Below are 72,089 nucleotides of genomic sequence, written 5' to 3'. Positions count from 1 at the left end.
TGTTATTCCATTCCATGGACTCCAAGTTTTCAGTAAAATTACACCAGGTCTCACTTTGGGAATTAAGAGAGAAGCTGTGTTTTTGCTTGGAGTGAAACTGAAAGGGTGGTGGGCAACAACCTCAGAAAGGCAACCTGTGAAAAGCCTAAAGAATAAACAAAAACTGTGCAGACAGAATACAAACCACAGCATAACAAGTGTTTGGTTTCGATGTAACATTATAATCTGACTTATGGGGCTGGCTAGTGAGCTCAGTTGGTTAGAGCATGGTGCTAGTAACACTAAGGTTCAAGGTTCCATCACTGTTACCAACCAGCTGCCAAAAAAAAAAAAAAACCTGACTTATTCAAAGTACCATGCATTTGTTGTTAGACTTTCTATGTATTTAGGAAGAAAATTCAGATCTGGAGAGGACTAGTTAATGAGACAAAGAGTAGGGTCACATGCATGATTTGGCTCTTTTGTTTTAAACCAGTTTGAAAGGTGAATGCTGAATGAGAGTATGACAGTAGTTCTACAGCATAAAATCTGGATTCATGGGGTGAACTTGGAATTGCCTGACTTATACAGGATCATCTAAGTGTTTCACAAACTTTAATGTTCATACACATAACCTGAGGATTTTATTAAAATGTAGACTCTGACTTGGTAGAAGTAGGATGAGACCTGAGAGTTTATATTTTTAACAAGTCTAGGGCTGTGGTTCTCAAAGTGTGGTTCTTAGGCCAACAGAATCAGTATCACTCAGGAATAGATTAGAATACAAATTCTCAGACCCAACTTCAGAAATACTGTATTAGAAACTCTAAAGGAGGGAGGGGCCTAGAAATCTGTGACCTAACAAGCCCTTTCGATCATTTTGATGCACACTCGATTCTGGTGCACACTTGAGAACCAAGAGGAGCTCTAGAGCTGTACTGTCATAGCTACTAGTCACATGCAGCCATTTAAGTTTAAATTGTGTAAGATTAAATAAAAGTAAAAATTTTCATTTCCTTAATCACGACAGCCACATTTCAAATACTAAATACAGCAAATAACACAGGGCCTTATAAATAAGGTGACCTTGTATCCCATTTTCCCAGACAATCTCAGTTTACACACCTGTCCCTTCATAATTATCAACAGCAATCCCTTTCCCTTTCAAAAGTGTCCCATTTGTATGATAAATTAATGGTCATACTACCTGTAAGCTCTGGTATGAAACTTTGACTTTATCTTAAGGGCAATGGGAAAATAATTAAGAATTTTAAGCAGGGAGTTGACATTTTTAAAGTGTTTTGGAATAGTCCAACATAGTACCTGCTTTCTTTCAAGGTAAGTGAGAAGGCAAGAGAGACCTACAGGATGCCCATGACAGAAGTCACAATCTTTGTGTAACCTAACCTTGGAAAGTGACATTCTGTCACTTCAGCTGTATTCTATTTATTAGGAGCAAGTCATTATGTCCAGTCTTCCTTCAAAAGGAGGGGATTACCCAAAGGCATGAACAACCAAGAAGAGGGGATCATTGGGAACAAATCATACAGGTGCCTACCACAGAGCGATAAACTTGGAACAGAAGAGGGAGACTTCTTCTATGGTAACAGAAAGGAAGGGGGAAAGGTCGGGTCTGAATTACAGTAGTTTTGTATAGTTGGGAAAGAGTACATTTCAGATGGCTTCTGGTTGTTTTTTTTTTATGTAAAGTCAGAGTCTTTTTCTGAGCATGAAGAGAGAATTGAAATGATTGGAGTTTTGATAGTAGAGAAGTGGATAGTGGTATGACAATAGAAGAGAAGTTTTGAAAAATGCATTGTTGAGAATAAGAGAAAGAAGTGAGTTGCTAAAGAGAGGATTGACTGGGAATGTTGTGTGCCTAGCTGAAGTAGGTATCCATAAATTTATAGTGCAATAATATGCCCTATAGTGTGATGTTTTCTCCAGCAGGACTTAGTAATAGGCAAGAGGAAGTTCTCCATGGCTACTCTCTAATGATTACCCACTTTCCTTTAGGGAGACATGGAAAGCATAAACAATTGCTGAGGCTGATACCAAAATTCATGTAACCATAAAATTTAATTAAAAAGATGCCAGTTTCAGAGTCTAAAAAAGAAACCTGTCACATAAGGAGTTTCATTTGCTACAAAACTCACAGAGAATCAGGTTAGCACAAAATAGACCAGGCTGCTAAGTTCCATGTCATATTTTTTTCTAGTTAGTTGCCTTCACTGGAATTTATGTTTGGTAAAGAAATGAAACCCATCAACCACAGGTGAGCATTAGAAGTTTTTCATTGATTGTTTTGGAAAAAATTGTCTTATAACAAATTCCCAAAATTAACTTTTGAGAAATAAGACCATGTGTTTACTCCTCCCTCTGAGTAAAACCTAATTAAAGCTCCATTTTGGTGCTTTTATTTCTTATATATATAATTTTGCCCTATCCCAAGAAGAATGAGACAGCATCCCCAGACTGGTGGCCTGGCTAGGTATAGGGGACAGGTATCATCCTTTTGCTGTTGGCTCTCTGTCAAGTGAGCTAGTCATTGCATCAGCTGCCTGGATGACACTTGCCCGCTGCAGTGGAGGGAAGGGCTTGACACATACTCACCTGTACAGTACTGTCTCCCACCCTAATGTGTATGTGTTGTTGGATTGGGAAGGTGAAAATATTCGGGTACCAGAGCCTGACTTCACTCAGTCTTGCATATTCAAGGTGCATCCAAAGTTGGGAACAGAAAGAGGCATTCAAAGGCAAGAGGAGATAAAATTTTGCTACTCTCGAGACAGCTTAAAACCAAGGCACAAATATAGAGGAGACAGGCAGTTGAGTTTCTCTATTGTTGAGATTTTTTCAGATAGGAGGTTCTGACAGGACAGAGAAACAAGGAAGTTTAGGATTAAACAGACAGAGTAGTTGATACATTGGTCATGATAGGATAGGACATGAAGGCAGGAGAGGTTGAGAGGTGTGCAGAGGGTAAAATTTTCACTGGAGGGGAGGAGGGTGACATTGACAAGGCAGACCGGAGGTGCTGAGTGATCAAACCACCAAACTAGAAGGGTAGGCAGTTGTGGCCCTAAAATGGGGTTGAATTCATGATCTCTGGGAGTTTCACAGCATGTTCTCATGTTATTATGGGCAAAACAGGTTTTGCCCACTAGCTGCTGTGCATGATGTAATTTATATGGAAGAATGTTTTCCAGATTCCTGTGCTATTACAAACATTAATTCACAACCCTTTTGTAGAGTGGAGACTACTATCTAGATCTTGCAAGAAAAACAAAGCAGCCAAAATAGTCCTGGATGATCACTAGATAAGGCAACTGAGAGAGCTTAGGTGAAAACCCATCCTGACACAAGATTGCCCTTCAAGCAACAAGCCCTTCCAGATAATTGTTCCTCACTATCAAAAGAAAAATTTTCATTGTAGAAAACTCAAAAAACTGATTGTTCCATTAATCCATTCATTCAATGGAAACATAGACAGTGTTTGTGGCTTTGTTGGAGTCACAGGAGTACAATGAATTAGACAATAAGATCCATGCTCTAATGGGTCCTACTTCCTAGTGAGGGAGACTGCTAAGGAAAAAGCATAATGATTGTAGCTAATGAAGAAAAAATGAGCAGAACAATGAGATGGAAAATGACTGCTGGGTGGGGTGGGGATTAGGGACATATTAGATGGGATGCTCAGAGAAAGGCCTTTTTGACAAGGTGACATTTAAGCTGAGATTTGAATAATAAGATCTGGAGGAAGAGCATTTTAAGTGAAGGTGTTGCCATATCCTTACATTATGAGAGATCTTAGCCTATGCTAGAAACTGACCAAAGCCCAGTGGGGCTGGAGCTAAATGAGCCAAGCAAAGAGCAATCTAAGATGCAGTTAGAGCAGCCAGCAAAGGCAGGACCATGAAGGAGTTTGCAGACTGGAAGGATTTGCATTTTGTTCTAGGTGTAATGGAAAGGCTTGCAGGGATTTTAGCCAAGGGATTCACATGATTTGATACACATTTTAAAAAGATGACTTTGGCTCCTTTGTGAAGAATGAATAAGGAAGGGTATAAAGAAAGTATAAAAAGAAAATTAACCACTATTCTACTCTCTACTTCTATAAGAATGACTTTTTTAGATTTCACATATGAGTGACATCATACAATATTTGTTTTTCAGTGACTGACTTATTCACTTAACATAATGTTCTCTGAGTTCATCGATGTTACCAAAAATGACAGGATGTCATTCTTTCTTATGGCTGAATAGTATTCTATTGTGTATATATACCCCACATTTTCTTTATCCATTCATCCATTGACGGACATTTAGGTTGATTCCATCTCTTGGTTATTATGAATAGTGCTGGGGAGAGGTTGGTCAGTGGGTACAAATTTGCAGTTAGATAGGAAGAATAAGTTCTGGTGTTCTGTTGCATAGTAGGGTGACAATAGCTAACAATAATGTTTTGAATATTTCTACATAGCTAAAAAAGAGGATCTTGAATGTTATTGCCATAAAAAAATGAAAAATGTTTAAATGATGGATGTACTAACTACCCTGATTTGATCATTATACACTGATACACATATTGAAACATCACACTGTACCCTATAAACATGTACAATTATTATGTGCCAATTATAAACAAAATTTTTAAATGTTAAAAAAAGAAAATCAAATCTATAAATATAGGGCTGGCCCGGTGGCGCACTGCTGTAGTGCGCCGCTTGGGAAGCACAGTGGCGCTCCCGCCGAGGGTTCGGATCCCACATACAGACCGGTTCCTGCTCACTCGCTGAGCGAGGTGTGGGAGCAACACCGAGGGTTGCAATCCCGTTGCCGGTCCCGGTCCGGTACGGGCGCGACACTGAGGGTTGCAATCCATTGCCGGACACGAAAAAAGACAAAAAGGAAAAAAAAAAACAAAAATAAACAAATCTATAAATATATTTCCAAAATTTTAACTCTAATGTTGGTACAGTTTTGTGTATACTCTTTAAATTCTATATCATGAGGACATAACCAAGTCATTAAAAGTCATTTGAAGTAATTTTCTAAGTGAATGCATTGAGGTCTTGTCTATGTCTTTCCCCAATATATTTCACCATTTTCCTATTGTTGGGCAATTAACTTATTTCCAATTTCCCCTGTTTAACTATGGCAACTATAGTTATATTTTTTGTATTTTTATATAATCTTCTTTTTACCTCATTAGAATCCATTCTTAGATTCTACAGGCACTAAAAGGTCAAAAGATATGAATGTTGGGTTGTTCTGCTATCAACTTGCTTAAGCTGGGAACCATGTTTCCCAGAATTTTTTCCCTGCATACTTAGAGTAGAATTTTCCAAAAGAGGAACTCATGCCAGGTTTGAGCAGCAGAAGTGAGGCATGTGCTTCCCTTACTCTTGGAAGGTGTTGTTGTCAGAACATGGTGGGTTCCAGGTTGTCCTCACTCTTCTCCTCTTGGCATCCAGATCTTCTTCCTGATTGCTGGCTCTGCTGTTCAACAGTGGCTTCAGACCTGCCACTGGATGCCTGGCTGCAGATCTCCAGAGGCAATGGCTTCCCAGAAACCTCCCCACAAATCCCTTTTGCATGTTCACATCAGTATTTCAGATTTTTCCTGTAAGTACCAGCTGTCCACCCACTCTAGTGGCTGAGGATTGGTTGATGACTCTTTCTCATTCTCAAACTTCCCCCCATCTGGGATTTCACTTCCCCAGATTTTCTCACAACTGTGTTAGATCTGTTCATATAACAGATCCTTTATTCTGTAACCCTTATATTGGTTACAATATGAGTATTTTGATGGTTCTTATTATATATTGTCAGAATACTTTCTTGAAAACTCAACCAGTTCTACACCCACCAGAAGTTTAAGAAAATGCTCATGTCCCCACACTCTCAATAGTATTAATGTTTTAAATCGCTATCAATTTTATGGGGGAGAAACTGATACTAGTTTTAATTTATATCTCTTTGACTACTGATGAAATAGAACTTTTTTTCTATGATACTTTGATACTTTACCTTTTCTCTTGGGGACAATTACAATACCTATAAAGATTTTTCAAAAATTTGAGAAAACTTTGTAGCAACTTTTATACTTCTCCCTTTTTATCATCTTTTCACATTTTGGCAGTTCCTACCTAAATTCCCTTATTGGTTCTAAAGTTGTTGGCTTTTAGTATATTTTTTTGAGACAGTTTAACATGGTCAGTTTATAAACCAGTGGATGTAGGGGAATCAGGGCTTTTGGATTGAAAACAACAGAAACCAAATCTAAACTTAAGGAAAATGGAATTATATGGGAGCTTACAGAATTTATACAATTTTTTAGAGATTTAAGCATATTGGGCCAGCCTGGTGGCGCACTGCTACAGTGCGCCGCTTGGGAGTGCGGCGGTGCTCCCGCCGAGGGTTCGGATCCCACATACAGACTGGTTCCCGCTCACTGGCTGAGCGAGGTGCGGGCGCGACACTGAGGGTTGCGATCCATTGCCGGACACGAAAAAAGACAAAAAGGAAAAAAAAAAGAGAGAGATTTAAGCATAGACTTAATGAGAAGAGTGCACGTGCACCAATGAGTTAATCCTACCAGTGTCTTTTTCTTTTTCACTTTATTCAGAATTTAAATTCCTAGGAGTGAGCTTTAAATTAACCTGGCTTACATCAGAAGCTGGCCCCTCAACTCCATCTTGTTGTTGAGTTGGTGGAAAGAGCCTCCAAAGTCCCCTTTCTCATCCACAGTGGGAAGGAAGGCACCTGACTTGCCATTTTACCAAGAGTATTCCCAAAGCAGAAGAGGCAGTTTCCCATAGGAAACTGGGATGCTGTTAAAAAGGGGGAATGAATGTTGGTTGGTCAAAGTCCAAACATCTGTGGGCCAAATCTAGCAGTCTCAGGTGAATTTTCACTGAAATTGATTATTAAATTAACAAGTGTTGGAACCCCAGACTTTTTTAAACTGCAAGTATTTTATGAAACATCATTTTAAAATCTATCTAGGAAGTATATAAAATAAATGAATTTCCCTTTTAAACTTTTATGAGATTATCTGACCTTTATGACTTTCACAATCACTAGTAGATCAATACTTTTTTTTTTTTCCTTTTTGTCTTTTTTCGTGTCCGGCAACGGATCGCAACCCTCAGTGTCGCGCCCGCACCGGACTGGGACCGGCAATGGGATCGCAACCCCCGGTGTCGCTCCCACACCTCGCTCAGCCAGTGAGCGGGAACCGCTCTGCATGTGGGATCCGAACCCTCGGCGGGAGCGCCACCACACTCCCAAGCGGCGCACTGCAGCAGTGCGCCACCGGGCCGGCCCTAGATCAATACTTTTGATTAGGATGCTTTGCATGTATTTATGATACTGTATGGGAAAACCTTATTGCTAGAAAACTATACAATCCTTGTGGTAGCCCTTTCTAATATGCATGAAGCCTTTTCTATGACAATTGTTTCTTTAAAAGGACTTTTTACTTGAAAATAGAAGGGTTTAACAGGCTTGGCAAACCCTATCTATAACTTTCAGCACCTTTTATACATAACTTCTTTCTTCATACATTCCTTCTTTTGTGTTTACACAGTTAAAATATCGATACATATTATCAAGCAACTGTGGAGCTGACTTCTTTCCCACTTGCCATTATGACTATTTTTCAATAAGAATAAGTGGTAAGAAATGGTTTTCTGAATTGTTGGTTGAAAGCAAGTACTCGCTTGGCAAGTAAGAGGGCATTGTAAATAGAAAAGTCGCTTTGAAAGGAAACTAAAATCTGAATTTACAAGCAATTTTGGATTTTAAAAAAAGAAATAAGAAAGTGCTGCAACAACACGAGGGATTTAGAAGAAGGATCTACAAAGCTTTATGCAGGCAGCTTCTTTCTCATTTGCCCTCTCTCTGATGTTCTGATCTCTGGTTTCCACTTCTCTGTGCATCTCTATCTTTTCCCACCTCTTTCTTTATGCTGCTTCTGTACAGTGTCCCTCTCTCACTATGCTGTATATGACCGTTGTTTGTTATGGCTTCTGTCCACACGAATTGTCCCCTAATAACTATTTGCCCTTTTATGCTCAGTAGATTGTGTTTTAGTTAGGACTATGACTACTTACCTAATGACTACATTTTTGGGCCTTCTCTGCAGCCAGCTATGCGTTTATGATTCTCTTTGGACCACAGGAATGTGAACAGATATAATAAGTGGGATTTCCAGGTCATGCCCTTAAAAGGAATGTGCATTTCCCTTTCTGCCTTACTGCTGGTCATGATGTGGAGGGGATGGTGAGAGCCAGAGACACTACACTGGGTCCAGAGAGGCAGCCTGTGGTCGGATGAAACAGCTGTCCTGCAGGCCTGGGCTGTCCACCTCACCACTCTCAAGTGGGAGAGAAACCTCTCCCTATTCTACTCTAGGGTCTCTGTCACAGAGTCTTAAACAGCATTATAAATAAAACATGCCCTTCAAGATTCAAAATTGTACAAGTTGGGGGAGGGGGATAATTGTGAGAGGATTTTCTTTTTCATAGTTCCCAGTTTTTAAAACAGCTCATATTAGGCACTCAAAATATTGGTTGAATGTTGTTATGGGCTGAATTGTGCCCCCTCAAAAATTCATATTTTGAAGTCCTAATCCCCAGTACCTCAGAATGTTACTGTATTTGGAGATAGGGTCTTTAACAAGGCAATTAAGATTAAATGAGGCCAATACAACTGCTGTCCTTATTAGAAGAGGACATTTGGACACAGGCACAGAAAGAAGACCACGGGAAGACACAGGGAGAGGATAGCCATCTACAAGCCAAGAAGAGAGGCTTCAGAAAAACTAACCCTGCCAACATCTTGATTTCAGACTTCTAGCCTCCAGAATTGTGAGGAAATAAATATCTGTGGTTCAAGTCACCACAGACCATGATACTTTGTTATGGCAGCCCTAGCAAACTAATACAAATGTATACATGAAAGGGAGGTTTTTATAGAAGGTTTTCTTTTTATTTTTAATAAAAGAAGACCTGGGAGATTAATCAAGGGTAGAAAAAATAGGCAGATAGAATATATGTTTTTTTTTCTTTTTCTTTTACTCAAGGACAACACCATTGTATCTTAAAATCACTTAAACATAGAGTAAACAGAGACCATTAAAACCGAAAGGTAAAGTTCAGTATTTTCAAGTGTACTAATGATTTGAGTCACTGTAGACTTCAGTAATATATTAGAAATCTAATTATTGCTGAGAAACTCAGGGGAAAGATCTGTATTTTAAAATCTGAAGAACATTGCAAATCGCACCATTTACCTTACCCACGGTAAAAGTAGCTGCTTTAAATAGAACTTTATGTAGCAGAAGAGCAAATTCTTGTTCAAGTGACAGTAATTGCAGACTCTCAGGATATCCTCAGATCAAAAAAAGTCACTCTAAAGGTTTTCTTTAAAGTTTAATGAGCTAAAAATCCATGACTGTACACAAGTTAGAAGACGAATTTTTAAAAAGTATGTGTTTCAGTTAAGAATTTCCATTTAAAATAGAAAAAACCTACTTGGGCTAGCCTAAAGAGGAAACTATAAACCCATAATTTATTGAAAGTCTATGGGAAGTCTCTCTCAGAACCAGTGGACAGGAGGGTGGGTCTCAAATGAAGCTGGAGGCAGGAACTGAAAGCTGCCAAGATCCTTGGCCACCACGACTGCTTTGTGTGGCTGAGTCTCTGGGCCACCATGGTTTCTCATGTCTGTTCTTTTGTTCATCAGCTTTCTGTCCCTGCCCCTTCCTTCTTTCTTCCTCTTTGTGGCCAAAGGTAAAAAGCATCATGGCATGGCATGTTATATAGACAGAGCAGACATACCCTCCATCTACAGGCACTAGAAAAATCATTTATTACAGAACTGAAAATGGAGGCAGGCTTTCCTACTTCCCAAGAGTAGACTCTCTGGAGAAGAGCTAGTCTCTTGACTGTGTTTTTGCAATGGTAGAACCATTATGACCAAAAGAGAGTTCATATACTTTTCAAAAAGCATTAGGTGAGAATATTACCAGTTTTGTTAAAGATTCCCAAATTATGTTTATATTTGCTCTGCCATAATTCATAAAATTCTAAGTCATTTGTAAACAAGTGGCTTTTATTAATAGTCAAAAGCATTCCATTTACCACCATTATATAGATGGGTAACTAAGGAATAACTTAATTTACGCCATGAGTTGCAGGATTTAGTCCCCACCTCCTCCTACCACTATCTCTATCACTTGCTTTTCTTTGTTCAAGTTTCCTAGAGTGATGTTTGCATTTCTATAGGCTTAGTTTTCTGGCTGCAACATTTTAATTTTTGCATGAAATAAAAGCACCGCACCTTGTATATTCCAGGGAATCACCAAATGTTTGATTTATATGGAAGAAAGTAAAATGGAATTCATAAATTTCCTGATGCACGTCATATTGGTTCATAGAAATTTATACCAGGAAAAATTTTTAGAGAGCATTCTTGCCCAACTTTTCTCTTCTTGACAGTGGAGAATTCTGAGAGGGTGGTTAACTGCCTTATCTGTGAATTTCAAATATAGGTGCTGGACAAAATGGACTAAATATCCCAGGATACCTGAAAATCACTGTTTCCTACTCTCTACACTTAAGGCTGGCTTTAGATAGACTAAGACTAAAAAAATTCCTTTCCTATCAATAACTTGGAAATACTAATAGTCATTTTTGAAACTAGAAAAAAACCCATTGGAAAAAATGTTTACTTCTCAGAAATTCTCAAGAGTGGGGGTAAAGCCTTACAGATAATTTAGATTAAAATTCCATTTGATGCAAGAATTCCCCCCCTTTTTTGCTTTGTTTTTTTGGCCTTGCAAACAAATATCAGTAAACTATTGAAAGGACCCACAATCCTGAAACATCACTAACAAACACAGACCAAGAGCAAATGGCTTTAAGACACTGGATGTAAGTTAAGTTAGGCAAGAGCAGCACCAGCATGGAAAGCAAAAGGTCCAATTTATGCCCATTGTCTTATGTATTTCTAATTACATAATTAATTACATAATACATAAAATACCTAAGACAATACATAATACATAAAATAATACATAATACATAAAAGGCATTAGACAATAGGCATAAATTGGGACTCTCCTGGGAAACTTGGGACATATGGTTATGCAAACAAAGAATAATTAAGGAGGTGAAGGGAGAATGATATGGGGAAAGAAAAAAGCTTACCTCATTAGGTTATATTGTTCTGACTATGCCTTGTTAACATAAAGTTACATCGAATTTTGTTCTGTTATCATGTAAGCTAATAATAATAATAATGCAAGTTGATTCTTTTTTCCTCAGAGGAAAAATATAGCAAAAGTTACCTCTTGACTAAGGGATCTGAGGGTCACCATTTTATAAAAGTTAGCAAAACACCATGTTTAAAATTAATATATCCAGGGGCCGGCCCGGTGGCGCACTGGATAGTGCGCCGCTTGGGAAGCACGGCAGCGCTCCCGCCCGAGGGTTCGGATCCCACATGCAGACCGATTCCCGCTCACTGGCTGAGCGAGGCGCGGGAGCAACACCGAGGGTTGCGATCCTGTTGCCGGTCCCCGGTCCGGTACGGGGGCAACACTGAGGGTTGCGATCCGTTGCCGGACACGGAAAAAGACAAAAAAAAAAAAATTAATATATCCAAATATATATTTATCTTTAAATCAAATGGTATATTCTATAAAATGTCAAAAAGTATATATTAAATAGTACAATATAGTAACCATGTCATAACAAGGTATTTAACCTCGCTCAATTTTATAAAACATTGTAAATTATTCTACCTTCTAAGCATTCTAGCCTTTATTGTTCCCTTAGTGAAACAGATCAGAAAGTGTAAGATTATAGGATGCTAAAAGCTCTTTTGGAGATTCTTTGTCAGGCATCTTTCATGAGAAATTACAGAGAATGAGACACTGGATTAAGCATTTTGAACCATGAATACTTTGTTCTTCTGCTCTCTTCTCATAAAACAAACAAACAAATGAAAAACATATTGGCAATTGCAGATGTTTACATTCTAAAAAACATTCTATTGACTTTTTTTCTGTTGTTAATTATCTTTTAAAATGAAACAACCTATCTATGGGCTAGAGTAGCAAGTTTATGTAAGAGGATTTGAAAATATCCTTTCTATTAGGTAGAACCTGTACCCATAGTGCATGATATCCAGTGACATTTTATAAAAATTTTATATGCAATGTTGCTGCAGTTATTCTGAACAACCTATAAAGTTTTTACATAGTAGGCTCTCAAATGCTGTTAGGATTAAACACTGGACACAAAACCATTCCTAAAAATAGAACCAGATTCCCTAGGGTTTTAGTATTTGATTTCCAGATGTCTAGAAGACTGCCTTTAATATAATCTTATGTGCTTTGGGATTTTTACGGTGACGAACAAAGTAAACATTTGAGCTGAAAACCACTGGAAGCATTTGAACCACACAAAAGAGTAATAAAAAGTAAACCTACCCTTAATTTTAAAACCAAGCATGAATTTTTCTGTTTGACTGCTGTACAGTTGAGAGAGCATTTTCCTCTAGAACTGTTCAGTTTCACTGACAGGAAAGCATTTTCCAGAATAATAACCTCTTTCTTGAATGATTTTAGATAAATTTTTTTAAAAAAATTTCAGCCGTTATCTCACAAAGAAGCAGTTTCCTATGAGGCAGAAGCTATGTGTCTCATATCCTAGCTCCACCTCTTAAAACCATATGATCTTGGGCATCTTACTTTACCTTGGCTGGCTTGTGTTTTAAATTCCTTATCTATAAATTAGAGACACTAGTATCTGTCTGTCTCAAAAGATTCATTTAGAAGATAAGACCACCAATTCCTTGTAGTAACTTGTCAAGATCACCAATAAATTAGTGTCAGAGCTAACCTAGTACTTGGTCTTCTAAGTCTAAAACTTGATCCTGTATTTCAAGCATACTGCTCAATCTCTTCATAATTAGTATGAAGTTTCAGCTAGCAGCTGGTATTAAATTGGTCATTTTTGATCCCTCACCAGATTATAGTTTCCTAACATGAAAACTCCCAAAGTTCTAGTTACAATGGTGACTCTCTCTGAATCTAGGCTCTTTTCCCTCTTTTCTAAATTTACTTGCTCCATCTGTCCAATGCTGATACTTCCTGGTGCCATCTTGATTCAGCATTTCCAGAAACTCAACAAAGCTAAGTGTCTCCCCAGTAAGAATCAGACAGAATAGTATAAAGTGGGGAGTGAGGTTTTTGGCCAGACTGATGCTAGGTAAATGGAAGTTCCTTAGGAAGAATTAATCAGAGTCCATTTTAATTTATATGCTGTTCACCTTAAATCCCCGTATGGATACAATGGACTCAGAAGTATATATAAAAATCATATCAAATCTCAGTGCTTTATGGGTTGCCAGTACTTTCAAATGATTGCTGTTCTTTCAAACTAGTCACCATGGAAATCTCTGTGCTTTTCTCAACAACTGCTGAAGCCATTTTGGATTTTTCTTTTGTAATTGCTGTCATGGTCAGTTGGGCCTCCTCTTTTCCCCCTGCTTTGCCATTTTTCCTCTCCCATGCACACAGTGTTTGTTATAGCCTAACCCTGACTTTGACCAAAAATGGATTAACTGAATCAGTTACCTGTTTATCACATGTGGCTCTGAATGCCTTTCTGCTATTTCAAAAACAAATTCTTTGTCCACTTTCTCAACCATCCTCAAAGAATGGTGACCTGCCAGTATTGAATATGTATATATATAAAATGTTCTGCAAGTTAAGAACATTGCAAAGGAAGAGGTCCAAAGACATTTAAGATAATATCAGGAGCACTGAAATAGGCAAAATAGTGAACTCTCTTAAAGAAGAACATTATTTTTTGTACTTCATTTTAGTATGTTTGTTAAAATATGAGTCAAATTAAATTATGTATATACGCTATGCAGAAGTTTGGGTGTGTTTAATCTCTGGCATATTTTTAAAAGGAAAGTCAAAATTGAAAGATAGCAGCAGGAGAAAATGTCAGTATGTAAAATGCCATGGGAGGAAACACCTGCTGGGAAAACATAAATGTAAAAGAGACCTGACAGGTTTCTTTCATAATTTTACCCAGAGAAACAGCAATATTTAGGAGAAAAAAAAGTTGTGAAAAGGTAGGAGCATGTCAATATTTTTAACACATTTAAAGTTTTTCGGCTCCATAGTCAACATGCCAAGAACCTAAAACCCTAAGAGCCTTTTGTTTTTCTAATAATCATTTTTGAAATACATTTTATTTTATTATTTTGTTGTTTTATTTAAATAGTAAAATTTAAGGAATAAATTTTAAGTTTATCAACTTAGATTTTATGTCTTGGTGAAATACTCCTAAAGACTGCATTTACATTTTATGTAGGTATTTCATTTTGTTACATACCTCTAAAAACTCAGGAGTCACAAATGCACTAACCTTTTACTCCTAAAGCATGCACACAGGCACTCTTGAATAATTCAGAGAGCTTTTAATCATGATGAAGTCATACTGATGAACTCAATAGGAAAATACTAATACTAGTAAAATTTAAATAATTCACTGTACAAAACAGACATAATAGAGCAAGAAAAATAAATTCTAACTGCTCAAAATATTTTGCTTTTTCTTATGCCAATGCATATTTCTTAAATTGTAGTGACAGTTTTCCTTCTTTTTTGTTGGAGTACATGACAGCTATACATACACTGGAGCAGGTGATAAAGATAAATGCTTTCCTATTAAAGTCAAGAATGTCAGCTTTCTATGTGCAATGATGGCTAGGTTTCCATCTTTTTTGCAAAGATATCTCCTGGGAAAGCTATCGCCAGACCTTATTACTACATTATCAACTTATTCTCATCTCAAAGTTTTTTTTTTCAAAAGCAGTCAGCTGAGTTACACCTTACTTTTTTAGAATCACTGATAGGTGAGGGCCGGCCCGGTGGCGCACTGGATAGTGTGCTGCTTGGGAAGCGCGGCGGCGCTCCCGCCCGAGGGTTTGGATCCCACATACGGACCGGTTCCCGCTCACTGGCTGAGCGAGGCGCGGGAGCAGCACCGAGGGTTGCGATCCCGTTGCCGGTCCCTGGTCCGGTACGGGGGCAACACTGAGGGTTGTGATCCGTTGCCGGACACGGAAAAAGACAAAAGACAAAAAAAAAAAAAAAAAAAGAATCACTGATAGGTGAGAAAAAAAAAGTCAAGCAGGACACAAAGAACAAGATTATTAATTATTTCATTTAACACCAAACAAGCTCAAAATCTAATCTTCTGGATATAGAATTATGCATTTTGGAATGATGATATGTCAATAATTATTAAATCTGACTATATAAAATACCATTTAAAAACTGGAAAAAATAGCAAATGATTTTTGTAAATATAGAATTATGGTAGATTCTAAGATGAGTTAATTAGGACCAGTCATTAAGAAATTAATTTTAAAAGTTGTTTTGTAATTATAAAATAAAAGTTCTTACTACAGCTTAATATTTTTATTTCCTTTGGTATTTATAGAAAACTTTTTTCCTGAATGATTAGAAATCAAAAGCCATAATCAGGTTGTGTAATTAAAGGATGATTTTTCACAATTTATTGAAGGTGACATGACATTCTACAGACGATAACACAGCCTATCTGAATTATTTTGAGCTAAGAACATAAATTAGAATTTGTTATGGTGAAAGGAGAAAAAATATATAATTCGCCCAGAGACATCAATTAATGAGATATTGAAAGGTATGTGAAAATGGCCATATGTAGAGATTTAACAAAAAAATGGATATTCTTTTAGCATTCTAAAAGTCAGCATGCTTTTGAGATATGAACCTCTCTAATAAAAAATGATATATTTAAATGTGGCAAGGGTAATATTATAAACAGTCAAAATAAGTATGCCCTCTGGTTACTCTTTCTAATTTTTCTACATACATGCACCCCACTTTTCCCTAAAAGTATGAGAATACAGCTCTACTCTATGGCAACTTTGATAAAACTTGAATTTCCTGGACTCAATTTGACTATTCACTATATCTAGTGCCAGCACTATATTTCCAACTGAAGAATGAGGCTGATTGGATTTATGTGGCATGTATAAACCTCAAGAAACCCACTGCAGGGGGAAAAACTATCACCAAATTGAGAGTACTATAAAACATCCTTCTTTCACAGTGAGGTTCAGCATCCACTCTAAAGTGAGGACAAACTCCAGGAAACAACTAAAGTGTAAATAAATAACTGAGGCAGAGGCAAGACAGTTGACTAGATGGTCTACTGCTTCATGGGGGCAAAGGCAGAGGAAGTTCTGGGACTCTGGTGGAAAAAGTTTCCTATTACCTATTTCCTATTTACCTGTTTCCACCTTGTTCTTTCAGTTCTTTAACCAAAGTCAACAGTTTTGCCTAGACTAGAAATCAATGTTTGATCCAATGCAAGATCTGTCTTGCTGGAGTTAAAGCTACCTCAACTTAGACAAATTTAGTTTTTCTTAGCTCAAGTAATTCCAGCCTTGATATCTTGGGGGAGAACTTCTAAATATATACAGAATCAAGCTTCGTTCACCCTCACTATGATGGTGGGTAATTTTTTCACAATTTTTTATACCACATGCCTCACATTCCCAAGTTTAACTGAAGCCATATTATTTTTATATCAAAGTACTGCAAGTAACAACAATATCACATGTATGTTTATACCTTATTTTTCTGAATTTTGCCGAACAGGTGTAATTTTTTTTTAAAGTGTGAAATAATTATTAATGAATGTATCAGAACATTACTTAATTTTAATAAAGAAACTATTTGGTATTTGAACAAGTCTGACATAATCTTATTCTATTAAAAAGTCCTCCAGTATCCTTCTTAAATTGTAAAGTCTTCATTTCTTTTATTTGGAAAATAAAACCATCTACACATTTTAAAAACATGTTATCACTGATTTAATCAAAATTTCATCAACAGAGTCTAATAATGTTAATGATTAACTCAAATTTACTAGTATAGGGAGGATTCTGAATAATAGAACATTTTTGTAATAATAGATGTAAATGAAATTAGAATTAGAGTATTTATTGTCTGGTAATACTGATGAGAAAATAACAATGTCAAATACAATCATAGGGTATAGTGGTCAATCCTCAAACCATATACAAATGTATATGTCAGGTGCTTGAACATTCTATATTTATAACACTTTATGTTCAGGGAGAAGAATATGAAGACTGTAAAGCTGGTTAGGAAGGAGATTATTTGAAAGTTAAAAAAAATTTTAACTACCATAAAATCTTGTTTAAAGAGCTTTTTCAACCCTTAGGATCTCAAATTACTGCACAAGTCATAATGTAAAAGTAATGAAATACTCTACAAAAATGTTCAATAGAATTTAAAATTTTAACTTAAGGTAATCTGGAAGTTCAATCATTCTCAAAGAGGCTGTAAGGATGATTAAAATCCTGAAGAAAGCCTGAAAGAAAAAGGACACAGTCATTATTGGAAATATGATACATTGTTAACTCTCAAGTTTCACATTCAGACTAGAAAGCTTAAGTTCAAGGCCACTACACCAATTTTTATAGAAATGTAATGTTTTCCAACTCATAGTTTATCCCTTGAAAAGCTGTACGTGAGTAATAATGATTATCAACTCAAATTAGTCACACACACTGGAGTAAATTGGAAATGAAAAGCTTCTTCAATTACCCGAACTAACATAAATGATTAATTTCCTCCCGCCAACATGAAAGGGAATGAGTTGAATGTTCATGAAGGATAGCATTTACCCACCCCGCACTAAGGTTAGAGAACTCGCTCAGCACAAATATTCCCAGAAAGGGTTCAACTTGGCAGTAAAGAAACCATCTATTCTAAAAGGTCACCACGTCAGTTCAACTTTTCATCTGTTGTGAAAAAAAGCCTGTCAAAGTCCATCACTATGAAGTAGCAGCTGTTCTGCAGAATGATACCTTCCAAAAGAGAATACTTCTATATTCCCCAGTGCGCCTCCTCCACTGCATCAGACTATTTCTTGTCTCCCCTGACACCATTCTTAGCCACAACCCTGCGTGTTCGCTCTTCCATCTCAAATGTCTACTTCCAAATATTTCTCTACATTTTACAGTCTTAAGCCCTGCTGGAAATCACATCCTCTCAGTCAGGTCTAGTGCAACCCCAACTCCTTATAATGTCCTATAAAACCCCACATAATCTGATCCATCGGTATGCCTCCAGCTACACTGAACTTCCAGTTTCTCTAACACCCCAAGCTCTGTCTCACCTTCAAGCCTCCACCTGGTTTATTCCTTCCCCTCTCTTTTCCTGGCTAATTTCTATTCATGTTTTGGTCTTTGCATTAAACCCTATTCCCTCAAGGAGGCCTTTCCTACTTATCTCAAGTAGGTTCTCCACCCGTATTTCCCCCAATTTCAGTCCCTTCTTTTCTTCCCAGTAGTGGCACAATTTTAAATTATTTTTCTTTGCTCCTGACTTTTTGTATCCACACTGGAATATGAGCTCCCTAAGGGCAGAGATTACTGCCTGTCTTGTTCAAGTTGTATCCCTAGTGCCTGGCTCAAAGCAAAAACTCAATAAACGCATCCAAATTAATTCCCTTCTACCCTGATCTATCTCATTCTAACTTCTTTTATTCTTATGGGACCCAGAACAAAATGAACTCATCATTTACCTAATTTTGTCATTACTATTCAAATCAACAGATATACCTACTATAAGCCAGGAACTGCAAGGTGCTGCTATTGCAGCTATTCTTTACTGTTTATTAAGTGCCAAGCACTGTTATCAGTGTTTTACATATGTTATCTCATTGTATCACCACAACTATGTGAACAAGCAACTGTTTTTAATCCCTATTTCACAAATGAGGAAACTGAGACATAAAGAGGTTAATAATACACCCAAGATATCACAAACAGTAAGTGACAGAGCTGGGATCCCACACTCTATTAAGTAAAACACAATTTCCATTTTAAGATGGGTACCAGGAGAGAGCGGAAAGTACAGTGAGCTGGAAATTCAAGAGGAAATAGATCTGTGTAAGGGAGACCAGGAAAATTTGTTTGGAGATGGCAGTTCAGATAAGCTTGGGCAAAAAGTAAGGGTTTTGACAAATGAATACCAGGAATTGGTGCAAGAGGCCCTTATCAGAAAGTAAATAGTGAGGACATACAAGGAAAAGAGATACTAAGTGTCCACAGGAAATAGTAATGGTAGAGCTATTTTATGTTGTCCCATCCCTTGAGCCCAGATTGTGAAGGTTCTTGCCTATATCCCTAAGAAATTTATCTATAGCTAAAAAAGGAATGAAAATATAATCAAAGTTTTAAAATTACTGTGATAATTACTGTAGTCATATTCTCTAAGTTGTTAGTAATGCTCCCTTGTTCATTATCTATTTCTGAGGGCTATTCTCTTGGCAATTGGATTTTAAGGTTTTTTTTAATGGCAGGCACCATATCCTACGCTTCCATAAAAGAGGTTATGAGAGCTGACTCTCCAAAATGTCAGTAGGCAAGAAGAAGAAAAGTCAGAGGAGACTATTTGAAAGTGAGCTCCAATAGATATTTAAACTACAATAATATTTTCCAAGTGTTCATACACAACTTTTTCAAGACTGCAAATGGTAAATTTCTATGACCATGTGTACTTATAAAATAAAAACTGCAACACAGGTATATACGATTACCATGAATTCCCCTCAGTGAACAATCCAACTTAGCACTTGCTTTTTACAGTCCCTGCTTGTGCTTTTCTATAATCAAAGTTCCTGAACAGGAGAAACTTAAATAACTTTTTTTTCTCCTTCAGGAAGAAGCAACTACCTTCAATTCTCTTCACAAATTCCTACAATACTTGCAATAGAATATTTATCTGAAGTCCCAAACAACTACAGACACACATAGTCGCGCGCGCGCGCGCACACACACACACACACACACACACACACAACTAAAACTTATATTAGGAAAGGGCTGAGTTAAAGATGTGTGCACGGGGCCGGCCTGGTGGCGCACTTGCGGCGCTCCCACCGAGGGTTTGGATCCCATATAGAGACCGGTCCGTTCACTGGTTGAGCGCGGTGCAGGCGTGACACTGAGGGTTGCAATCCCATTGCCGGTCACGAAAAAAGACAAAAAGAAAAAAAAAAAAAAAAGATGTGTGCATGATTCTCCCTTATTTATCCTACTGCAGGTATATAATTTTTTCATTCATTCACTTCAGAGAGCCTGACATTCAGCTTCATTTTATAAATCTAAGCACTGGAAAACTGTGCTACTATAAAATCATGAGGAATCATTTGCCTCTTTTTCTTTCTTTTCTTTTTTTTTTCTTTAGTTGATATGTATGATAAACCAGGTGCTGATAATCACAGAAATTTAGAGTTTTAACAGTACCTTAGAAAGCATCTAATTGAGGGAAGGCCGATTTTTGCACAGTACTCACCACTCCTCCACACAGGGCAGATATTGCTCATAGATCACAGCACTCTTTCTCACTGAGCCTGGACATGGCTCAGATTCCTTCTCTACATGATGCTCTAGGCAACCACTTTCTTGTAAGATAGAACATTTATTGTGTAGGACCCTTCTCTTAGTATATAAAGTGTATCCTGCAATTCAAGGCACCTTGGGAAGCTACAATTTATTTTCAGCTACCATAGGACCTATCATATAGCCAAGTGCTTCTTAGTACTTTGAAACATCCTAAGAGTTTAAAAGTACTACTTCAGCTTACAATGTAGACTATGTGGCTGAGTCACTTTTGCCTGTGCCATGCACTTGGTGCTCTTGACCAGCCTTATCCTACACTTCGGCACTTTGTTTCCTGGCTCACTTGCTTTGAGTCCTTCTTCCAGCTTCTTGGGGTACCCCACAACCTCTTACACACCCTAGGTTAAGGCCATCCTGAAGATCCATTCAGCCTTCTACTCTTTCTCTACATAGTCCATGATCACTCTCATCTGCCCCATGGCTTCATGTATGCTGTTTCCTCATTAAGGTTTTCAGCCCAAACACCCGCAACTCCAGACCCATAATCCCAACTCCTGGTTGGAGTTTCTGCATGCATGTTTTGCTATTACCACAAATTCGACATGAAAACTTCTTTCTTCTCACCAAAACTTCCTTGCCCTTCCTTCTTTGTACTAACATCACTATCTTCCAGTCACCCAAACTGGAAACCTTGGGGTCTCCTCTGGTGACTCCTTCTCATTCTCTATTTCTAAATGATCACTAGGACTTGCCAATTCTAACTCTGAAATGTCTTCAAGTCTGTCACCTCCTCCCAATTTCCAGTGCCACTGTTTCTTGTTTGGGCTTTCATCTGTGCTCACTTTAATGCCTGACACTCTCCCTCTAAGCGGTGTTCCTGCCTGAATCGCCTCTCTCTAAATCATCCACCCATCCCATTTTCCTGTACCCCTAATAACATCATCAAGGTATGTTTCATTACAAATGTGATTATGTTATTCCTTGCCCCTCCTAAAAAATACTTCCACACTCCTTCAAAATAAAGGCTACGTCTCCATTTTACATTTAAAATAAAGTCCACATTCCTAAGTGTGGATTTTGAGGTTCTCCACAAATAAGGACAGGTGATTTCTTGTCACATAGTGTCATGACTGAAAGCTCAGACCATGTGGCCAGACTCCCCAGATGTTTGCCATTGAGCAGGGCCATCATACATGCTGGTGCAGGCTGAGGGGTCCATACATGAGGCATCTACCAGGGGGGTGGGCAGGTGTGGAGTCGTAGCCCATGCACTGCTCACCAAACTGCGTCTCAGCACAGGGCTGCTACAGGCTCAGGGGAAATGACATCATTTTCTATTTCACATAGAGACAATGTGAGGGCTTGGTTTCCTTATGTATAAAGTGTGGATAATACTAGGATGAGGTTGCTGTGAGGATTCAATGAGTTAGTACATGTAAAGCCCTTAGAACAGTGCCTGAAATATTGTTAAGTGCCCAATATGCCAGCTGTTAATCCATCACCTTACCTATTTCTTACATTTTAAATGACTGGTAGAATTTATTTACATGTATAATCTGTGTTTTTTCACCTTTGTTCTTTTCATTGCTCATTCTGCTTCCTCTACAGGAAACTCCCTCCCCTAGTAGCTCCAGTCTCTGCCTGTTGATGTCCTGTCTGTTCTTCAAGCTCAACTGAGATGCCGTGATTGCCTCCATTAAGCCTCACTTGATTCCCACATATATGTGTTCTCTAGACTTAAATTAACTCTAGGGCACCTATGGACCTCTATCATGGAACTTGCTGTAGTATATTTTGTACTATCTAAACTTATACTTATCTCAAAGCCTTATCTTCCTTGAAAGACTTTAAGAGTCTTATGGTAGCTTGTAAGTTTCCACTTTATGTTCTCACAGTGCCTACAGAATTACAGTGATGTAATAGGTTCATAATTAGTAATCATAGAACCCTTTATGGAGCACTTACTATGTATCAGATACTATAAAACAAAACGTGCTTTACGTACAGTATTTAAATTAGTTCTCACACAACTTTTGTAGTATTATTACCTTTTTACACAGAGAGACTTAGGTAGTTTAAATAATTTGCTTAGTATTAAACAGCTAAAAACTCATGGGGGCAAAGATAATAATTTGAGATCTTTCTGGCTCTTTCTACTTCATGGTAGTATCTTGCCTGGCTCCCTCCCTCCGATTTATTGATTACTTATTATATTCCAGGAGCTTTTCTTACATTATTCCTAAGCTTCCTTGCAAAGTGGTTATTATTATGCCTGTATTGCAGATGAGGAAATCAAGGCTCAGAGATGTTAAGTAATCCATGTTAGATCTCATCATTAGCAAATTCCAGATGCAACTTTTAACTTGAGTCCGGAATCCTCTTGCCTACTGTTTCCCACATCATCCCCCAAAAAGCTCTTGTCACATTTTATGAGTCTCTTAAGAAAGATGTTATTGCCTTTACTAATATCATCATCATTCACAGGGTTTCATTTATGTGGTTCTATTTCATTTAGACACCCTTTCAACAAAAATCATCACCACATACACTTGTAGAAAAAATGTAATCTGTACATTGTATTAAAAGGATATCATGATCTTGATATTAAAATCATTATCTTGATATTAAAAGGATAAAAATTGTTTATATAAGCAACAGGTCAGTAATATATTGAGGGATCCACATTTAGTACTGGAGATTGTTAACTTCACAAGATCATTAAGTTTTGCCTGGTACTTCTATTGCATTCAAATTATTTGGAAGGTCAGAACAAAATACTACACCTAGAGAAACAGGCACTGATAAGAATACCAAAATAAATTTTGAAGTAACTGCCATACATTGAGAGTAGAGGGAAAAATGGAAAGATGCAGGATCAGAATTAACTACTAGATTTTAAAACAATGAAAGTATATAATTTTGAAAAGGAAAAATTATAGAAAGGTGGGAGTTACTGGAAATGACTCCGACTTATTTATGAGAAAACAGCATTTAATACCAAACTGACATGTATGCAGCAACTACAAAGATACTAAAAGTATAGATATTATTTAAAGTTACATGACTTGAATGCCATTATTCTATTTTCTCAATGCTTACTATTTGATTGGAAAAATCTTATTGGTTTTGAGAGAAAGAAATGTGCAAGTGAAAATAGAAAAAAAAAACAATAGAAACAAAATCTTTCCAAGCAAAGTAATAATTCCGAAAGAGTATCCCTCATTATAAAAATACTAGTTTCCAGAGCTCCCAGAGGACTCTGAGTACAACTAGAGACACTTGCAATGCATTGCAAATGTGTAATTACCATTTAAATGGAGGGAGAAAAGCTGGTGAGTGAAATGAGAAAAAGGCATTTTCTTACCGCCAAGCAGAAGCTGGCATTTCAGGCAATGATCATCTAGTCTACAATCATGTTAACAAAGCTATTGTCATTCTGCAACTTACCCTAACTCCTTTAACTGACACTCCTCTACCAGAAGGAAACAGTAAGTCTTTCTCTACAATTTTCAGTCATAATTTGCTCATTCAGCTCTGCTATGCTCAATTTGTAATTTAACAGAAAATGTCTACCAAAGGACAACCAAGAGACATAAAAACTTCTCTTTAATTTGACCTTTTTAATTATTTGGGCATCCAGATTATAGGATTAGATACAATTTTGGAGTAAATTCCTATTGGTTGTACAACCATGATGGTTAGGGATCATCTCATCTCACCTACAGTCCAACAAAGGCTTTCCCATCCCTGTTTGTGGATCTGGCTGGGCAGCAAGTTGGATATGGAAAATATTGCCATATTCCAAAAAGGCATTGAACACCTTTTTCAAATAAAGTTAAATTTTATCATATAGATTTCAAAACTCTGCAAAAGTACTAAGTGTGTTCAACTGAATAAATGCATAATGATGAATTATAGAGGGTAATAGATTTGTCAGGAACCACACAAACTAAGTGGGAAAACTCCTTTCCTTGTCACATGTGTATTTCAGAAGTTTAATCTATTCTCTTTTGGGTTGCTGCTACATTTCTTATCATGAGATTAATTAACTCTTATGATGAGTTTGGCAAAACCCAGATTTATCAGGGTAGCATACATTGGTTGGATTAATCGCTGCTTCTATCTCAAAAAACTGAGGATTTCTGACATAAGAGTATAGATGTGAAGCATAAGAAGGCTAGTAAATCAAGAAACGAAAGGCTGTGCATACATGATCAACCATTTGACAAAAGTGATGGGATTATGAATTTCATGTTGGCTACTTTATTATAATAATCCTCTTTGTATCTTCTTTTGGTTATTTTATCTTTTAAAAATTTGTTACAAGTCAATGTAACAAGTTAGGCAAATACTAGCTAGTCATTCAGTAATCTCTTTCATCATTTAAACCAGAGGTCCACAAACAATGGCTTGCAGACCAAATCTGGCCCTCTGCATGTTCTTATAAATAAAATTTTATTGGAACCCAGCCACACACATTCATTTATGTATTGTCTATGGCTGCTTTCACACTACAACAACAAAGTAGGGTCATAAGCCCCAAAAGCCTAAAATACTTACTATATGTCCCTTTATAGAGAAAGTTTGCCAGTACCTGATCTAAACTGTCTTTTATTGTTCTGGGTGGAAATCATACTCTCTAGTACAAACTTCTACTCTCCACCACTCTCTATTCTATTAAATCTGCTTTTTTCTACTTCACTAAAACATCCCACTTTTTATTTACCTTCTTTTTCTAGTAAATCTACCATCTTATATAATTACATATTTTTCCCTTCTCAATCACTATCACAATTCATTACACTCCAAAATTTAAACTGAACATAAAAATGGTCACATGTGGCCCAGTCTCTGCATTGAATCAATTCAAAGTTAAATCAATTTGACAACAATGAAAACATATAATTGAAAGAAATTTAAATATTTACTTAGGTTCTAAAGAAAATGCTAAAGCGGTGAAGGAGGAGTATGTTCTTAATAAACAGTAGAACATTTCAAAACCCTGTCTTCCCAGAATTGCTACTCTCAGTATTCCCCCAAATCAATGACAGCTGCTGTGGTGGATGCATGGTGTGCTGCCCAGATCTCCCTTTCAGGAACTAGGTACTCATTTCTCCATATGCCAGACCCTCTTTGGGAATTGCCCTCAGCCAAATGGAGACAGCCACCTCACTCAAAGTTAAGTCTCCTTTTGGAGCGCATCCCCCATTTAATGATGGTTGATATGGGACTTTGGACCTAAATTTGGGAAAAGTTCAATAGGCGATCCCAGTTCTAGAGCTGTGCATAAGATTGATGGAGGCATCATATGACAATCCAACTGTTCCCTCTGCCCAAGTCTGCTTTTCTCTCCCACTTACATGTGTTATGGCTTGGGGTGTTCCCAAATCTCTGCCTTTGATCCTATTTTCCTGGGAACCCAACTGAAGGTAGCTGCTCTCTTCAAACTCTCCTTTTCTCATCCTATTCTCCCCCAAACTCAGTCTTTCTAGTTGTTATTTTCCCTTTTTACAGTTTTGTTTCTTCTGGATCAATTCCTTTTTTCACAACAGAGTTCACTATCTTTTCTTTAAATTTACTAATTAAATATAAAAAAGAATCCATAACTAGTTCTATAATTTGTGTTAGTATGTTTCAATGTCTTATTCTAACATTCAAAATATTCCCTTATAGTAGTGTAATATGAGGACTAATCATTTAAAAATGTTTTATTGTCTTATTTTTAATAGAGTACCTAACCAAAAAGCATTTGAAACTGTGCCTTTTACATTATGTATTTAAAAGTCTTTGTATGATTATTGTATGATCAACATACAGTGTTGTGAAAGCTCTTCTGCAATAATACTGTGCCCCTACAATAGTGTTTTGATACACAATGAAGTGCTCTGATACAAAAGTTGGACAACAGGAAGCATAAAAAGATAAAACATTTTTAAAAATTCCTAATATCATCAACTTCCTGTTTGGTAACTCTGTGAAAGGATGAAAGAAAGAAAGAAAAAAAGAAAGAAAGAGTGAGAAAGAGAAAGAAAGAGAGAAAGAAAGAAAAAGAAAGAGAAAAAAGGAAAGGAAACCAAGATAAAACAAATAAGAGGAAATCATTGTAAATTCTTGAGTTTACCTCTTAAATTATAGAATATTTATCTTTTCCAGAGGACAAATGTTACATTTTGTGAAATGTTGAGCATTGGCACAAGTTAGAATAAACAACTCATTTTTATTCTGCTTAAACTTAAAATTAAGTGAAAAAAAAAATGGAAACAAAAAAGAGTAGTGTGAGGTGGGGGAAGTTCAATATACTAGATATTAAAGTATTTCATATATCCTCCATAATTAAACAATTAAAGTATTAGGGAATGATTAGCCAGGCAGACCAATAGCAGTAAATAGATGTACAAAAATATACTCAAATGTGAATGGAAATTTAATCTATAAAAAAGATTTTTTCTCATATCACTATTACAAAAATGGGCTTTTAAAATAAATCATGTTGTATAACCGAAAGAAAGAAAGATACAACATTCACAATGATACAATTAACTTTCAAAAGGATAGCTGAGGTTACTAGAAGCAGGAAGGGAGTGGGAAGGAGGAATGGGTAAAGGACCATGAATAGCAATGATAATGTATATTATTGAATTTAATAATTATTCTGATGTGAGCATCATCACATATTGCACACAAATATTGATGTCAATTCCATTCCTTACAGATATGTACAATCAACTTAATTACAATAAAAATAAATTTTTAAAAGAAACTAAAAAAAATAAATAAATCAGGTTGACTCCTTTTTTATTATATAATCACCTTATTTTTTTCTTTGTATAGATTTTTTTGACTTAAAGTCCATTTTTTCTGATGTAAATATAGCTACTCCTACCCTATTCTGGTTTCCATTTGAGTGGAATAGTCCATTCCTTCACTTTCAGTCTATGTGTATCCTCAAGGTCAAGCGTGTCTCCTGTAGGTAGCATATATTTGAGTCTTTTTTTTCCCTAGTCATTCAGCCAATCTATGCCTTTTGATTGCAGAATTTAACCCATTTACATTCAAAGTGGTAACTGATAGCTAAGGACTTACTACTGTCATTTATGGTCATGACATAGTGATAAAGGGGTCAATTTGTCAAGAGAATATAACAATTATAAATATATATGCACCTAACATTAGAGCAACTAAATATATAAAGCAAATATTAATAGATCTGAAGGGAAAGATAGACAATAATATAAGAAATAGTAGATAACTTCAATAACCTACTTTCAACAATGGATAGGTAACCCATATAGAAAATCAATAAAGAGATATAAGACTTGAACTACACTTTGGATCAAATGGACCTAACAGACAAATACAGAACATTTCACCCAATAGCACCAGAAGTCACATTCTGTAAAAACATTCTCCAGGATAGACCATTCTCTAGGATAGGCCACAAAACAAGTCTTAACAAATTTAAGAAGACTGAAATCACATCAAGTATCTTTTCTGACCATGATGGTGTGAAACCAGAAATTAGTAGAAGGAGGAAATTTGGAAAATTCACAAATATGTGGAAATTGACCAGCATGCTCCTAAACAACCAATTGGTCAAAGAAGAAATCAAAGGAAGATTTCTAAAAATCTTGAGACAAATGAAAATGAACACATGACATACCAAAATTTATGGGATGCAGCGAAAGCAGTTCTAAGAAGGAAGTTTGTAGCAATAAATGCCTATATTAGACAAAAGGAAAGATCTCAAATAAAAAGCTTAATATTACACATCAAGGAACTAGAATAAGAAGAACAAACTAAGCCCAAAGTTAGTAGAAGGAAGCAGATAATAAAGATCAGAGTAGAAATAAATGAAATAGAGACTAGAAAAACAAAACAAAAGATCAACAAAATTAAGACTTGGATTTTTGAAAAGATAAACAAAACTGACAAAACTTTAACTAGACTAAGAAAACATATAGAAGAAAAAAATAAAATCAGAAATGAAAAGAAGGCATTACAACTGATACCACAGAAATACAAAGGATCACAAGAGACTACTCTGAACAATTAAACACCAACAAATGACATGACCTAGAAGAAATTAATAAATTCCTAGACAAATATAACCTACCAAGAGTTAATCATAAAGAAAGAGAATATCTGAACAGACCAATAATGAGTACAGAGATTGAATCAGTAATAAAGCATTTCCCATCAAAGAAAAGCCCCAAACCAGTGACTTCACTGCTGAATCCTACCAAATATTTAAAGAACTAATAATAATTCTTCTCAAACTCTTCCAAAAAACTGAAGAATAGGGAATACTTCCAAACTTAATTTACAAAGCAAGCATTACCTTGGTATCAAAGCCAGACAATGACACTACAAGAAAAGGAAATTATAAGCCAATATCCCTGATCAACATAGATGGAAAAATCCTCAACAAAATACTAGCAAACTGAACTAAACAGCACATTAAAAGGATCATTCACCACGAGCAAGTGGGATTTAACCCTGGGATGCAAGGATAGTTCAACATACACAAATCAATAAATATAATATACCACATTAACAAACCTGTAATGGAAGACAAAAACCATGTGATCATCTCAACAGATGCAGAAAAAGGATCAGAGAAAATTCAACATCCTTTTGTGATAAACACTTTCAACAAATTATGTGTAGAGGGAAGGTCCCTAAACACAATAAAGGTCATATATGACAAACCCACAGCTAACATCACACTCACTGGTAAAAGGCTGAAGCTTTCCTCTAAGATCAGAAACAAGACAGGCAGTCCACTCTCACCAATTCTATTTAACACAGTATTAGAAGTTCTAGCTAGAATAATTAGGCAAGAGAAAGAAATAAAATGTATTCAAATCAGAAGGGAAGAAGTTAAATTGTCTCAGCTTGCATACCACATGATCTTATAAATAAAAAACCCTAAAGACTCCATGAAAAAAACTGTTACAATAAATAAAGTCAGTAAAGTTGCAAGATACAAAATCAACAAATAAAAATCAGTAGAATTTCTGTACACTAATAATGAACTATCCAAAGAAGAAATAAAAAAAACCCTCTCATTCATAATAGCTACAAAAAATATAAAATACTTAGTAAGTTTAACCAAAGAGATGAAAGACATCTACACTGACAACTACAAATATTGATGAAAAAAACTGAAGACACAAATAAATTTTTAAAAATCCCATATTCATAGACTGTAAGAATTATTATTAAAATGACCATACTACCTAAAACCATCTACAGATTCAATGCAATCCCTATCAAAATTCCAAAGACATTTTTCACAGAAATAGAAAAAAACAATCCTAAAATTCATATGGACCATAAAGGACCCCAAATAGCCAAAGCAATCTTGAGCCAAAAGAACAAAGCCAGAGGCTTCACACCACTGGCCTCCAAAATCTATGACAAAGTTATAGTAATCAAAACAGCATGGTATTGGCACAAAAACAGACATATAGATCAATAGAACATAATAGAGTCCAGAAATAAATTCACACATTTACAGTCAACTGATCTTTAACAAAACTATCATGAAAACACAATGGGGGAAGGAAAGTCTCTTTGATAAATTGTGTAGGGAAATCCACATGCAAATGAATAAGACCGGACAAGGGTCCAATATGATCTTACACCATATACACCATACACACAAACCAACTCAAAATAGATTAAAGACTTAAACATAAGACCTGAAGCTGCAAAACTACCAGAAGAAAACCAAGGGTAAAAGCTACTGGACATTGATTTGGGCAAAGACTTTTTGAATATGACCCCCAAAGCACAGGCAACAAAGCAAAAATAGACAAATGGGATTGCATCAAACTAAAAAGCTTCTGCACAAAAGAAATAATCAACAGAGTGAAGACACAACCTATGGAATGGGAGAAAATATTTGCAAGCGATACTCCTGATAAGGGGTTAATATCCAAAAGATATAAGGAACTCAATCACTTCAATAGTAAGAAAACAAATAACCCGATTAAAATACAGGTAAAAGACTGAATAAACATATCTCAAAAGAAGACATAAAAATGGCCAACAGGTATATGAAAAAATGCTCAACATCACTAATTATGATAATGAAGATCAGAGCAGAAATAAAACCACAAGGCAAATTAAAAACACAATGAGATACCACCTCACATCTGTTAGGATGGCTGCTATCAAAAAGAGGTCAGGTCGCCTAGAGGCCAGTTTACAGGTGAGCGAGAGAGCCTGGAAGAAGTCAAATTCTCTGCCCCAGGTCCAGCAGCAAATCAGTGGCAGAGCCAGAAGGAGCAGCCTTGTCATCCCAGGCCTCACAGGCTGCTCTCTCCCCTGGGAGTAGCTGTCCTAATGAGTGGCCCAGGATTTCTTGTCCTCAAGGAGATCACCTTGTTGCACAAACAGAAAACATGGGCTCCTTGGGCCGGCCCGGTAGCGCACTGCTACAGTGCGCCGCTCGGGAGTACGGCGGCGCTCCCACCGAGGGTTCGGATCCCACATACAGACCGGCCGCTCACTGGCGGAGCGAGTTGCGGGAGCAACACCGAGGGTTGCGATCCCGTTGCCGGTCCCGGTCCGGTACAGGCGCGACACTGAGGGTTGCGATCCGTTGCCGATCACGTAAAAAGACAAAAAAGGGAAAAATAAAAATAAAAAATAAAGACAAAAAAGGGCCGGCCCGGTGGCCCACTCAGTAGAGTGCGGTGCTTGGGAGTGCGGCGGCGCTCCCGCCAAGGGTTTGGATCCCATATAGAGACCAGTCCGCTTGCTGGTTGAGCGCGGTGAGGGCGTGACAACGAGGGTTGTGATCCCGTTGCCGGTCGCGGTACAGGCGTGACACTGAGGGTTGCGATCCCATTACCGTTCATGAAAAAAGACAAAAAGGAAAAAAAAAAAAAAAGACAAAAGATAACAAGTATTGACAAGTATATGGAGAAAAATGAACCCTTTATGTCCTTATGGAAAACAGTATGGATTCCTCAGAAAATTAAAAATAGAACTACCATATGATCCAGCAATCCCACTTTCGGGTATATATCCAAAGGAAATGAAATCAGTAAATTCTAAAGAGATGCCTGCACTCCTGTGTTCATTGCAGTATTATTCACAATAGACAAAAAATAGAACCAACCTAAGTATCCATCAACAGATGAATGGATAAAATAATGTGGAATATATGCGCGCAATGGAACACTATTCAGTTTTTAAAAAGAAGGAAATCTTTCCATTTAAGACAACATGGATGAACGCGGAGGATGTTATGCTAAGTGAAACAAGCCAGGCACAGAAAGATAAATACCACATGATCTCACCTATAAGTGGAATCTATAAATTCGAACTCCTAGAAGCAGAAAGTAGAATGGTATTTACTAGGGACTGGGGGGCAAGATGGGGTTGGGAGTATTGGGTAGATGTTGGTCAAACAATACAAAACTTTAGTCATAGACAGGAAAAGTAAATTCAGGAGATCTATTGTACAACATGGTGATTACAGTTAATAATGTATACTTGAAAACTGCTGAGAGTATATTTTAAATATTCTCACCACTCACACAAAACAGTATGTGATTAATAGATATGTTAATTAGCTTGATTTACTCATTCCACAATGTGTGTGTGTGCGTATCAATCAAAACATCCTGCTGTATACCATAAATATATGCAATCTTTATTTTTCAATTAAAAATTTTTAAAAATTCATTTTGGTACAACTGGATAGACAACTGGAAAAAAAGATAGAATTGGATCTGAATCTCACACCAAATACCATGATTAATTTCAAATGTATCATAGAGCTAAATGTTAAAAAATAAAGTACTTCAGATTATTTTCATAGGATAGATTCCCAAAGGTGACATTACTGGGATAAAGAGTGAAAAAAATTAAGGCTCTTGACATATTAAAAGCAGAAACCTTTTTAGAATTCTTGTTCTAATTTACCTCTCCATATGTGGTATAAAACAGTGCCATTCTTATTCAACTCTAGCCACAAATGCAAATGTTCTCATTTTTAAAATATTTAGTAATTTAATAGACTGTATTTTTGTATAGTATGTCTTAAGCTTTAGGAGCCCTCATTTGTCCTTGCCCTTACAAAGTGCTGGGAAAGGCCCTAAATATGCAGTAATCAAATTCAAATCATAAAATTTACAAAAGGAAGATTTTTAAAATTATTTTTTAAAAAGAGGGACCCCCAAATTACATAAGCTTCAGGCTCTACAAAACCTAGATCAACTCCTGATCATTGTATTAGTTTGAACCATATGAAATTGCTCCTTTAGTATGTTACAAATGAACAAATCCAGAAATCTCATATTATTCAACTAATGCACATAATTTTAGTGATTTACACAAGTGTTTCTGTAAGGGGGAAAAAATCTCTACTAAGGGAATTACCAGGTCAAAGAGTAACTCCCCCGCCCAAACCTACATTTTAGTAGATATTGAAAGATTGCCTTCTAAGAAGCTTGTATAGATGCCCAATCCTGCCAACAACAAATGAATGTGCACATTTCAATTACAACACTGGGGTTAACCATCATGACTTCTTGCTCTTGTTTGCATAGGGCAGTGCTTGTATATATCTGTTCTGCCAATATAATTGTTAACAATGCCCCCTTTCACTCTTAAAATGGCCCCTGTTTGGATGATTTATGGTTACTGAACTTTAAAACTGATATTATCTCTTCCCTGGAAATCATCCTAGCCTCTAGGGAGAGCTGCAGGCTTCTGGAAGTTACCTGCATTCTCCTCGCTCTCCCTCACTATTACCTTGCAGTGACTACTTCAGAAGCCATAGAATTATGGAACATGCTGTAGTTTGGGACCTCCCTTCTGTGCAGGTGGATGCAGGAGGTGGCAAAAAAAAGTATTCCTGTGTGTTTAACCTTGCTGTAAGGCCAATGTTCACATGCATGCGCGTGAGCACACACACACAGACACACACAGAGCCAAATTTGTAACTATGTCTTAATCCGAGTGACAGTACCTAGCTGTCCACCATCTAACATGCCATACATAGATGTTGAACAAAAGAGGATCCTAGCAGTGGAAGAGTGTTCGGACAGGATTACCTTTAAATGCCTTCAATGTTGAGATTCTGTGAGTACAGCAGTAACAACCGACACTTATCGAGGACCTACTGAGTGTCAGGAACAGTTCTAAAAATTTTACCTATAAAATCTCATTTTGTCCTCAGAGTCAGCCAATCAATGATTTAGTCACTACTATTAGATATGATTAACAAACGAGGAAACCAAGGTCCGGGCCGGTTAAGTTATTTGTCCAGTGTGACATACTTCATAAATGGAGAAGCCCAAATTTCAACTAAGGCAGCCTGACTCAGGAATTGTTATACCATCATTTTAGGCTGCTTTCTATGACATGTTTTTAGGCATTGAAAATCTGTCTACATTTAACAGATTTGAATTACATTTTCTTTCTTAATAATTCTGTTATATTCCTGAAGAGATGCTTAACAGGAGAAGGAAAAAGAATGCAGAAAATCCATGCAATATAATATGAAACCTTACCATTGAAGAAAGTTCCTACTTCTCTCTCTGGAAGATCTATCTTTACAGTTATCTATTCATCATATACTATGAAAAGAGAAAATAAATTTACCTTTTCAAACTCTAAGAAAATTCAATGAAGACTTACCTAATATTTGAAAATGTTAAACAAAATTTTCATAAATAATCAAAGAATTTCTATTCTGAGGTTTTAATATTACCTTTATTTTAATATTTAGGGCTCAAGTGATTTAAGGCAGTGTCAACTTTGGTATACATTTGACTAAGAGGAAAAGGTCAAGTATTTGATGGTAACCAAAAGACTAGTTGTCTCCACTGACAGAAAACCTGTGGATGCTCAATGAACCCCTAATCCCAGAAAATCATCTGAATTCATTTTCTAGGAAAGAAGTATGGACCAAGAAGCGTGCTATTGCTACCACTCCTGGAGAATAATTCTTTTCATGGATGAGGAACATTATGGTCAAATAACACACAAAGTATGTAACATTTTATACGCTCCATTGTTTCCTGCTTCACAAGTCAGAAGTCCGCTTGTTCTATGTCTTACATAAACACGCTTAAGTCTACAATGGGCAAATAGATTATCTATAAACTCCCAATCTGTAAGTAAAGGACAATCACGAATCCCCCTCCCTCCACATTCAGACCCTCCTCTCCTGATCACTATGACACCGTTTCCCACTTTTCCATCTTCTTCTCAATTCCTTTTGCGGGATCTTGTTTTCTTCATCCAACCCTTTAATGTAGGCATTGCCCTTGGGCTTTCTCCTGGATGGAAAATAATCCTGTCCTGTGAATCTGTTACATTTTACTCCTTACAATGAATCCAATTATTCTCAATCTGTGAGTAAATAACTGTTTCTACCTAAGATAAATACATGCCCAACCTTGTGCTCTTTTCAAAGCATTTCTCCTGGACCAATGTGCTGTGGCATTTAAAATGGAGGGAGAAAAATTGAAATGCAGCATCATTCTCTACAGTCCTCTGGTTTGATTTCAACCCTAGGAAGAAGCAGCAATAGCCCTGCATTTCAGTGCCCCTCCCAAAATAGCTTTTTGAAACACCTCATGGTTCCATTACCACCAAGATGATTTCTACATAACAAGATCTAGGAGTTAGCAATGGAGTTTGTATGTCTTAACATCTCATCCTTGCCCCTACAAGGTTTACACTGCTTCTTGTTCAGATCTTGTAACCTGAAAGTATAGGTCCGAGGCTTTTCTACATTCCCTAATATTATGCTCCTGCGGCCCAGAGCACCATAATGACATGAATGCCTCCCCCTCAAAGTTATTTTTAATGATAGTCTAAAATTTTCTGTGGTCCAATTACTCAAGCAGACAAAGGGGTCATGGTTCTGAGTCCAGCTGGGGTTCTAGGACTCAGGCCTAGGCAGAGGATTGGAAACGCCTGCCAGGAACTGTGGGTGATAAGCTGAAAGAAGCTGACATCTGAGTCCTGGGTAAGGGGGAGCCTTGTAAGTAAGGGAAACTTCAAAGAATCAAGTTGAGAATAGTGAATAGAGGGTTAGCCAAGGAACTAGGTAAGGTGCAATGAATTAATCTGGGAAAAGCCTGCAAGGATTCCTTAAGGAAAAGGTCATCTTTTGTTGAGTTGCTTTTGTGGAGTGAGAGTTGGGGGAACTGGGGAAACTATTAATATCTCCAACTGGGTTAGAAAATTTTAACTCTTCTCTATTAATATTGTGGTTTTACTATCTCTAGTCTAGCTAGCTATTGAGGTTACAAAACTGTATTTTAGAAAAGAGAACAATGAAATCTGTTGTCATGTTTCCTACTCATACTTTAATTTTAATGCCTGTAAGAAGTAAGGGAAAGACTGCCAGCTGTTACTAAAAGAATCTGAGACATCCTATCAAATAAATAAAGATACTTGCCAGGAGGTTGCCAGTAGTGAACAGCAGTCTGTCGTCTTATATAGGCTTGATTCCTGTTCAAAATGATGGTGAATTTAGAATTAGGTTTATTTTCAGAATAGTTTTTATAGTTGGAATTATTTTATTTCATTAAATAGACTGAATTTATGCAATATTTTATCATTACTTTAATAAATTAAATTCTTTTATCTAATCTCCAGCAGAATTAAAACATTTGATTAAGAAAAACATAACTAAAATAAATAGAATGTTATTTAAAATATCAGTAAGTTAGCAATTGGATTAACAATTGCTTGTTTTCCTGTCTGTGTCCCCTTAGTAGGATGTATGCTCTATGAAAGCAAGGGTTTGATCTTCTTGTTTACCATTATATCCCTAGTGAGAACAACACTGCCTAGTGCATAATAAACACCCAATTAATATGTGCTGAAAGAATAGATGAGAGGCAAGGAGGTATCAAGTGCATGGGCAAACATGTATATTCTCTAACATTTAGAACTTTTTAAAGTGCTTTAATTGTTTATAATCATATTTGCTGAATAACAAGAATATTAGATCAAGTGCAGCAATCAATATTTTGATGCTTCATTGGTCATTCGATGTCATTTTTAAAAAGAAAGGCTGATGTTTCTAGAACCCAACCAGGATCTTTGGATTATCAAGTGCAATATGTCCTTAATAAGATAAATTCCTCCAACAGAATACAGCGCTTCTTGAATTAACGAGGTCTAGAAGATCTCTAGGAGAAATTTAAAAAGAAGAGATGGTACGTAAATAGCAGAGTTAAACCAGAACTGAGTATAATTGTTGGACTATATTTGCAAAGAAGGTTCATAGTTTTTCTTTTAAATCATAGACAAAAGAAACTTCAGTAATGGATATTTCTCAAGTTCCTACTCTTATGGGCATAATTTGCTACTTTACTCATAAGCACTGTACAAAAAGGTGATACCTTTTACAAGAAGCCAGGAAGAAAATAGAAAAAAGAAAAAAAACCACAAAACAGGCTTTTGCCACACATACAATGTGCCGTATTGGTTCTTCCTTCTTTTACTATTATTATTTTTTGTTTGTTTAGTTTTAGAGGTAAAGACCAAGGAATATCTTACATCTTACTCTGTTTTGTCCTTGTATGTTAATAGGGACAGACATAAAGTCTTAAAGCCAGAAAAATATGAAGTTCTAGACAAAGTGGAGACCTTAAGCAAACAGAACCTTTGGTGATAAAACACCACACTGTAACCAACTGAGCTAACTCGCCACCCCTTATCTTTTTAAAAGCACATTTTACTTACAGATGGGCCTATTAGTGTGCATATATCTTATCTTTGGGTATGCCTATCTCATCTATTGGTCCTTCTTGTAAAATGTATACAACCTGAAGAAAGAAAATTATAACATGCTAGGCTGAATGAGAATGAAGAAAAAAAAATTTGTTGACATGTATGGACTAAAGAAACACTTTGTAAATCTTCTATGACCTCCCCTTGCAGAAATTACTTGAATATGAACTGCAACAAAAGGAAAAACATTGAAACCTGAAAAGAGGAAGATGCGGGATCCAAAAAATTCTCCTAGTTCATTTGAGCAGTAAAAAGAAACTAATTTTTGTGAATTAGAATGGGAAGTCAGAGGATTTTCAGAAGAATGTCTATAGGAAGAAAATAAATACATCTTAGCAAATACAAAGATAAATAATCACAGTGATGGGAATAAAGATACATGTGTTTTCATTAGCAAGAAACAATGAAGATAATTAAAAACTCTAGAAAATGCAAAAGTTGTATAGGAAAGTCACAATGTAAACATGAAGCAAGCTGAAATGTAGCATAATTTAGAGAAATGGGGAGTAAGGAAAGGAATCTATCTGATTTCGACACTTGATAACTCTCTTTCAAGCAACACAGGCTAGTGGCACAGAATTACATTTCCTACTTCCACTTTTGTTCTTTAGTGAACAATATTTACACAATCATAATATGTTTTATTCTTTGTGTAACGAATAAAAAGTAGAAATTTTGGACTCAAAGTATAGAGTAAGCATTTCATGATATAATTATAGACACAGAAAAGAATGCAAATATTACATACTTGACAAGGTCAAATTAATGAGAACATTTACTGAGTTGCAGAGATAGGAGAGGATAGATGGAAGGAAGCATAGGGATCCAAATTTTCTTATCTTAAATTAGAGAAGGATTGAGATATAGAAACAGGATTCAATGGATTACTCAAAGTTAAAAAGATAACCAACAAAAGAAACATTAGTAGCCCTAAGATCTAATAACTAAAAACAATGAAAAACAAAAATTAAAATCCCTAAATAACAAAATTACAATATTTACTACCAGCAAAATAACAAAAAAGAGTATGGATAATGCAAGATAAAATTTTTCAGCTTTCATGATGGGGAGTCAATGGACAACATCTAAAGTCAACAAATCATGAAGAGGAGGTATAACCATCTAGTTCAAATGTATGGAGGACAGCAGAACTACAAACAGAACCATACTAAAAAGATTCTTCCTGGGAAAGAGGTTTTAGAGGTGGTGTGGGGGATGGGAGAGTTAAATTTTTTCTTTACTTTCCACAATTTTCTGTACTTTTTGGACTTTTTTCCTTCCAGGTAGATATATTATTTTTACTACATAAAAAATGGTAAGACATTTCCTGATGACTAGCTTAGCATTCTCTTCAATGATATTATCTCAAAGTGCATTCTTACTAAGGACAAAATGAACATACTCCTGCAGGTAAAAGTAATAGGCGCAGCAGTACCAACTGAGTGCTGTGACTAACATCGCAATGAGTACAAGCATCAGGATTCCAAACATGTCAACTGAAATGCATAAAAAGAAATACACCTTCGGTTAACAGAAGATCAATCATTTCTTATATTTTCATCTTTTCTAGTATCATGCAGTCTAACTATTAATTAAAATTTTCAAATCATTATCAAAAATAATGATACGATATTCCAATAAAACTACCATTAATACAACATCACTAACATTTTAAAATAATCTCGGTTGGTAAAGGAGGTAACATTTAATTCTTTCATCTCCGAGTTTTTAAACTATTAGACTTATTATTTTTCCTTTATTTTATCTCTAAACTCATTTCTGGTACTATCCCAACAGATAAAATAGCAGATCCTTCAGGTTGCTATTTCTGTAAAGATACGTATAGATAGCAGGGGATAGTTTGTTGTTTGAGTTTCAGCAGTTCGTTATCAAAGAGACAACCAATGCTTGCTGGGAAAGTAGAATTCTAGCATTTGTAAGCTCTTTTCCCCCTCAGTACTATGTAGCTTATTAGCCTGGTGTACCATAAAACTAGAATGGCAAAACATGAAATAGGAGTCTAGAGTTTCTGTTCATGCTAAATATGTGAAGTGTTACCTCTTTATAAGCTACAAACACATATGATTTAAATATATATGATAGTACCTGAAGGAAACAGAGATTTTGAGAATAGCATTTATATCTTTTTACTTTAAGTAAGAAAAAAGCAGACAACTGGTGGTTCTAGATTATATAACCCTCATATAGTTAGGGCTTATCTGGAAAACCTTTTCTTTCAATTTTTTTGGAAAACTCCTTAAAAGGTACTGGTACATTTCCCTGCCTTAGTAAGTACCACATAAAATACCAAAATTCCAACATTAGAGATGTGATTTAACGATCCTTTGACTAGACTTAATATATCCTTATCCCAGGACTAGGTGAAAATCTCTTGGAATTCCTAAAGTAACAAATGAATACAAACATCCCTCCACTGAATTATGGATATCACACGCCAGAAATTTTTATAAATGAAATTTAAAGTATGTAACAACTGGTATAGCAAGGCATCCACCAATCAGAGTGAATGCTAATGTAATTTGAACCAACATTGGTTGGAAACAACCAGCAAGCCTGTATTGGGGGAAATGCTAATAAACAGCCCTAGCCTTGCTGAATTTTAAAGCAAATATAAGAATTTATAATCCTTCAAATGTAGCAAGTCACTAGTATTGGAAGTCAATTGAAATAATATGCACAAAAATTTAAATAAGGACAACTCACCTCTACAGTTTGACCAATATGCAGAACTGAATCGACACCCAAAATATGGAAAACAATATTTTTTGCAAGCCCTTTCTTCGCTGCACCAAATACACTGCATTTGGAAAGAAAAAATAAAAGCAGTATCCAAGTATAATAATCACAATCCAGTAAGTTTTTAGTACTAGTTTAACAAGTAATCGATAAATAAGAGACATCATCGTTAATTATTATTATTTGAAGCAGATGCCATTAGTGGTCTACCCAGACCCACTTTACTAGGCCCATGCACCCAAACCTCAGCAGCAGTGTGAGCTGCCAACAGCCCACTGCTTCCCCTCTTCTTGAATGATTGCCCTTGGTGGATGGAGACCACCTTGCCCATAAGGTTATTACCTTCCTAGGCCAGTAACTGATTGATATAGGGTTCCAAATAGCAGACATCCTTGCCTTGAGGCAGGGGCAGCTCTGCTATGTGATTTTTTGCCCCGAGGCTACCCACAGTTCAGGCCAAGTGTAGGTTTCAGCTGAGACCTCATCTTTTCTTGGCTCTTGCCCTTTATCTTCCCCAAGTTCTTCACTCCTTCATAGGATTTTGCTGAAGAGCAGTCACTCAAAAATCACATGCACCTGAACCTCTTTATCAAACTCTGAAATTAAGGAACTAAACCTAAGACATTATTTCACAAAGTAGTAATAAGGACTGTAGGGGATCATTTTAGAAATCTTTCCAACACTCTTTCCCATTTGCCTTGTCTGCAGAGCCCAATCTTTCTGGGGATTCCTCCTCTATTACATGGCCCTGGTGGTGCTTTCAACCATCCTTGACTTACTTCCCTCCCTCTTCTGCTCATTGGTGGTTGGATAATCATGTCCAAATAGGAAAAATGAATTTTAAGTCCCTTATTGAAATAAGCAAAAGAAAGGAGCAAAGGTAAAAACCATTGAGGGAGATACAACTAGAACCTGGAAGAGTCAAAAAAAAAATGAGGGCAGAGCGGTAAAAATGGCTGTCACTTACCTATGGCCTACCATGTGACACATACTGTTCTTAGGCCTTCATATATATTAACTCATTTCATCCGCATGACCACCTTGTGAGCCAGGTACTATTATATCCACTTTATAGATAGGGACAAAAAGGCACTGAGTAGTTAAACGACTTACATAAGGTCACACACCTAGTAAATAGGGGAACCTGGGTTCTAACCTGAGCAGCCTGATTTTGTGCTTGGTAACCAATCCTATTGGTACTGATCCCAGACCCCTCCCAATCACCTCTTGAGACAAGCACAGGTAATAATTCTCCCCAATGTAAAGAACCACCCCTTAAACACTGCTTGAAAGCTGAAGGTATATTTCAGACCAGCTTTTGTTTAAAGTTGGTCAAGACCAAAGGTTAGGTTAAGTCTTGTAGGCAAATCGAAGATTGAAGCCACTTAGGCTAAATGAGTCCTGTTCTCCTGGACTATTGCTTAAAGACTGGAAATGCAAAGATAAGCCCTAGATTCGAGGATTACACCCACAGAGACTTCTGACCTTGGTTACTAGTTTTCACAGTTCCTAGGAATCAGGTCCATGCTGTCTAGCAGAGTTTTGAGGGAGATAAATTGTCAGAAACAACCTGAATCTGGCAGAGAGGAGCTTGTGGTTACTCAAGTGCTAATCTGATTCCCAGGCTCCAGCAACCAAGTCCTCAGCAGGTGAACTCCCTGGAAGAGACATTCTCCCCTGTGCCTCTCTCTGATGGGGGCTCAGAGAAGAATGGAAAAGGAGCTCCTTTGGTAGGTCAAACCTGGGGCAGCCAGATTGGTGACCAACAACTCACCACTTAGCCAGGGAAACTCAACAGAACATATTACAGACTCAGAATATATTATAGGACTATTGACTACCATGCTCTCTTCTAAATGGGAGTTTTTACTGTTGTTATTTGGGTTTAATCAATTATCTAGCTGACTTGAAGGAGAGAGGAGGAGCCACATTCAAACATGATCAAGAGTAATGCACATCTCTCTGAGACTGAATACTTAGAGCTGGGGCAGTAGCTAACAGTGGCTTCAGGTGAGGACAATTTTAATTGAGAATTAGTTGTGTTATTTTGCCAGCAGCATTTTTTAAAATATGAGGATGGGGCAAATAGAATATGCATGTCCTCAAAGTCAAAGGGTGAAATACTGTAGACTGAAGTAGTTTTTTATTTTAATCTCTGTCTGACCATCTTGTACCCCCATTCTTCTTCTGGTAACCACACCCACTTTCCTTTGGAGACCTCTTCTCCCAACTCTATGTGCTTCTGCAGCTGTCCATCAGCTTGTGCTCTCCCTTTCCTGCTACTGGAGTGGTCATTTGACCCAGGCAGTGGCACTCAGGGTAGCCCATCCCTCTGGCCCAGTAACTAGTGCTGGACTATACATAAGACCCCAATGGGGCCAATCAGAATCTTGTTTGGAGTTGTATACAGACATCAGGAGAGCTCTTGACCAGCTGTATGGAGAATGTCATTTGGTATAGGAGAAAATGAGGTCAATACACAGAGAGAGGCAGAGTTGGGAGATGAAAGCAAAGAAAATGGGAATGACATCCTTTGAGATTCAGCTGTGCATGAAGCCAAGGCCATCCCTGGACTTCCCAAGTTTGTGAGCCAATGAATTCCCCTTTTTACTAAATTAGTTTGAGTTGGGTTTCTATTGCTCACCACAAAAAGATGTGACTAACACCTTAACTAAGTCTAAAAAGTCTTCAAAGACCAGAACTTCACATTACCCAGAGGCACAATATAATATATCTAACATCTCCAACTTGGTAATGTATAATCTAAGACAAATTACATAGATTTTTTTCTTGTAGCTAAGGAAGATGACCCATATAAATATGAAACCTTGTCAACCTCAGCCTCTTAGGAGTGTGACAACTGAGAAGCCAGCTAAAAGGCTTTAGGGTGATGATTATTATTGTTCCATAGGAAAACTACAGTATTCATTCTATGGTATAACTCTGTTGATATGGACATCAAGACTCATATTTTATAAGAAAATATCATTGAAATGAAAAAATGCAGAAAGGGAGAAGGGACATAATAATATTTAGTGGTTTGTTAACATTGTATAAAACAAATGGCTTAATATTATGCTGGCAAAGAAATAGAAAATGAGTTATATTGTGCAAAGGGGGATTTTATTTTATTTTATTTTTTTGTGGCTGGCTGGTATGTGGGCCTGAACCCTTGACCTTGGTGTTATTGGCACCATGTACTACCAAGTGAACTTACCGGCCAGACTCTGTGTGTGTGTGTGTGTGTGTGTGTGTGTGTGTGTGTGTGTGTGTGTGTGAGAGAGAGAGAGAGAGAGAGAGAGAGAGAGAGAGAGAAAGAGAGAGACTGGCTGTTAAGGAGGATTTTAAGGTAAAGGATATTGAGAAGATCAAAACAGCATTTACAAGGTATTTACGGGCAAATGCTAGATACAGCAGAGGGCACACAGATGTATAAAGCACTTTTTTGCTCTCTGGAGGGTGACAATTTAATTGGCAGTGGTACAGTATGTACACTTTCCAAAAACCAATATAAATGGAAAAATATTATAATTTCAAAATGTGTGGAACAGATATAAAATGTAATAGTAGTTAAGGAGAGAAAGTACTCACTTCTCCTTGGAATGACTAGGTAAGATTTCTTTGAGGGTATAGGCAGAATTTGGCCTATGCTGTGTTGATGAGTTGTGTGGTTGGAGGGGTAATATTGTAAATGGGTCATTTTTTATGGATTTGTTTTTGGTAAGAATGTTCTCTAACTCTAGGAAGGCTAGTCCTATACTACTAAATCACAAGAAAATTAGGAGATAGAGTCTAAGGAAGATTCCCTTAAGAAATATAATAGTTAAGATAACTATAATTAAGATAAATATAATTATAATTAAGATAAATATAATTTATCTTTCAAACAGCGATATTTTGGGAAATGAAAAGGAGTTGGCATAAATAATTTCTGCAGGTCAATGAAGCAATGGAGTGAGGGCATAAAGTAGGACAGCCCCAGGCATTTCAGTATATCTGTTCATCTTCCTTTTAGTCCAAGAAGAACTCAAATATTCCTTGTTGCTTCACAAATTGCCATCTCTAAACTCCGGCACTCTCTTTGGGAGTATAGGAGATGGCAGAAACTGTCACTGAAAGCCTTGTGTCCGTGCTTTCAATTTCTGGGAGAGCAGGGGATCACTTTCCAAAAGATGACACCCTAATTCTATTTGCCATGTGGAATTATCCTTCAGTTCATTTCTATGAGGTACTAGGAATATTTTTTAAAATTACACTCAAATACACACATCCCTAGAATTGGCACAATGATTTATGTTTGGGAATTTTTAAAAGTAGAATTCTCTACCTTGTTACATTATAGAGTATACTGAATGTAATTTAATCTTCTTTTAATGGCTCGAGAGTTAATTCAATAGTTATTGAATGCTTGTCATGTGCTGGGAAACGTGAGGTTTTAGAGACGCAGAGATGAATAAAACACAAATTCTGTCCTCAGGGAACTGAGAACAGGGGGGAAGCGAACATTAAAAAAATTATGATATTTTAATTTTAATATATTTTTATATTATATGATATGAGTTACAATCCAAGAATGCATGTGTTCAAGTCCAATAGAGAGATATAGGGGAATTGGAGGAGGTGTTTTTCTGTCTCTAAGAGGAAGGGTAAAAATGACAGCAATTTTTCAGTTTCAGGAGTGAAGATCACACCTAGAGACTCTCTTTTTATCTATAAAATCACAGACAATGTCATCTGTTGAGATTTACAGGGTGTGAGATAATATTGGAACTTTAAGGATGGTTACAAAGTTTTGGTATTGCTGCTGTGGACAATTTTAGGAAATGTTGCTAACCAAAGGCAAGTAATGTATAGTATTTGGGCTCAGGTGAGACCAGAAGTTGTGAATTTGTAGTTGTACTAATGCAGACTGATGCTATATGCTCGAGCAGCAGTCAGCTAATAATGCATATTATTATATGCATTATGTCTGAAGACAAACTGAAGGAAGGAACTGGGGAATGTAGATCCAGCACAGTTAAAAATAAGAGAACAAGGCCATTAAAGTAGTGGTGGTTTTTGTAACCCCCAAGGAAATAATGGATCGAGGTAGGCATTATCCTTGGCTGCTGACATCACCAAATGCAAGACAACAGACCTCATTTACCTCCTATGAAAGAACTCAACAGGAAGTATTCCTGCCAAAAAATTAAGCTGAATCTGATCAACCCTCTACATCTAATTACCAGTTTACAAGAACAGAAGAGCAGGGAAAAGACGAATGTGATAAAGTGCATCATGGGTTGTGACCAGCACTATCCAGACTGTGGAAACCCAATAGGGCAAACAATCTAGTTTCTGTAACAAATAAGTTGCAATAAAGAAAAAGGGGGGAAAGAACATATAGATTAAAAGAGGCTTAAGGTATGTATCAGCCAATTGTAATGTATGGATCTGATTCAACACTCAAAAAAAAAACCCAAACAATATATTGAGAAGTTATTGTTAATTTTTAGGTATGATCATAGACTTGCAATATTTTAAAGTAAAGTGTTTATTTATTAGAGATATATATTCAAATATTTATAAATAAAATGATACAGTATCCGTATCATTATTTGCTTCAAAATAATCCTTCTGGGGGTAGGGGCATGAAACAGGTTTGGCCAATATGGATCTTGGGGATATAAAGTTTTATTATACTGTTTTCTCTATTTTTACATGTTGGAAATTTCCATTCTAAAACACTTAACAACAACAAAAAAGAATTTTCCATTCAGGTGAACAGCCATGAAAATTCACAGGAAGGTAGGGAATCCATAGGAGAGAGCCATGGAACAGAAGAGAAAATGAAGGGGTTAAAGGACTGGAAGGATGGTCTTGTCTTGTCGAGGCCAAAGAGTAGGTACAGTGTAAAAGCATGAGAATGTAAGAGCCGATGCAGATTGTGCGGGTTCAGGGTGTGCCACAGAAGTGACATTGTAATGCATAGGGTTGAGGACGTCAGAGCACTGAGACAAGTGTCTGGGCCATCGCTGGCTGTGGAAAGCATGTAAGGCAATGGTAGAACTGGGTACAGAATTCCACAGACCAGGAGCCCAGGTCCTCATTAAAGCAGATGGGCGACCTGGAGGAAGACAGAAAAGGCTGAGGATGATATATGAAGATCACTATGACAGATATTAATTACTAGAGTGCACCCTTTTCTAATTAATAATTTCACATTTCTGTCTTTGGAGTTAATTGTCAGATCTCCATTACAGGTTAAACTAGAATGGTTTTGTGAGGGTTGCTGCAAAGCTGTCTGTGGCACAAAGTAATAACATTTCTCTCATTACTTATAGCATTTCTGCTTTCTTCCAAATCTGGTAAAGAATAATGATGTCAGACATTTAATTATCACAGAAGAGGACCTTAGCTACATGGTGGTTAAGGAATGGTGTGTCATTCTTTCTAGTCTTTAGGGACTAGAAGTGGCAAGAAAATTGTCACTACATTTCAAAAGGCATCTTTTCCTTTACTTACAAAATATTCTTCCAAAATTTCAGTATAATGCACTTTCAAGCAAAGAATTGTTTTCTTTTTGAAGTATAATTTTCCAGAAAGAGCACGTTTGTACTCAATTATTTCCATTGTTTATTTACAGAACTTCAAAGAATGGTTTGAAATTCAGAAATAGATTTTAATAACTGCTATTAGTCATTTGTTATAACTGTAAATTGTGTGACTTTATAACATTCCCCAAACAACTTACTCATAAAAAAGTTAACTTACTTTTTTATCTTTTATGCACAATTGACAACTTTTCTTTTCAGCGCATGCTACAAGAAAAAAATAAAGTTCAAAAATGTAAATCCAAAGCCTATTTATTGTGCAATTATATGTAAAAGTACATGTAATCATTTAATGTACTTTTCATTTAATCATTTTTATTTTAAGCCACATTCATCCATATCCCAGCCTTTTACTTCATTATTTGCATGTATCTAGACACTTTTTTCACCAGTACAATTTAAATCCCAATTCTTATGTTCTCCCGTTACTTGGAAAAACATGAAATGGCATGATCCAACTTAGATTAGCCAAGTTCTAAAAGAAAACTTCCAAAAAATAGTGAGGAAAAGCAAATTGGCAACATCACTGTATAATTAAAACTTCATACTTTTACAACTTCTTTTAGCAACTCCTTTGTCATTCAGCATGGTTTTGCCAAGGTATGGCTGGTTAACTAATTAGTGCTTTAAATATTAAAAAATTCCCCATCCTGTTTTGCCACGAAGCTTTAAAAACTTCCCCCAAATGAGGACTTTCGTTCTTCTTGTTTTATGAAAAAATAAACAGTATAATTTATTTTTGAAAATTGTAGAATGAAAACTGTGAGTTTAGAAAAAAAGCATTTCTATGGCTCATTTTATTACTCCAACATCTCCTTAAAAAAAGGGTCTGTAATTAATGCCTTAGTTGTATTGTGATGAAGTAACTATAAATTCACTCTCTATTATTGTGGGGACAGAGTTCACAGTCTCTGTGGGAAAGGTCAGAGCTTTCTATTCAATTTCAAATTGTTTGATTGGATGCAGATCTGGTTTGGCTGGGGAGAAGGTTACGATTCAGTTTTCAAAGTAAATCCTATTGAATATTACTTCCTCCTACCTCAGAGCATCCTTGAAGTCCCCATGGGAAAGTTGAGTGGAAGAAAAGGCAAGGTAGATGAGAAAGTTTCCACTGCTTCAGCCAGGTGAAGGACAGCCAGCCTCAAGCTTATTGCAGGAGGCAGGAACAGAGGAACAGACAGTACACGACTCGGACACCGTTCTCCAACTTCTACTTGCTTCTCACAGCTTTTTTTGTTAACTAAAATTTTTATTTTGGAATAATCTCAGATTTACAGAAAAATTGCAAAGATTTTAGAGGGAGCTCCTGTATACCCCTCACCCAGCTTCCTGACTGCTACTTCTAACATTTATCAAAACTAAGAAACCTTAGAGAATTGCCTACTTAGCTCTTTTGCCCATTTTTTTATTGGGTTGCTTGTTTTTTTCTTGTAAAGTTGTTTAAGTTCCTTGTATATTCTGGATATTAATCCTTTGTCGGATGTATAATTAATGGGGAAAGGAAAGGAAGAAGAAGAATATGCAACAGAGACTGTATGTGGCCCATAAAGCCTAAAATATTTACTATCATGCCCTTAAAAGGAAAATGTTTACCAACCTCTGGGCTGTATCCTGAAGTCCTTGTGATTGGAGTCCTTCTCTTATTACATAGCATTGAGCATTCAGCATACTTAGCTACAAGCTAATAATAAATAAAAACCTAGACTTAGAAATATGCATGTTTACCTACAATTATGAAACCACAGGAAGATTAAAGGTATAGCAAATCTGTGCTTATTTTTAGATATTAGTAAAAATAATTCTTAGTTACCTAGAGTCTGAGTTAAAATTAAATTCATTCAAAATGTTGCTTAAATTACTGGAGGGCTTCCAGCTTTGCAAACAAAAAGGCTCATTACATCATGCATTATTTGAATATTACAGTAGTGAAAGTTAAAGATGCTTAATTAAAATGTCTGAACTGCGGAAAAACAAAAAAAAACTAAGAAACCAACATTGGTACATTACTCTTAACTAAACTCCAGATTTTACCAGGATTTCACCAGTTTTTGCACTGATTTCCTTTTTCTGTTCCAAGATCCAATGCAGGATACCACGTTGCACGTAGTCATTTTGTCTGCCGTGGCCTGGAACAGTTTCTCAGTCTTTCCTTGTTTTTTATGACGTCAACAGTTTTGAGGAGTACTGGTCAGATATTTTGTAGAATGTCCCTCAATCTGGATTTGTCTGATGTTTTTCTCATGATTAGACTGGGTGTGTGGGTTTTGCCTGAGAACACTGCAGAGGTGAAATTCCCTCCTCTACGCATCATGTAAGTGAGTGGCCTGATCCGATTCCATACTGGAGATTTCGATTGAGCACTGGTATAACTAACCAGCAAGCTTTTTAATAGTCGTTCCTGCCGTCATTGGAAAACCAACGAGGGGACAGCTGACCTACGTGCTACCTGAATCAGTAGGTTCTTTCTTGCATTCCACCCCCGAAGAAAGAGGTACTGGTTATTTCCACGGCATTATCAGGTTCCAGATTTTTCACCCTAAGGGTCTGAGGTTTATCTGTTTTCTATCTGGTTATTTCCTTCCTCCTTATTACATTTTTTATGACTTCTGCAGCATCATTCTCTCCTAGTTCTCTTGGAACATCTCTGGCCTTTCTTGTGTGAGTTTCCTTGACTGGTTCTACTTCCTCTACCAATGTCTAAAATGTTATTTCATAAAGCTTCACGCTTGGTCCTCTTCTCTTCTCCCATGAATGATTACAATTTAAAATACCTAGAGATGCCAGCATCAAAATATATTAGGCCAGATATCAAAACTTTCTCTTTGATTGGCATTGTAATAAATTAATAAGTTAATAATTAAAAAAATAAAGTTTATCTGGAATGGAAAATTTTTCAAGGGTAGCTAAGAGAAAAAAATGGGGAGTGGATAACAAGATTTTATATATTGAAATTCTCTATACTGTATCCTTATATTTTATGTACCTCACCTGTTCATTTTTTAAATGTAGGCATGTAAAGTGAGTCCGTGTGGTTTTTTTTTTTTTCTTTTTTCCTTTTTGTCTTTTTTCGTGACCGGTAACAGGATCGCAACCCTCGGTGTAGCACCTGCACTGGGCTCAACCATGAGCGGACCGGTCTCTATATGGGATCCGAACCCTCGCCAGGAGCGCCACCGTGCTCCCAAGTGCTGCACTCTACTGAGTGCGCCACCAGGCCGGCCCGAGTCCATGTGGTTTTGAATTTATCAAATGCTTTATAAAATTTTCTATCAGCTTTTGTTACTTCTATTTCAAAACAATATTGTTCAGTGAATAAAGGTTCATAACGTGTCATCTTAGCATATTGCACTTAAATGTCAATATAGAATATCACTTATTCTTCTGCTTAATAATTTTTTTCTTAAATTATCCTACCTAATATTAATATTGCTATACATGCTTTCTTCTTCAGTAGCATTTGTAAGGTACATCTTATTCCATCTATCGGCTCTTTGTTCCTTTATTTCATCTAGTGGTTTCAAAGTCATACATCCTATCTCTATTTTTGAGCTGTTACATTAAAAATGTTTAGAGGTATTTTATGTGCATTTTTCTACCATTGTCTTATCAAGATCTATATTCTCTACCTATACAAGGATCCTAAGATGTTTTTATTCTCCTCCTCTTCCTCCCCATGCCACTTCTCAGGTAGAAATCATATGGAATTTTAATTACTATTAAATAGTTATTAATGATTATTAGACTGCTATATTTAAATTGCTATTGATTCATAATCAATATAAATCAATTCTAATTATATTAATTCTAAGTCTTACTAGTTTTTTTTGGTTGCTTACTCCTCTTTCTTGAATCCCACATTTTCCCTTTAGATTCATTTCTTGTCTTGCCAGATTATATCCTTGAGTATCTTTCTTCAGACAGTATCTGTGAGTGATAAACTCTTTGACTCCTGAGGTGTCCAAATGTTTCCATTTTATATATTTCTAGAGCACAGCTTGCTTAGTCTGTTCATTGTCTAGTTTCAAACTCATTTTTTAAAAATATTTTTCTGTAATTTTTTCTCTTATTATTTCCTCTCTTTCATTTCTCTCCTCCTTCCTTCTGAAACTCCTATTACACAAATTTTGCCATGAGTTCTTCTTCCTTTTTTCGACATGCTCTGAATCGCTTGTTCTTTTGTACTGCACTCAGTAAGAATTCCATGGCTCAATCATCGAGCTTGTTAACTTATTCTTTAGCTAGGTTTGTCTTGAGTATATTTTTAATTTCCAAGATCCTTAATCTTTTTCATAACAGTCTGTTCCTGTTTCAAGGGTATTTCCATGAGAATATTAATTATAGTACTGAGAGAGGCCATGCATCCTAGGCCCTAAGCATCCCTCTATTTCCTTGCTGAGTGTGCCATACTTCTTGGCCTAATGATCCTCTGACCCTGAGCCCGGTCATACTGTCAATTAAACAGATCAAAGCAATCACAGTGTGACTATAGTTACAGCTACTCACTGCCCAGAGGACTAGATTTTTTACTGCTCACTATAAAAGGTCATAAGCCCTGAGCTCCTTAGCTACAGTGCAACTAGCTGCATTCAAAGCCACCATCTGGGCCATTGCATTGCTCCATGGGGCTCAGGGGCAGGACAACTGGGGCTCCTATGATGACACTCCTGCTGTTTGCTGTGCTATGAGTAACAAACTGTCTTGCTCTGATCCATTGACTCTCACTGTCTTACTTTAGCACCTATAGAGTTGTGGCATGCCAACCTGCTTGCTAGCCAGTTGTCTCCTTTGGAATGTTTCTGTTCTTTGCCATCCTCTGGGAGGTATATATGATTTTCCCTCTATGAAATATTTCTTAATAAATTTGTTCTTTCACTTGCTGGGTTTCATGATTCCTGATTGTACACTAACTTTTTATAGGTCTGTGTATAGATGCTGTTTCTGCCTGTGTGATGTGGGAGAGGATTGACACATGCTGCCAGGCTTGGTGTGTTGGTAGTATATCATTTGCCTGCCTTTCCAAGCCAAGAATTCACATTCATTGCTGGAACAATTGCCTCTGCTGCCTCTGCTGCACGCTTCTTGAGACAACTGAGAAGGTAAAGGGGCAATAATCCATAGTGCTCCAAGATCAGCACCCCGGCAGTTACTCCACAACTCCCTAACGCTCTTTGTATTCATTGATGCTGAGCTTGGAGCAACGCCACAACCACTCCTACCCTTAACAGGAGTCCTCTTCTGTGTGTGTTTAAGGCTGTGTTTTTCTCCATCAGTCTGATCACAATTGCTTTATGTTTTTCAGGAATTCTTAATATTTTCTGGCTCTCATGTTGTTTTTCAGCACTGTCATGTATATATTATTATTAGATATAAACTAAACTGTATATATATTTTATTAAGTAAATATATGACATTTTATGTCATTATATACTATTTATGTAAGTAAATAAATTATTAAATTGTTAATAATATCATTAAATTACTGTTTATTGGACACTTACCATGTACCAGGTAGTGTCCAGAGTGCATAATATGTATTAAGTCACTTGATACTCACAACAACTACTGAGGAAGATCTTACTTTACCCTCATTTTACTGATAAGGAAACTGTGGCACAGTAAGTATGCGCCTAGTAAGTGACAGAGCTGGGAGGTAGTCCAGGCAGTCTGAGCTGCTGCCCTTGATCTCTGTATTTTTCTGCCTCTCAGAATGAAGTGGGGACTGTCAGAGAGGCACAGCTAAGTATAGAAATAGCTATTTACTCAGATTGGGTGGATCAAGGAAGGCCTCGTAGGAGAGGTGGAATTTAATGTAGGCCTCTCAATATCAGAAGTCAGTCTCACATCACAATTTAGCACAACTTTAAATCCCCCGTTTCTGCTAGTGCCACAAAAACTTAAACCTGCAAATTTGAATTCAGTTAATAAGTCAACCTCCTTTGAGTAAATAAATATTTTGCTACACTCAGGGCTTGCTCCTTCCCCCTTTTCCTTGGGGATGCTCTACTTTTCTGGGAGGTGAAGCCTATGTGTTGCCCTGGCATTGGGGGTGACTGGCTGCAGTCGCCTCCTGTTTCCTTGCTAGCCTCCTCTGCTCTGAATCTCCTCTCGTCCCCTTCTCAGGGAGTGCTGTGTGCTGATGTCTGTGGTCCCGCTGTGGCTTCTGGATGTGAGGTCCATGTATTCTCTTGTAATGACTTCGAACTCTTCAATTCTGCCAGCTTTTACAGGAGCTGCTCTACCTGTACCCCATCCGCTATCTTGGGGATTTTAGGGCTTTCTACTACTTTCCCTATAAAATTCTTACGTACAAGGGACTCCGTGAAGCAGTCCTTGGGCGTATCTGCAATACTTTTTTCTGCTACTATTCCCTACTGTTTGAGAGCCATGTAAGCCTCGCGTTATCTATGAGACTGGTGATCTCTTTGAGTAAACTCTAGAAAGTAAGTCACAAGTTCCTAATGTTTTCAGATTCCACTTCATCCTGTTGGGGTTTTAAATTATCTCACCCCTCCCCTGCTCAGCCAGAAGTGCGTTACTATGTTTCTCTTCTGGTTCCCCAGCAGCATTTAACCTTAATGTCATTCCCTCTAATCCTCCTAGTGCCTGCCTGCTGGTCAAAATCCTACGGTATTTTTTGTCTTGAAGATGGCTGTATTAGTTCAGTCAGGATCCAAGCAGGAAAACAGAAATCACTCTGAGCGTATATAACACTGAGAACACAGTACTGAGAACTGGGTATTCAGGTGATGGAAGAGACTGAGAATTCTACCAGCAGAAAGAAAGTGAAATCTCGCCCTCCCTGAGATAACAGCACCTTCTCGGCTACAAGACAGAGGAAGGAGGCAGCTTCCAGAGCCCAGTACAGTAAGTATACTTAGAGCATGCATGACAGATATTCTTGGTATGTTCACCATTTGCAGAAATAAACAAATGAAGAGAGTAAACTTGGAAGCCTTGCCTCATATTCAAGTTATTTGGCCTTTATTTCTGGTACAATCTGCCTTCTCATCTCATGCTGATCTCTTTATGATCTTAACTTTAAGGCTTATTTTGCTGAATCTATTCCTCATTTGTCTGTTCTCTAGTTCAAAGCACTTATGGGGAAATTTCCATCTATTCCTTGAGTTATGTTTTCTTCCAGGGTAGATTGTTTTTTACATGCTGTCATATACTCCTTTATTTGATTATTTTGCTATGCAGTGTTTGCATAGTTGCTTACTGTTTATTTTCATCTTACTAATGCTTGGATAACTCTGTATAGACTTTCCATTTGTTCCGACATAGTGAAGGTGAGATATTTATTACCTTACCACTATCCTTGAGGTTTTTTTTTTCCATAAGCTACAGTTTTATGGCATTTTATGTCCTCACTTGGCTGTTTTCAGCATTTGACAAGGGGGAAGAACTCAGGTGACACTGTGTCATTAGACCAATTAATTAGTCTAATTAATTAACAAAGTCTGCTTCATTAGAATATTTGGCTCTACTCTCTGTTCTGACATTTTGTTGTTCTAGCTCGTTAAAGGTCTTTCCCATTTCCATGAAGGGGCTATCTTTGGACTCTAGATCTTCCTCCAAATCCTGCAGGCAACGCAGGAACCTCTGTTTCCATCAGAGAGTCAGGCCCACTACTCAGGTTGTCTTTGTGCTTATTTCTCCTCTGTAGCCATTTCCTCTGCTCATCTTCGGAGTAGGGTAAACAACAGGACACCCACTCAATTTACTTCTCTCTAGATTTGGGAGTATTAATGAAAATTCCTGGAGTTGTGACTCCCTAGTTACTTCTAAGGAGTGGTGGCAGCATTTGGAGCTTTGCATGTTGTGCTATTCTGTTCTGATCCAGAATCTTCCATTTCTTTCCTTGGTTGCCACTTATCTTTTGGACTATAACCCTTTGTTGTCTGGTTACTTCGAGGATTTAATACCTTTTTTATTCATTCATTAGATATTGGGGAAGAAGATTATTAACTCAAAGTTCCATCAAGTGCAAACTGTAATTTCCTGAGATATTAACTACTAAGGTCTCAAATGTAAATGAACATCAGAGTTAAAGGCCCTGGGGATTGAAGCAACCTGCTTAGGGGGAGGTCTCACTGGATGTGTGACCCTTCAGAAGTTCTGTCTGTTGCCTGTCACTCAGCACATAAACGGTGGGGATATAGGTGAAAATTTCAATTGAGGGTTGGAATCGCTTTCTCAATTTTGGAAGTAAAAAGTATCCTGATGTTTAAGAAACCACATCCTTATTAGATGGAAAGACTGAATGCAAACACAAAGGGGAAACTGTCCAAGGCTAAGAAACAAACACTCAAGGGGATCCCGCAGCAGGTTAAACCGGACTTCCCAGGCAAAAGCAAGCTGTTTCCTCAGAAACATGGATCAAGATTGGTCAGCCTGGACTGGCCAGTTATCTCAGATAGTTAGAGTGTGGTGTCATAACTCCAAAGTCAAGGGTTCAGATCCCCATACCTGCCAGCCACCCAACAAAAGATTGGTCAGCCCTAGAATTGAGCTAGTTAGAATCAGAAACTTCAATCTCTGGAGACCAGACTATGTTATCTATGGCCCTTTGTTAGTTTGTTTACTTTCTTTTTGTTCTTCTTCAGCATTTTAATCGTCTTTTGAAAAATTCCAGTATGACTCCGTTTTGCTGAAACGGAAAACATTTCCATGAAAAGGAAAACATTTGTTTCTGTGCTTGGGCCTATGTTTTTAGGTGCTGTTTGTGGGGAGAAGGGTCAGGATGGTATTAGAACACTGTTTCTCTTGGAGTATGTACGGGGTTTACCAAGAAGTTAAAAAAGAGAGAAATCTAATAGAAAGATGAAACCAAGGGAAACAAGCTAGGCCTTTTGATCCAGCCTACCCCACTCCCACCCCTTCAAAGGAGATTCTTATTTCAGTGCAAAGCCAAGAGCTGTGAGTTTGGTTTTAGTAAAGAAGACTTATTTGCTTACAGATTCCAACATTCTTTTATACCCTGGAAACCAGACAGCAATAATTATTCTGTCTTATAGTCCTTGTAAAAACGGCAATGTTGGCTTTACAGGACATTTTGCAGGTAATTCAAATAATGTCCCTTATTCTATCTATACAATTCCGATTTAGGATACTAAAAACCTAATTTCCAGGTTCATGAATTTAACTCAGCATGACTTTTAACAGTTCAAAATTTGGCTGGCTGGTTAGCTCAGTTGGTTAGTGTGGTGCTGATAACACCAAGGTCCAGGGTTCCATCCCTGTACCCACCAGCTGCCAAAAAAGGGGGGTGGGTGGGGATAATAGTTAACATTTCAAAATTTCTTCAGTTGGGGAGGGAAACCAAAGGGAGCCTCCAAACTGAAGAATTTTGTTCTTAAGAAAAAAACAGATTAAGCTATTTATTAACTAAGAGCTTAAAACTTTAAGAAAGAGGAGCTATGGCCATTAAGTGGGGTCTGATTAGAACAAACCCCAACAGCTTAGTGACAGCAAAAAGCTTATATGCTACATAAGCACATAAAAAAGTGGGGGTGGGGAGAAGGGGAGGAAGCCATGCTTTTCCCAAATTTAAAACTGTTTCAATCCACTTTTCACATCTCAGATAAAATTAATTTGAATTCAATTTAACTAGGTTTCACCAAAAACGTCCAGAGCCTTTAAAAATGTCTTTTCCACCAATAGCAAATGGCAACTTTTGAGATGGAAATTTCAGCGCACCAGCACTGGGCACCTGCCTCAGGGATCCGAATCACTCACCCTCTTCAATCGAATCTTTTTGTTTCTGAGTGTTCCTGGGACTATAGATTTTGGAAAAACCATTCTCTGAGAAGCTGACGAGCAGTTGTATGAGGAGGACGGAGAGGAAAACCGGCAGGAGAATCTGGCCCCAGGCCCGCAGCCAGCACATGGCTCCTCAGGCCTGGCAACCCCAGCCAGTGGGAATGTGGCACACACCGGGTACCAGGTTGGACAGGTGGACCCCGCTCAGGGACTGTGACCCATGGCAGCTCCGGGTCCTGAGGCTGCCCTTCAGATCCCTGGACCCCAGCATAATTAGCAGAACCTTAGAACCCCTAATGTTCCAGCCAGAATGCGGAATGTTCAGAATGCAATCCTGATCCAGGCTGGGCTCGCACTTCCCAGGTCCTGAACACTGTGTACAATCCGTCCTTTGGACTTAATCGAGGTCAATTTCTCTCCCAAGCCCAAACCTTCTCCCCGCTATGCTATGTTTTTGGAGAAAGGCCTGGACCGTGATTTCCACCACTTGATAACATGTAAGCGGTTGCACCCTTCTGAGCTGCTTTTCCTCAGCTGTAAATGAACCCCATAGGGGTGATTATGTGATTGATAGATTGACCTTGACTAGTCTGATGACCCTCTTGGCCTGTTCTAATGCAGTTTCCCGAAGTATGGTGTTTTAGGTGGTATACAGATGGATATCTTTTATTTTCATAGATATGAATTTATTTTAATGTATGTTGGAAAAATATAACTAGTAGTTACAGTGGCAACAATATAAACTTTCCTTTTAAAATAAATCTATGTAAAACAGTCAATTTTCAGAAACGTAAATAGTAGTACACAATTTAAAGGATATGGCAAAAATTGGGAAGATGATTCCAGTATGACTGAAATTTGAGCGATATGGCCCCAATGTGTGTGTGGGGGGCGGGGAGGGGTAGTAAGGGTGAACGATGGAAACTTGTTCTTGACCAGGGCTTATCTTATTTTGTTTTTCAAAAATGAATGTGAGAGTTGTCCCACAGCATTCCCACCTATTGATCTAGACTGTACCCTGAGGGCTATGGCTCTAGACTGACAGTGAAGATGGAGAAGGGGAAGACGTGCAGAGTTCCAGAATGCTTTTCCCTTGCCTGTTTCCAGTGCAGAGAATAGACAGGGTTATTAGCTATAATATGAAAGTGCTCTTATAAATTGAAAACAAAAGGACAGTAAGAAAGACAACAAGAAAATGGAGAAGGGATGTGAAGAGCCCATCTACAGAAAAGAAACTCCAAGTAGCCAATGAATATGTGAAAAAAAAAATTAAAAACACTAGTACTAGTACATTATAAATTAAAGTAGTAATGAGCCACAACTTTGTATCCATCAGGTAGGCAAACATTTAAAAAGAAAACTAACACATATTGCTGGTGAAGATGTTGGGGAAAAGATACCATTATATCTTCTGGTGGAACTGTGAACTGCTATAGTGTCTTTGGAAAGCAACCTGGCAACAGTTATTAAATGTAAAAAGATCTGTATTCTCTATGTGCATATTTTTGCCTGGGAATCTGCCCCTTGCTGTTTCTCAGTTCTCGTGATGTGTGGGGGCCTCCAACTCCTGCCCTAGAGGTGGAGCATGAAAACTAAAGCAAATTAAGGCATGGAATTTCCCCAGCCACCAGGACTGGCTCAGGGGTGGGCACATTACCTAAGCTAATCCAATCCAAGTAAATCTCAGAGATTTTGCTAGAAATGTTGGGCCAAAGATGCCTGTCTTCCTCTGGATTTAAACTTGGAATGATTTAGTACTCATAGATGCTAAAAGCCATCTTGAGACTACGTACAGTATGGCCAAGAAAGTGTCCGTACCAAAGCATAATTGACTGATGGCCTCAACTACTGTCCTTCAGATTTTTCCACCATATTCATGCCAAAGAAATGCTTTCTACAAGGTGCCCTCAGCCAAGACTAAATATAACAGGGGTACTATTGCAGATGGCTTTAATGGGAGTTTTTGGCTTGAGGACTCCCTATCAATGTGGTTGAAAATTTCTTAGAACTGTGCTGCACTCTGAAACTCTACCAACCAAATTCTCCTTCCTTCCTCCCTCCTTCACAGGTGTCAGATCTGCATGGCTGTTTGAAAGTTCTCCTCACCTTCACTAGATCCCTCCCCTTCACCTTTTCCCTCTCCCCAATAAACCTCTTGAACTTCTAACCCCATCTTGGCAAATGATCCTTGAAGGACCCAAACTAAAACAAATGCTGCTGGAAGAAAATAGGTAGTAAAATAAAACTTTCATGCTGGTTCACTTACTATCCAATGAGTAAAGAAGAAACCATCCTGAGCAGAACGTGGAGTAGGGATAATTTCTGGAAAGAGATGGCAGCTGAATTGCAAAAGAGTTCACTGGTAGTGAGATGTTTTCCATTTAGGAAAACAAACTGATGAAGGGCAATGCTCTGCTAGGTGTAATAATCCAAGTATTTGAATTAGCAGGATAGTTCCCATAATGATAGCAGTTGTTTGGTTACAAAGTTGTACTGAGGCTTTGCAGAGGGAAAATGAGAAACTGAGGGCCACTGACTAGCAGTTAAAGGCTAAGCATGAAAGCCAAAGGACCCCTTTGTTAGCCCTTATCCACTGTAGTGGAAGAGTGGACACAGCTAAGCAGTACATAAGCGTGATAGTTACAGAGCTCCAGAGACATTTAAGTACCCAGCCAAGCAGATCTCTTATGCTAAGATAAGAGCTCTGACTGGGAAAACTTGGGATTCTGAAATATGTGTTATGTATTTAAGCACCACCACCTGGCCTCTCTTACTTTGAGACCCTCATTCTCCCCATGGATATTTAATACATAACTATAACTATATAGTTGTAATCTATAACTGCCTCTATTCATAACTGTAAGTCTTGGCCTACAGAGGAGAGCTACTGAACTTCCTACGATGCTGGTGCCCTTCTTACCAGCACATTCCTGATGGACTTGTGAATGGATGGATGTTCCTGAGTATGTTGACTCTGCAGGTCCCCCTGAAGTTTAAGAACTTGCAGAGGTGGCCTACCCTTATGCCAGCAAATATAACAAGGGTGTCTCAATTGGTGTCCTCTTGGGAGCTCCCCCTACCTCTTCTCCTGGCTGCTAGAACAATAAGTAAAGTTAAATCCCAGTAGAATCCAGATGGGGACATGCTGGGCCCCATGAGGTAGGAGAGAAATTATATTACAAAGTATAATTAGCTTGTACAGGCAGCAGCCAATAAGGACCACTGATACTGAATTTTGAGGGTGCTGGTTTAAGGAGCTAGAATGTAAAACTGGATAATCAAGATTTCATTGACTTGGGGATACTTTTGTGAGACATGGGATTTAATATCCTGTCAAGACCCCAGGGGATAGGCAAACTCATTCCTAGAATGGTTCTTACAAGCCTGAAGAAAGTGATGGCCAACACTGAGGAATGTGGAAATGCCTGAGTAGCCCAGGCAGGAGGAAGAGGAAGATTTTAAAAAGCTGAGAGAAGTAGGCTTGCTGGAGTGGATATACTAGGTGTGAAGACAGGAAAAACTACAAGATGATTATGTTCCAGGAGAAGGTCCAGAGAAAACACCATTCACCAAGAATGTGCTGGTAAGAAGGGCACCAGCATCACTAAGAGGTTCAGTGGTGGCTCTGCTCTGCAGGTCAAGACTGACAGCAGAAGCAGTCAGAGTTGGATTAGCTAATATCCAGTGGGAATGATGGAGCCCCCGAAGTAATAGTTGTCTGGTGGTAGATGATGCTTAAATGCAAGAAGCCAGAACCTAACAACCACCAAGGTCAGAGGACAGCCAATGAGAGCTTGATATATAGTGGGGTATGGAGATGGATAATAAAGTATGGCATCCCTAGGGGCAACATAGGGGGGTAGCCAGCAAGAGTGTTGTTTAATACCCACAACCAAAAAAGAGCAATGATGGAGGAGCAGGGGGCTGAGGGCAATGACCTCAATATGAAGTCATGATCCCTTGCCCAGTTCCCAAACTTGATCTAGAACCCACTGATTGAAGAGGTAGCCAGGTCCCTAGAAGGGGCTCTGCAACACTGCTGCAAATATATACTGTAATAATTCTCTCAGCCCTTCCCCAAAGAGACTTACAACTATTTACTAGGGTGACTGCACACTGGGAGAAGAGGAATACCTGACATTTTGAGGACTACTGGACACAGGGCCTGCACTGACATTGATACATGGAGACCCAAATCATCACCATGCTTAATTCTGCCTTGGCATCTGCTTCTCAGAGTACTTCACCTCAGAAGAAAAGAGCCAGCATGAAAATGGAGTTGTTTCAGACGAAGAAGCAAGTTCCTGGTGATCCATCCAGACACTGGATTATGCACTGCCTGGAGTCAGGTTGTTCATTATCCGAGTCAATAAATTCACTGTTTGCTTAAGCCACTTTGAATTATGTTTTTTGTCTCTTGAGCGTCCCTTGACAATAACACATCAAGACTTCTCATAAGAAGGAAAAATTGCAGTAACTGATTTGTCATTATTGTTCTTAAGCAAGGTCCCTGTGCCCCTTCCTAGAGCTGATCTGGATATCCACAATGGGGAAGGGGAAGATGAAAGTCTACAAATCCTATGTATAAAGCTCCTTTTGTTCATAAATCAAGTTTGCTCTCTTGTTCTTTCTACTTACCTATAAATACATTTTGACATATGTATGTGTGTGTGCACACACACACATTTTCAAAATATACAAACATGTTTATCTACATATATAAATAAACACTAAGGGTAAACTTTTTAAACATTGTCTCAAATTAAGAAGAGAAGATTGTGATTGTTGTCTCTTACCAGAGACCCTTAATTTCCAGAACAGAACAGTAGAAGAGGTCAGGACACTCCCCACCTCAGAGCATCACTTGATATGCCTACTGCCACCTCCTCCAGCCCAAATGTGTATCTCACCACTCTGGGTCCCTGAATCTGTTCAGGTAGTTGCAACATCCCAACTTAGGCAGAGGGTTGAGAAAGTGATGTTACCACCCATGATGCCTGAAACCCTTGGACCGGCCTTAGTGTCTGGATGCCTTATGAGTGAGGTTTCATTGACTCATCATAAGTACACCTTGCCCGGAGAGGGAAGGTAATTCCAACTCTGGGCAACTTGGAACGAGCAATCTCACACACTCAACATAACAACTGCCACATACTTGTCACGCTTCCAAACCACTCTTAGCTGATGACCTTGTTTACTGTCTCAGGAAAATGGAACCACTCAGAAGGAAACTTCCCAGACGCCACCTCCACCTTTACTAATCATCTGCACTCACATTCCCTGCTTTCCTTCATGCTCCTGTTACACCTGCCCCAAGGGCTCGAGATCCCACTCTCCTCATCTCCCAAGAGCACTGCCCCAGCAACTCTCCTCCTGCTCTTCTACATCATTCATTTTTCAGTCTCTAGTGGATCATTCCCAATAATATATCAACATGCTATTATTGATTCCAACTTTAAAAGCAAACACAATCCTTGTCCTAACCCTACTTCCTTAACTAGCTATCACTTCATCCTCCCCTTGGCAGACAATTTTTCAAAAGAATTGTTGAATATTGACATCAACGCTCATCCAATTGTCTCTCATACCCTTTCCAATAAGACTTTTTTCCCCACCACACCACCAACACGGCTCTTGTCAAATACACTAATAACCTCTATGTGCTAAATTCAAAGATCAAATCTCAGCCTTTATCTTCCTTGGCTTATTACCAACATTTGGCGTAGTTGATCCCACCATCTTCCTTGATATCCTTTTTCACTTGGCTTCCAGTTCAACATGCTCTCTTGAATTTTCTCGTACCTCTCTGGTTGCTCCTGCTCAATCTTTTTTTGGATGTTCCTTTTCTTGAGGACCTGATAACATTGGAATGGCTCAGGCTAAATCCTTGGTTTTCTTTTCTTTTTTAAAAAAAAAATTTATTGAATCAAAAGTGATTATACATATTTTGGGGGTTCAACATTGAGATATATTGATCAATCAATATTACTAGCATATATATTGTTACAAATCGTAATTATTCTTTATGCCCCTTGTCCAATCTCTCCCCATCCTCCTCTCCCTCTCCCCTCCCCACTCTAATTACTCTAGATTTCTTCTCTCCTTCTGAAAGAATAATGGTTACCCTGTTGATTTGTTGCCTAGATGATCTGTCCAATGCTGAGAGGTGTGATCAGGTCCCCAGATATTATCATAGAGCAGATGCTTCTTCTGTCACTCTGGAATGGGCTTTGTGGAGAGAGACATACTCTTCTTTTCTTTGGTCTCTGCTGGTGACTCTCCTTGTGTCAATGCACTCTAGTGGCTAATGGACCATCTGTGTGGTGGTTGTAGCGTCTACCACTTTCGCAGCAGCTGTGGTTATTGTGGTGGCTGTGGTGGGCCACCCACGTGGAGGTGATGTTTTTGGCATGGTCCTTGGTGCTGGTGGTGTGCCTGGTTGTAGGAGAAGGTCTGGTCCCTGGTTCCATGCCTCAGGTCCCCAGGTGGACACTGAGGCACTGGTGGTGTCTGGTCCCTGGCTCCAAGTCTCAGGTTCCTGGGTGGGCCCCAAGTGTTAGTGGTGTGAGTGGTTGTGGGCGTTATCCTGTCCCTGGCTCCATGCCTCATATCCCCTGCTGGCCAGAGGCACTGGTGGTATGCCTGGGCCGGAACTAATTTTTTGACCTTTGCTTACTTCTAACATGGGGGAACTTCCTGTGGGAACCAGTACTTGAGCTGTGTGGTTGAGCTAAATTGCTGCTTTGCTGCTGTTTCCCTAGGGAAGGCTTTAATGGTTGCTCAGGGTTTAATGGTTGACCTTATAGGTACTTCTGGCTCTCCAAAGACTCAGTGCACCTGGATTGTGTAGAAACCCTGGTCTGTTCGGGCCGGCCCAGTGGCGCACTGGATAGTGCGCCGCTTGGGAAGCGCGGCGGCGCTCCCGCCCGAGGGTTCGGATCCCACATATGGACCGGTTCCCGCTCACTGGCTGAGCGAGGCGCGGGGGCAGCACCGAGGGTTGCGGTCCCGTTGCCGGTCCCCGTTCCGGTACGGGGGCAACACTGAGGGTTGCGATCCGTTGCCGGACACGGAAAAAGACAAAAGACAAAAAAAAAAAAAAAAAAGAAAAGAAACCCTGGTCTGTTCCATCAAACTGCACCCCAGGCAATTCTGCATTCCCAACTAGTCTCCTCTGAGTGGTCCTGCACTGAATGGGGGGCAGATCAGCTGTCCATGCTGTGTCCCAGTGTTCCCGTGGTGGGCCTGTCTCCCCCACTGCCCATGCCCTAAACACTTCTGATGGGACGGGCCCTGGGCCAGTCCCTTGTTTTGACTCACTGGCCTCTGAATGGCTCCCCTTTTTCAGCTGTTCTGGCTCCTTGCTCCTGCATGGATCCATGGGAACCCTGTTAGTGGTCTTGCTGCCCTGGGGGCCACCAAGGCCCCCTTCTCCCCTGCCACCTCCAAGTAACTCCGTCTGAAGGGCACAGCTATGGCTTCTGCTGGCTCCTGCTCCACGCACTCAGCAGCTCCAGCATTTAAATGGCTGCAGCCCAAAATGCTCAGAGCAGCTTTTTCTTTCTCTCATCATGGTTTCTCCTGCCTTCATGCACTCCATAGGTCTCTCCTTCTCTTCCCCTGAGCTCCAGTGGCCCCTGCTTGGCTAATGTTACATTTTTATAGTTGTAAATTAGTTGATTTGTGGGAGAGAGTGACACTAGGGACCATCTATTCTGCCATCTTGACTAGAACTCTGCTGGTTTTCTTTTCTAAGTGCATTCATTATCTTGGTATCCTCATCCAGTGATATGGCTGTAAATACCATCCATGTATTGACTCCCAAATTTATATCATCAGCTTGGACCTCTTTCCTAAACTCCAGTCAAACATATCAAAATGCCTATTCAACATCTCCAAATGGATAGCAAACTAACATCTCATCTCGACATGTTCAAAGCATATGATCTTTTCTTCCTTCTATTTTCCCATCCTTCTTGTTTTTCAGCCCCCAAATCCTGGAGTCATCCTTGATTCTTTTATTCTACGAAACTCCACTTTTATCCAATCCATTGATAAATCACCTCTACCTTCAAATTAGCAAACTTCTATCTCCTCTGTTATTGCAATAGCCTCCTAACTGGTGTGCTCGCTCCCACCCTCGCCAGGGCCTACTCTCACAGCCTATTGTTAGCACAGCAGCCAGTAACTCTTTTAAAGTGAAACTCAGACCAGGTCTATTTGGAACCTTCCGTCTCAGAGTAAAACCCAAACTCTTTACAAAATGCTTATTCCTGTATGACCTGACACTGCCCCCACCTTGCCTCTCTGTCATCATCTACTGTTACTCTCCTCTGTCGTTAGGCTACAGGCATGCTGGAATTTTTGCAGTTTCTCAAATACACCAGGCCTGCCGTGACTCACCTCAGGGCCTTTACAGTGGCGGTTCCTTCTGCTGGGCTCGTACTTCCTTCAGACAGCGCCTTGGCCAACTCTCTCACCTCCTTCAAGTCTTTGTTCAATGGGCATCTTCTCAATGAGGCCTAACCCGAACGACCTTGGAGAACATCGCAACCAGAACCCCTCACGCCAGCACTCCCAGTCCCCTTGGAATGCTGTATTGTTCTCAGGCATCATATCACCTTCTGAAACACTGTATAATTTACTTGTGTTACGTTGTTGCTTTTTTCTTTCTCCTGTCCATTAGGATTTAAGTCCCACAGGATAGGGATTTTTGTCTCTTTTGTTCACTGATGTAATCCAAGCATCAGAACAGTGCCGAGCACATAGTAGGTGCTCAATACATATGTTTTAATTGAATCTATATTGCCAAACCTTTTACCACCTTAGTTCTGTTCTTACATTCCAAATTCTTTCTAGAAATCTCTACTTGAATGTCCTTCAAACACTTCGAACTCAGTATACGCAAAGTCTGAAACATCTTCCCCATCCAATTTGTCCTTTCTCCTGTTTTCCTAATTTGGTTCTAGCATCAATATCCATCCAGTCACCTAAGAGAGAAGCCTCAGGGTTATTCTTTATTTTAAGATTTGGAAAAAATTCCTAGCCCTCTCCTAATGCTAACAGATATTTAATATTAATGCTCATCCTTTAGCCACATACACAAACATTTTATGTCATTACCTCATCGCTTCTTTTAGTTTCTTGTGGATTATTGTCCACTGGATAGTGTATTAGTCTGCTAGGGGTGCCATAACAAAATACCATAGGTTGGGTGGCTTCAACAACAGGAATTTATTTCTCATGGTTCTGGAAGCTAGAAGTCTGAGATCAAGGTACCAGCAGGGCTGGCTTCTCCTGAGGCCTCTCTCCATGGCCTGTCAATGGCCACCTTCTTTCTGTGTCCTCACATGGCCTTTTCTCTGTGCACATACACTCCTAGTGTCTCTTCCTCTTCCCATAAGGACACCAGTTCTGCTGGATTATGGCCCTACTCTTATGACCTCATTTAACCTATATTTCATCCTCAAAGGCCCTATCTCCAAATACAATCACATTAGGGGTTAGAACCTCAACATATAAATTTTGAGGGGACCCAATTCATTTCATAATAATTAGACACAGAACTTTTCTGTCATCTTGTGATTTACTCTTATCCTTCAGAATTATTTCTGTCAAAAAAGTTTACTCTTTGTGCACGTGCAAACTTTGTTCTTTTCCCTCTACTTTCCATTTTTTTCCAAATAATCTCCATTCTTGCCTTTATCATAAGTACATGAAGGCCTATTAAAATAGGTTTTTTGACACTTTTACCTGGTTTTGCATTTGTCAAGTACGAGTAGAGTATTTGTAAAACATTTTAAAAATAGACAAAAATAGCCAACAGACTCAAGAAAAGAACAATTCATGGCCCCAAATGACTGAGCATGAGTACTAATGCCATCTGTTGGTGGCTACAGAAATGGCATGATTTTAGTCTGGAGAGTGGCTTTTTCAGATCTATGAGTTTATATGTTAAAATTTGAAGGTAAAGAAACTGCTGTAGTATCTTCTTGACCTCCTGTATTCCTCTCTGTGTCAGTCAGCAGCCCAGTAGGAAGGTTAATTGAAGAGGATTCAGTGAAGAGACTGACTAAGGAGGTGTGGCGGGAGTAACAAGAACAAAAGATGTTGAAGCGCCCAGGGACTCACAACAAAGGGAAGCTATTAGCAGTCTTGGAACTGAAGGGACAATGCAAGGACTGGAGAGGCTGAAATCAGAGAGAAATAAAGAGCCGCCCAACAGAAGCTGTGGTCATAAGGCAGAGGAAAAACAGTTTCTCCAAGTGAGTAGGGCAACCTCTCTCTTATCCTACCGTTCATCCTCTGAAAGCCAGAGGGGTAAAGAAACTCAGGTAATGCAATTTGTGGATGTCAGGCCAGGGCAGGGCAGAGCATGGAGAATAGATCTGAAGGGTTAACTGGTGAATAACCAGCATATGCTCCCTTTACAAAATGAATCGCTCTCTCCTCTCTTTTCTATATGTTTCTGCGTATGTGTGTATATACACACATACACACATGTATATAATACATAATTTACATTTTATATAAATTTTAATAAATAAATATATTTTAATATTTCAAATAAATGTATAAAATAAACAAAATATATAAAACATAATAAAATAAATAATATAAAAATATAAATAAATATATAAAAGTAGTTTTAATAAGTATATTAAAAATATATACTTACATATGAAAAATCATTTTGTATTATGGATATTTATTTTACATTCTTGGCTCCCTATATTAATCCAATATTGGATTCTTAAATGTGTCATTCATGGTGATAAGCATTTGAATGCCCATTGTAGAAGAAATTCATAAATAAATATTTTTGAATAAATAACTGAATGAGTGAATATTCATTATCTATCCTTAAGACTTATAATCTTGCTGGAAGAAAAAAAGGCAAATGTACTCTATTTTATGTTACATTTTAATGCCTAGTAAATTCCATCTGGAATTCAATACATTAAATTTCAATCTTGAATGCAATAAACACAGCAATAAAGCAAACAAGATAATTTTTTCTGATTCCTGGCTATGAGTTTACGTGAGATACAAATTCAAATAACAGATTCTAAGAGAGCTTCCCCCACAGTTTAGCTTTTAAAAATAAAATTTGCAGTATATTTAAAAAATAAGACTAGTTTACTTATCTTTGTTTCAGCTTTAAAAGTCCACATAAAGTCTGTAAATGGAAGTGAAGAGTTGTACTTATCTCCAAAAGAAGCACTCAGGTCAACATTTAAAGCATCTGAATGTAGTCTAACAGTTGAACATTAATAATACACAGCCTGTTGAAGGCAAGCAGATAAAAAGTCCCCAGTATGATACAGGTTAATTAGTGAGTGCTGCTACTGCCAGGGTCTATACCTCATTCCCCTAAACACGCAGAGAAATTATGTTTACAATGACCAATATTTCTTTGTTCTGACCATTGTAACTGTTGATCACTGAACTGTGGAAGTTGTCTGATATGACATTTAAGACAAATGTACAAGTGTACTCACCACTGGCTGTCTAATTGCCACAGTTTGCTTAATGACAGGGATGCATCAATTTTTTAGTATTATTATCAACCTCTAAATCCTAAAGCAGATCATTCTTCAAATGTCATATTTTATGGTATACTCCCAACTGGGAGAAAGAGAGCATGATGGAGATTCTTAGTATTTTGTTGTTAAAAACAAAAGAAAATTTATAATCTACTGGACATTTTTGAGGTCATATATAACATGAAAAAAGGATTTCGATGGAACATGTACATTCGGGTTGGTTATTGTTGCTAAGTGCATTGTTCAGCAAATGTTCCACTATATTGAGTTTCAGGCATCAGTTGCATTATATTACGATGAGATTTGTGATTAAGGTAAGCTAACTCAAAATGACAAGCCAAGGGCTTTTAAAACTCACATTTCAATGAAATCTGGCAGCACAAAAACAGCTGCTCGAAGTCTACTCCTCTAATATTTCAAAGGAAGAATAGCAATGGATTTCTGATACCATACATGCCAACTGCAGAAATTCTAGAACAGCCTGAGAGACCCTGGGTGAAAGGTCACACTCTGCCTTCTACAGATGGCATGTTTAATTATTAAAGAGCAATTTTAATCATTTAATCATTTCAGGCCCTGAAATAAAACATCTTCTTGGGTATCTTGAAGCTCGTTGCAACATAAACTCTCCTGTCAAATTTCTATGGAGCTAGTGAGTAGCATATGTGATTTCATATCCTAACTTGATTTACGTTTTCGCATGAGTTGAATTTGTTTTGCATGCTCTAAAAGACACTTCTTGGAAAAAAATTGAAGGTCATGTCTTCAGCAGAGAATTTAAAATTAAATCTAAATCCTTGCTTCAGACATAAATCAGGCTGAAATTCCTCAGGAAAATGGCAGAATGGCCCCTTCTTTCAGCAGAATTGCTTGTAGTTCTGCTTGAAAATTTTGCATCTAGCCTCAAAAATATTTTCAGAAACAGCCTCTTTAGCTTTTGTCCATTACAAAACAAACAAACAAACAAACAAAAAAATAACATCAGCAAAGTGTCTGGTATGCAATGTTCAGTAAATGTTAGGCCCTTCTCTCATCCTCTCACCAAATGCATGCATGCACACATTCTCATGCGCACACTGAAATTCATGTTTATGTAATCTGGCAAGAACAAGTGGGATAAAATCAAGGATAGTTCAAACATTTTTTAAAAGAAAAATCAAATACAAGGCTTAGAATTAGTATGTTCTTTAGGTGAAGAAAATAATTCATAACTGAGTTAACAATAATAACCAATATTAAACAATTGATGTCAGCAAGATGGTAGAATAAAATGTTCAAGTGCTTGCCCCATACAGAAACATCAATTTAAACAACTATCCACACACAAAAACTCCTGCACAAGAGCTGAAGGCTAAAAGAGAAAACTATTTAAAAAGATAACAATATCTATAAAATTTCTTAAGAGATACAAATATAAAAAGATGTACATTGTGACATTAAAAACAAAAAATGGGGGGGTGGAGTAAAAGTGTAGAGTTTTTATATGCAATCAAAGTTAAATTGCTGTCTCTCTTCTCCACCATTTTCACAATGTGATACTCTGCCATCACTGAAGTCACCATTAAAGAAAGTTTTCACCTGATATGTTCCCTAGACTTTGGACTTCCTAGTCTCTGAAACTGGCAACAATGGAGCCAGAGCCAAAAGCCCCTGGGGTCCTGAGATGGGGAGCCAAGGGCCTTAGCCCTGCTTTCCCCTTTCCCCTTCCCCACCCATGACAACATCTTAGAATGTACTTATTAGCCACGTGTGTTTGTATCAGGTGTGTAACTTATCTGCTCATGTCCTTCACCAAATTTCTGCTTAGATTTTTAATTCATTTTTAAGAATTCTTTTTTCAGTAAGGGTTTTAATCTTTGTGTTAAATTTGTTCCCTATCAATTGATTTTAAAATTAATTTGTGATGTTTTCCTTCATTTCTATGTTGAGAAAATAATTTTCTATCTAAACATTAAATAATTAAAAAAACAAACACCCAAGAATCTATCTGAAAAAAGATAATAGCAAAAGTGTATAAAGATGCATGCATAAGGATATTGTTGCAGCAATGTTTATAATAGCAAAAAAGGAAATAGCCTAACTGTGCAACTACAGGGAAATAGTTAAATAAATTTTTATACTATGAAATTCCATGAACTACAGGGAAATGTTTAAATAAATTTCACACTATAAAAACAAACAAACAAAAACAAAGTTAAGTTATCAGCTTAAAATAGCCTGTTATAACTAGAAGATGTTTTATGCAGGCTGCATAATAATCACAAAACAAAAACCTATAGTAGATAAATAAAAGACAAAATAAGGAATCAAGGCATACCACTGGAGAAAATCACCTAATTACAAAGGAAGACAGCAAGAGAGAAATAAAAGGACAAAGGATCAACAAAAAAACAAGAAAACAACTTGCAAAATGGCAGTAGTGCATCCTTACCTATCAATAATTACCTTAAATGTAAATGGATTAAATTCTCCACCCAAAAGATATAGAATGACTGAGTAAATTTTTTAAAAGACACAACTATATGATTCCTACAAGAGATTCACTTCATTTTTAAGAACACATATAGATGGGAAGTAAAGGGATGAAAAAATATATTCTATGCAAACAAAAACCAAAAGAGAGCAAGGATAGCTATACTTACCTCAGATAAAATAGACTTCAAGACAAAAATAGTAAAACAAGACAAAGAAGGTCATAAGATGGTCATTCTATAGTGATAAAAGGGTCAATTCATCAAGAGAATGTAATAAGTATAAATATATATGCACCCAACATCAGAGCACCTAAATATATAAAGCAAATACTAATATATATGAAGAGAGAGATAGACTAAATACAACAGTAGTAGGGGACTTCAATACCCCACTTTCAGCAATGGCCACATCATCTAGACAGAAAATCAATAAGGAAAAATAAAACTCAAACTATACTCTAGACCAAATGGATCTGACGAACACATACAAAACATTCTATGCAACAGCACCAGAATACACATTCTTCTCAAGTGCATATAAAACATTCTCCAGGAAAGATCATATGTTACACCACAAAACAAATATTAACAAATTTAAGAAGATTAAAATCATATCATACATCTTTCCCAACCAAAATGGTATAAAACTGGAAATCAATAACAGGACAATTTTGGAAAATTCACAAATATGTGGAAATTAAACAAGCTCCTGTCTAACCAATTGGTCTAACAGGAATTAAAAGTTAAAATAAAAATATCTGAGACAAAAAAAAATGAACATATAACATACTAAAACTTACAGGATACAGCAAAAGCTTCTAATAGGGAAGATTACAGCAATAAAAGCCTACATCAAAAAAGGTCTTAAATGAACAACCTAATATTAAACATCAAGGAATTAAAGAAAAATAAACTAAGCCTAAACTTAGTAGAAAGAAGGAAATAATTAAGTTCAGAGCAGAAATAAAAGAAATTGAGACTAGAAAAACAATATTAAAAATCGGCAACACTAAGAGTTGGTTTTTGAAAAAGATAAACAAAATTGCCAAACCTTTATATTAAGAAAAAAAGAAAATATTCAAATAAGTAAAATCAGAAATGAAAGAGGTGACATTACAACAATACCACAGAAATACAAACGATCATAAGAGACTACTATGAACAATTATACACCAATGAATGGTTCTACCCTAGAAAAAATAAATAAATTTCTAAACCAATATAACCTAACAAGACTGAATCATGAAGAAATAGAAAATCTGAGTAGATCAATAATGAGTAAGGAGATTGAGTCAGAAATCAAAAATCTACCACCAAAAAAATAAAATAAAATAAAATACCCCAGGAAAGAATGGCTTCATTCTGAATTCTATCAAACATTTAAAGAACTAATAACAATCCTTCTCAAGCTCATCCAAAAAATTGAAGAAGAGGGACTACTTCCAAACTTAGTTTACAAGGCCAGCATTACCCTGAAACTAAAACCAGACAAGGACACTACAAAAACAAACAAGAAAAACCTTACAGGCCAATATCCCTGATGAACATAGGTGCAAAAAAAAAAAAAAAAAAAAAAAAAAAAACCTCAACAAAATACTAGCAAACTGAATTCAATAGCACATTAAAAGGATAATTCACCATTACCAAGTGAGATTTATCCCTGAGATGCAAGGATGGTC

General features: G+C 37.6%; 1 protein-coding gene across 1 annotated transcript; it reads right to left on the bottom strand.

Moving 5' to 3' along the window:
* Positions 1 to 38,643: 38,643 nt before the first annotated feature.
* On the bottom strand, positions 38,644 to 56,517 carry LOC103600968. Its single transcript, XM_008585336.1, has 4 exons — positions 56,367 to 56,517; positions 46,789 to 46,835; positions 40,003 to 40,096; positions 38,644 to 38,774 (listed from the first exon to the last, which is right to left on the bottom strand). The coding sequence occupies exons 1-4, from the start codon at positions 56,515 to 56,517 to the stop codon at positions 38,644 to 38,646; spliced, it is 423 nt and encodes a 140-aa protein (XP_008583558.1).
* Positions 56,518 to 72,089: the final 15,572 nt, after the last annotated feature.

Source organism: Galeopterus variegatus, unplaced genomic scaffold (assembly GCF_000696425.1).
Source record: "Galeopterus variegatus unplaced genomic scaffold, G_variegatus-3.0.2 Scaffold3522, whole genome shotgun sequence".
NCBI classification, from domain to species: Eukaryota; Metazoa; Chordata; class Mammalia; order Dermoptera; family Cynocephalidae; genus Galeopterus; species Galeopterus variegatus.
The sequence above is the reverse complement of the archived record's forward strand: the minus strand, read 5'-3'. Positions and strand labels throughout refer to the sequence as shown.

What these genes read in the sequence shown, in the direction of transcription:
- LOC103600968 (XM_008585336.1), bottom strand. Translation starts at nt 56,517, where the DNA reads ATGTGCTGGCTGCGGGCCTGGGGCCAGATTCTCCTGCCGGTTTTCCTC. An exon ending in AAAAGATTCGATTGAAGAGG is followed by an intron (nt 46,836 to 56,366) that starts GTGAGTGATTCG and finishes TTTTTCTTGTAG; the next exon opens with CATGCGCTGAAAAGAAAAGT. An exon ending in TGTGCATAAAAGATAAAAAA is followed by an intron (nt 40,097 to 46,788) that starts GTAAGTTAACTT and finishes TTCCAAATGCAG; the next exon opens with TGTATTTGGTGCAGCGAAGA.